The sequence below is a fragment of the Paroedura picta genome, chromosome 9, assembly GCF_049243985.1.
Source record: "Paroedura picta isolate Pp20150507F chromosome 9, Ppicta_v3.0, whole genome shotgun sequence".
Classification (NCBI taxonomy): Eukaryota; Metazoa; Chordata; class Lepidosauria; order Squamata; family Gekkonidae; genus Paroedura; species Paroedura picta.
Genome location: NC_135377.1, coordinates 46473229 through 46545317, shown reverse-complemented (window position 1 = coordinate 46545317; position 72089 = coordinate 46473229). Strand labels below are relative to the sequence as shown.

Sequence of the window (72089 nt, the reverse complement as noted above, 5' to 3'; positions counted from 1 at the left end):
TACTATTACTATTACTATTACTATTACTATTACTATTACTATTACTATTACTATTACTATTACTATTACTATTACTATTAAATTTTTAAAATGAAGCTGGACAGCCTCTGAATGTTGGTGACATATTCAGGCCCCTCGCCATGATATCACCTACATCCAGAGGCTGCTCAGCAGTCAGCTAACGATTTCACCATTTTTAACTCATGATGCAGCAAATCCAGGAAAGTGGATTTAACACCATAAAATGCATGAGCCACCAGTGAGCAACCAGCAAGCAATCAGGGCAAAGAATGTATGGAGGGGGGAAGGCATGATAAACTCAGCAGCTTTGTCCCATACTCGCTCCGGCCCTCCCCTCTCCATTTACTGCCCAGCGAGGGAGGCAGACCCCTCCCCATCAGTTCGACCTCCATTATGTCTCAATGTAGTGGTGTTTTACTAAGTGCCTTCTTCCCTTCCTCCTCTTGGTTGTCAGACCCCCATCCCTTCTGCTCCTCATGCCCCCCCCCCCACTCTCCTGGTCTGCCCATCTGCCACTTAGCTATTCCCTTCCACAATCGCCTAGAACTCTTTCTATCCCTGAGCACTTCTTAAGCAGGGCACTGCCTCCATGCCGTCTGTGCTGCTTCTGTGCCACCCCATGCCATCTGCATGCCGCCCATTTCATCTCCATGCCACCCATTCCACCTCCAGGGCTCCTGCATTGGGAAACAGCAGTGATACAGTGGCAAAACGTGGTGATGGAACGGGTAGCAAATAATATTTATTTGGCCTCCTTCACAGCTATGCTTCATAGTCGGATGGGGAGTGTGGTGTAAGGGGTTATCTACAAGTATTATTAAAACATTACCATTGAATGGATAGTGGAATTGTATAGAGTAGCGATCCCCAACCTGTGGGCCACGGACCACATGTGGTCCTTCGACTAATTGGAGGTGGGCCCCGAAGAACGCCTTCTCTCCCCCCCCCCGGCCCTTTACTTCATCCCCCCAGCCCTTTACAACATACTTCATTGTTGTGGCGTGTCTGTATCTTATTTTGAAGGGATGTTTAAACATTACCATAGTGATCAGAGAGCGCTAGGGCAGTGGTTGAGAGTAGAGGAGTAAACTACCCTCCCCCCACCGGGCCTCAGTAAAAGGTGTTGAGTGGTCCCCGGTGAGTGGTCCCCGGCGTTGAGTGGGGACCACTGGTATAGAGGGCATCTGTTTCACTCCCAAAATACTTGAACACCTCCTTTTGCCATCCCAACTCATCACAATTGGTAGAGCAATCTTGCAAGAATCACCTTTTTAAAATTAGGTTAAACTCTAGTTAACACCCTGGATAATTTTGCAGAAATGATTGTCTAGCTTCTATTCCATTTTCAATATGAAAGTATGACATAAATGTATCGTGTGATGACATTTTGATTTTTACTATTTTAACCTGAATATTTTAGTAAATATTCTGTAACATATTATGATCAGGGATATTTCGATGCATTTAATGTAATTAAAATAATTTTAAAAATTAAATATAAAAGGAGCTGAATAAAACAAAACTGCTTCATCAGAATTGACTTTACAATTTAGTATTAAAATATATAAGAATAAATATATAAATGAATGCATTTTAAATTTATCTAGCCTCAGCAACCATGTACAGTGTTAGAACAATATGGCAGGGCCCTGGTTCTTGACCATTCTGGGGGCCAAGGTTCTGGTGGTGGATGATCTAAATCCTCGGTTAAGTACTGATTATTCATCCTTGGTGACTAAATATAGAATGAAGATTAGATCTATTTCAGGGGAAAGGTGACCAGTATGCCCATTTCCCCCCAAATCTGGGGGATCTCCTTAAGGAATTTTGGGATGAGCGCAGTTCTGTCAAGGCACCCTCACTCTCAAGTGGCAGGGGAGACCACATGGACTGCAGCAACTTGTCTTACCCTGGTTAACTTCCCCCCCCCCCCATGGGAATTAGGGTTTTTATCACCTGATGCCTAGACCCATTAGTCCAATGCTGTTCCAAGGCTTTTTCAGCTGCTGTAATCAGTAAACACAGGGCCATTTTTATTCCAGAACATCATACCAAAACCTCACTTTATATGTAACTGAGGAAGTTCAATCAAGGTAAAAGTGCCTGGCCATTATGTTCATATCAGAGTCCTTGGCATGCCATATTATGATCTCTATAATCACTGAGATGAAAAATTTCTACAAAGACAATGCTGTTCTTTAACATTAAACTGAGAAATGTGCTGTTGAAATAAAGAACATCTTTCATAGTAAACAGGAAACTCTAATGCAAATACAGTAATGCCATTCTGGGCTCAAAGGCCCTGAGAAATACAGAAAGAAAGAAAAACTTTTGGGGAAATAGCCTTGAAACATCTTGGATTGTAAATAAATATACCTTATCTCTACACTGTTCTATATTTTATTAGGACTAAATGCAGGTTAAATTGCAACATACCACTATGGCAGAATTTGTAACAATCATACAACTAGTGAATCCAAAACCAAAATCATACAATTAATAAATACCAAAATAAATATGTCCCTCTTTCCTTTTTGCACTTTGCTAAGCAATCACAGGATCCAAGATTGGTTCTGTCAACACAAGGAGGGTAGGTCTATATTGGATCTTGATGACCCAGGCCTGACTTGGAAATTTGTGGAGGTTTTGTGGTAGAGTCTGAGGAAGGCAATGTTTGGGAAGTGGAGAGGCCACAACTAAATATAGTGCCATGGAGTCCATCTTCCAAATCAATTCAAAGTGGAATCTGGAAGATCCAGGTTCAAATTTCCATCTTGCTGTGGAAACTAACAGGACCAGTCTCATACTTTTCAGCCTAAACTATCTCATAATATCATTATGCAGATAAAAAAGTTGAGAGGAGAATAATGTGAGCTGCTGTGGAGAAAAATTGACAGGAGTAGGTAAATTTCCTCCAGGCTCGACTGACCATGCATTCTGGGTTTTTTGTTTGTTTGTTTGTTTGTTTGTTTTTTGGGGGGTCATCTGGACATGGAACTGGGGTCACTGTGGGTGGTAGTTGTGAATTTCCTGCATTCTGCAGGGGGTTGAACTAGATGGCCCTGGAGGTCCTGTCCAACTCTATGATCTATTATTCATGGAGCCCATAGCACAAGCTCCTATGCAGGAGCACAAATCCAGGGCAGATGAGGTACACCAGGCCAAATGCCCCCTCAGGCTGGAACAGGAAGAAGCTTGCCTCAACCAGCAGGCTGCAGCGCAGAGCAACAGTGTCCATGCAGTAAATGTCCCTGATAGCTAAAAAGGAATTCGTATTCTCCCCACTTCCCATTGTTAAGAAGCTACTTGCCACTACTTCATAAAGAATGTTGATGATGAAACAGAGATTAAATGATTATCTGGGGGAAAATAATCCTTTTACTTTCCTCTATAAAATCAGTTTTCTGAAAGATATCAAGGATGATTCACAAAATTTGTACAACTGGTTTCAACAGTCCTTCCTTCACACTGATTATAAATAACTGCTATTTACTATTTTATCTCCTTCCTCCTTGTTAGCGTAATGTAGAAAAGGAATTATGAATAGCTGAGTTTCAATTGTCCTACACATTACTAGTAGCAGAGGGAATGTTTTTAGAGTAAATGTGTAAACACTTATGCACAGGCAATGAGCTGCCAGTGATGAACGGATACCGACGACTCAGCCTGTGGGCACTCAAAGGAATCTGAAGGGAGGTTGTGAATTTGGACGTTTTATTATTTATGTTGTTATTTTGATTGCATTTAGCCGATGAGGTTGGTAGATGTACTCCGATATTGACAAACCATAAAGCTTACATCCTGCATCCTTGGAAGAGAATAGGGATAATATTTTGATGCAAAAAGAGCTACAGCTTAGCAACTAGTCCTGTTAAGCTGTCTTCCAAGGATGCAGGGCGTTGGCTTCCTGTTTTGTCAATACCTGTGTACATTTATCTACATGATTTAGCCTGGGCAGCAGGCTATTTTCCCCTTAACCACCCTGAGGTACCGGGGGCAGGGAGAGGATGAGGTTTAGTGTTTGCAATCCGGGAAGGTTAAGGTTTTAAGGTGGGGATTGTTTTTCTTGCATTATTGTTGTAACCCGCCATGAGCAGCGGGAAAGAAATCAAATAAATAAATAAATAAAAATTTAAGAATACTGACTAAATGCAATCAAAATTACAACATAAAAATTAAAAAGTCCAAATTCACAACTTCATTCACTTCATTCTGTTCTTTCGAAACCCCATGGGCTCCAGGTATTATACTTCCTTGCCCCCAGAGGGCATCATACTGTTACTAAATTAAAATATAGTAAAGGGATGGAAAGAAAAGTTACCATAAGCCTTATAGTTAGAAGGCAAATAAAAGCTGTACGAGGAATCAATTCACACTAGGGAGGCTGCCGTTTGATATTAACGAGATCTTAAGACACATTTTGCCTGTTTGTAGCACCGACTTCTGTTTTAATTTGAGCCTTTTGGAGAAAAACTACTATTCTATTTGTGGTTAAAAATAAGGTGTCTTTTGGAGTTTAATTATTTTACTTTTCATTGGCTAAAAATTAAAACAAAAGTACAGAAGGGTAGGAAAAGATCCAGTGAAACCACTTTGAGCTGACTAAAAATAATTCATGTTTTCTAACAAAATGTAAATTTAAGCTAACAATACTATTAATCACAACTGGCACAACAGTGTACAAACTACTATATGCAATGTAAATGAGAAAAGATAACAAACTAAATGAATAAAACCAAATGGATCTGTCAGGAATCTGAAAGTCAAAAGTCCAGAAAAATAGCATTATGATTTGCTTGCAGATTCTCTTTCACATAATCTTTGGATAATCATGGTATTTTCTTACATAACTCTGCTATAAGGTAAAGAGCTCTAAATCGCAAGTTCTATCTGTTTTCAAAACATAAAGTTGCAGAGAAGTGGTCTAAATTATTTCTAACGATATGGTATCTAAAATGTGTACCTTTCTAATCATGACATACTGCTCAAAGATCAAAAGTATAGAGATGAGGAGAAAGATGGAAGGACGTTGGAGACAGAGCTAACAGATAAGCAATTTGTGTGGTGAAAAAAGTGGTGAGAGTTGGATCAGACAAACTCAAGGTAGCTTATAATATGGATGAAATATATAAAATCCATTAAATCAAAAATTAAAATCATAGGATAGTCCCAAATAATGCAATCTTCAATAGTATAATCTTCAACTGTACACAGATCAAAATTGAGGGGGGCAGATGTACCTCCCTGGGGAGGTTGCAGATGCCACTGTTAAGATCTCTCATCTACCCACCAAATGAGCTTTTTTGATTGATGGGACAGTCAGGAGGGCCTCTCTCTGTGATCTTAATTCCCAGGCAGAAACAGATAGGAGCAGATGGATCATCAATCATCAGCATCTCTAATTCAAAATGGCCAGTCTTCATGCCACTGTCAAAACCTATGCAACAGGACCAGCTATGACTACAGTTGAAGGTTGTTTAAATTCAAAAGAACCATCAGATTTCCAGGGGGGAGAAATAACTTGTTTTTTTTAAAGGAAATTTTAAAACAATCCCAGAACCTCATCCATGACAACTGTGGATTCGGGAAGTTGGGAGAGCAAAACTGTAAAAGTTTGAATGCCATTTTTGGTTGCCAGAGGAGCCACAATGCGCAAGATTTAATAGGGATATGGAAGTGTTAGCGAGAACAAGGAATGAGAAGAATTGGTAAAGGTAAGCAAAACAGGGAAGAGGAAAGCAGGAGGGGTGAAGCAATGGTGGGCAGTAGAAGAGGAAAAAGTGAATGGAAAAATGATACTCCCCTACTATTCCTCATGGATCACCACTTGTCAGTACTAAATTGGGGTTTTCCAAGGGCTGATTAAAACTTTGGATGTTGGACTAGAATCTGGGAGATCCAGGTTCAAACCCCCACTTTGCCATGGAACTTCTCTAGGAGACCTTAGGTCAGTCACTCTCTTAGTCACTTCACAGATATGTTGTGAGAATAAAAAAAAAGGGGGGGGGGGAGACAGATATAAGCAGTTTTGGGTTCCTGTCAGGGAAAAAAGTGGGATACAATTTACTATATGATGGCACTTTTCAATATATTGTATACAAAAACAAGGGGAAGTTTTTATAGTGAACAACCCTAAGGGTTCAACCAGTAGCTCTTAATTTGGTTAGAAACATTCTGTGAAAAAATCAAGGTTTTGCATGAAGAAGGCTCCAGGTTAAATTCTGGTAGTAGGTAGTAGGTGATGTGAAATATTTCCATGTGAGACCATGGAGAGTCACTGCCATTCAATGCCAACTATACTGACCTTGAAAGACCCATTGGTTAAATATGTATCACAATTTCATTCATACTGGGAAGCTAGAACAGTAAGCTAAATAACTGTAAATAACTGGAATTGAACATGAGGCCTAACTTGATTTTTTATATTTACCTAAGTGTGGATTTAGTATTTTTTATGTTGACAATAGCTTCATTATAGTGTACATCTTAAATTTCCAAATAATTTTGTTGTTAGTTATTCAAGATGCCAATTCTCACCCTGCATGATTTAATTAGTCAGCAATAGACGTAATATCTTTAAAGTGGATGGAATTTAATTGAAATGAAACTCTAGAATTTTTCTAATTAAATATTCACAAGTGTGTGATTTATTTTTATTTAGAGGCCAAGACAAGAAAATTTGGCAATATGGAATAGGCATTTTCAGTGAGTGAAATAAAATGGTTCATATCGCTATAATATTCATCAACATTTCACAGACAAAAATAGGGATATTTTCATGCTACTCCCATTTGATGAGGAATGATTATTTTCCATCTTTCTTTTCCCCTGACACACCCACCTTCTGAAGCTTACATGTTTAGACTGTAATTACCTCTTTTCCATCAATTTAAAAGATGAAATGGTGTTAGTTCTTTAGTTTACACTCGGAAAAAAAATCCTACCATGATTATCAACATTCAAAATTTATCCGCAGCACACAAACAATAGGCAAAGCATTGCACAAGGCCAGTCATTTCTATGGATGTGCACTAGTGACAGGATGCATCAACTGGTTGTTCCAATGGGCAGAACCAGGAACATGCTTATCAACTGCTAGCGAGGCAGAAGAGTGTTTGATACAGCAGTGTGTTCAGTCTGCCAACTGGGATTTTTTTTTTTTTTTTACTCTTGGGGCATGCACTGTGCATGGTCATAATAATTGTGATCTCAGACCCATCATGGAATCTTGTTTCTTTGCAAAGCTATCCCCTTGCAGCAGAAGTGTGATTGGGTTTAAGATGCTGTGATTACATACACTTTACACTATGAGATTAATTTTGTTGCAAAAGACAGATAAATACATCTTCAAGCCATACATATTTTATACAAGTACCTCCATGGTGTGAATCTAATGGAAATTAGCTACATCTTTACCTCAAAGTATGTTTCCATGGACACCACAGATGCCGATTAAGATGCACAATCTTATTGCATCTAAATTAAAGCCAAACTCAAGTGTCAATTGCTCTTGATTTTCTGTGAAAGATTTTTATTGTACTGTTGAGTCTTAACAATTTGACCCCTTAAATAATAATTCTGAGTTGGAACTGTTTTAATTATAAAGGAAATACATTTTTCTCCATATTCCTTTTCTATGTATTTATAAATGGTGAAACAATATGATTTTTATGACAAGCCCAATTAATCATAGCAATTATATGTATGCTAAATTTAAATGGAAGTTCAGTGAAAACACACTATGACATAAATGATAATAATTTTATGATACTGCAATATAAGAAAAAATGTGTTTTTTAATTTTTTAATTTAAACTTTTAAGTCTTCATTTTAGGCTACATCTAATATTAAGCACTGTAAGCAGAAGAGGAAATATTGGCATCATTCCAGAAGGATGTAACTTTAAGGAATATTTTCAAGACATTATTTTACATTTCCTTTTCAGTGTTGCAATACAAGTTGCCTTGGCAGTTTATACTGGAAGAAAGTCAATTACTAATTAAAACATCCAAGGAGATGGTTTGAACATCAAGCAAATTAAATCTGCCAGATATGTAGAGATTGTTATCCTGGTGGGTTTTTTGCTTGCTACCAATGTTATGAAATGGTAGTTTAAAGAATGAAAGTGACAGCTCAAACACTATCATTTATTAGATTAATTTGCTATTTTTTTCCTTGATCGTTTGAATGGCAGTTTATTTTTTTTAAGAACTTGTTTCTAAGACTGTGCGGCAGAACTGTATTCTTCATTCTCTTCAGAGGTCAAAAAGGTCCAGGTCACAGGAAGGAACTGTGATTCAGAAGCACAGCTTTGTCTCAGAGGAAATCTAATTGGTGCCAACTTGTCTAAAGGGTTTTTTCCCCCCTTCAGACCAGAATTTTTTCTAATGTGTAGTACAAATGCAATGAAACAAAGCTATGCAAAGCCAACCTAGTAGTAATAACCTACCACTGCATACACATTCTCAATCCTCTTTTGCTCCACATAATTAATAAAAATAATCTAAATGCCTAGCTTATGCTCACTCAGCCAGACTGTTGATATTTAATTTGACTGTTGATTATATTTATTATACTTAGTGCGATCAAGGTATTTTACAGTATGCATCAGAGCAAGTTCCTGCCCCATAGGACTTTCTGTACAATTTAAAGGGTGGAGAAGGGACAGAGTGGGAGTGGGGCTCAACAGGAGAGAATCTGCATTCAATCTAGGTACCTATGCTGAGGTATATTCAGTGGAAGAAGTACTGAAAGTTATACAAAATACTTCATAGAAAAGGAGGTTTTGAGAAGACATTTGAAGAATGTAAAAGAAGTAGCATCTTTAACCGCTCCTGCGGTTAAATAAAGCCCTAAGGGCTATTGGGGAGGAGTTAGGGCGGGCTCTGTCCGTGATAAAAACTCAGAGGGGCGAATCGGCTCCTGATTCGCCCCTCCAAGTGCCACTCAAGGGCCAAGCGGCCAATGGGGAGGCGCGTGAAGCCAGGACAGACCAAAATTCCATTCACCCAGCCCAGTCTGGCTGCCAGTCTGCTCCTGACCACCGCAGGGAGAGGACAGTAGGGCTGCCAAGGGGGATGAAAACAGAGGCTGTGCCAGCCCTTTTTGCCCCAAGGCTGTCCTAACTGTCATGTCCAACTGCAAATTGCCTGACAGAGCTGGCAGGAGGCTGCAGAGTGCTCCCCCTCCCCCCTTTTCAGGCCGGCTGTGAAAAAGCCTCTGACAGAGGCTGACTGAGGGGGGGGGGGAGGCCTTTCCAAGGGGATCCTCAGGGCTTGGGGGTAGGCATTCCTTTGGTGGGGGGATTTCTCCTTCTGCCAAACGGCTGACAGGAAGGCCAAAGAAAAGCCCCTTCTCACTTAAAATACTGCTCTGGCCGGGGGTTGGACACAGCCAAGCCATGTGTCTTTCTTCTTCGCAACTCTCTGCAGATTTGAGGTCACTGCACAGCATTATTCTGCAGAAGAAATTGGCTCTTTTGTCTCCTGCTTCATCTGCACACCAACCCTGTGCAGTAGGCCTCAAGTCTTTCAATTCAACAACAACCTGTGTGGGAGGCCTTAAATGTTTCTTCTCTACCCCAACCCTGTCCAAAGTAACCCTTTCTGCCTGGGGAGCTGATCTTTATACTCTGCAGGTGAGCTGTAATTCCAGGAGTTCTCCAGGCCCCACCTGGAGGTTGGCTACCCCTGGGTTGGAAATATTCCTGGAGGTTTGGAGGTGGGACTTCAAAATCATACAATCCCTCAGAGTCCAGCCTTCAAAGGAGCCATTTTTGCCTGCATTTGGGAGGGATTGGTGCAGGTGTGTCCCTCCTGGCCTATGGATTATGGCCAGCCCTTACCAGCAACTGTTTGTATTCTGATGCTGGTCTGCAGACAGGCAGACCAGCATCAGTCCTGTGAGTCTGGAAAGTGCAGGAAGATCTAAATAAATATTTACAGCCTGAAACTGTAAATAGAGAACAAATAACCTTGGCCTGGCAAATAAAAAAAAAACAGTATAAAAAATCTTACTAAGGTCAAGACTGTTGTGCACAGAGAGTCTTCCTCTTAGGGTTGCCAGCTTCCCTGTAAGGCTCGCTACCCCACCTCCCTCATGGGGAGTCTGCTATGGGGAGAGAAAGGGAAGACGATTGGAAAATGCTTTGAGACACCTGAGGCCTGCTGGGTCATTGCGGCCCATTCCCAGTTCTGTCAGATCTCTCACAGCCCCACATACCTCACAGGTTGACTATTGTGGAGAGACGAATGGAAAAGGTGTTTGTAAACCGCTTTGAGACTCCTTTAGGTAGTAATCAATAGGGTACAAAAATCCATTCTTCTAAGTAGCAACCATGAAAGAAGCATGTGGGCACATAAAATTTTGTCAACAGTAAAATATGGAAAAGAAGGAACAGGGTGGACACCTGTGTACTGTGACTATCCCATGTGTATTAGGGCAGAGGGGCATTTCTGTGAATGTGGCCTAATTCACACAAGAAGGGAAATGACGCAGAACTGGGGGGAATTGGTTGCCATGTAATCTTTCCCTAAGAAGAGTCTCCAGTCTGATTTTCCCTTCACATATCTGAGGACATGGCTCTGGAAATCTCATCTGTAACCACTATGCCAAAATTCCCAAAGGTCAGTCCTCTCTCACACTCAACGAACATTCCACACCACAGGTTCTTGACACCCATATCTCCACAGTCATACCCTCATTTGCCACCATTCCACCACAACCTCCCACACAACAACCCCATGCCCTTACAGACTGGACAACTCCTCCCCTTCCTCTTCCAACTGCCAAGCTCTAGCGCCCGTTGTATTCTTGTATACAATGGGCTTTGCCCCTAGTTGTACACATATTCTGGGATGCCTTTTCATGCGTAAGTGGCAAGAAGAGTCAAAAGAAAGGTCATCTGATGGCAACATTGGATAGCTAAGATTGATGTTCGAAGAATTAAGGTCAATGCTAACATGTGTCTACAGCATAAAGGAACGCAGTAGTGTGGAAAGTGTCATCGAGTCACAATTGACTTATAGGTTCCCCCACATTGAGTTTTCAAGGCAAGAGATGCTCACAAGTAGTTTGCCATTGCCTGCCTCCATGTCACAACTCTGGTATAGCTTGGTGACCTCGCATTCAAATCCTAGCCAACCCTACTTTGGTTCCAATATCTGATGAGATAGCATGGGCTATCCAGGTAAGGAATTAAAGAAAGGCTGTACCATGGAGTGACTGGAAGGTAAAGACAAGGAATTGGTGCTGATGGGAAGCCATTGTTCAAATTCCAGGAGTAGTGTCAAATGGTTATAGCAATGAGAGGGGGATGAAAGAATTTGGAAGCTGAGTTCTTAAAAGAGATTTATAATTTGAGTTGCAACAATATAGTTCAGGTGTGGAGAGGTTCAGTAGCCAAAACGGGCCATATTTTTGCAGTATTGTAAAGAAAGAAACAACTTGACTTTGTGATATAGTAGTGGATATGGAAAGAACAGGAGATAAGAAAATCAAAGGAGTGTTCCGTATGAGTTCCCTGCCCTGAGTTTTATTTTATTTTTTTAGTAGAGGCCAAGCCCATTGCATTCAGGAATACAACAGGCGCTAGACTGAGAGGGTGGAGTGGAAGAACTCTGTGGACGGCCTCTCCCTCCCCCCCAGACCTGGAAAGGCTGCAGGCAGCTGTTAGGGAACTCACCAGCAGGGGCAGCTCTCACGCAGCAGGGATTTGCAGACTCTGAGCTTCAAAGGGAACTGGAAGTAGGAGGAGGTGGTCAGGGGTGGGGGACGGAAGGTGATTGGCTGGCCGCTGGACAGACAGGCAAGCTAGCTGGAGGAGGAGGCATTCAGGGGTGGGACAGTTGCCCTCAGTGGATGTTAAGCATTGAATGGCACTTAAGTCATGAGACATGCTCCTCCTCCAAGCCCTTACCAGAAATATATTATGTGGAACAGATTTTGTGGCTTTTAGGCCATCTTTCTCCAAAAGGTCTCAGGGTAGCTTGCAACAAAACTTAGCAACAGTCCAGTTATAAACACATCTAAACCCTTAAAAACTCCTAATAAAATTAATTTACATTTGCTCCATAGTAGCTCCATCCCAAACTCACTCCCTAATGAACCAAGGCATACTGTTGGTGGAATTCTCCTGTCCAGCTTAGATGGGGCAAGCAACCTGGGTGAGATCTCCAAGTATGGGATTGATGAGAGCCCATACAGATGGCAGAGATGATACCCTTGGCCTCAATCAAATGCCTGGTGGAACTGACATTTTGTAGGCCCTTCAGAACTTTGGGAGTTCCATAGGGGCCAGGGATCATCAGCAGATTGAAATTTGCCGAGCAAAGAGCTCTTCAGGGGTCATATATCGAGAGGCAGTCCTCAGGTACGTACTCAGGTTCAATGCTTTGGCAAAGCATTTTTTTCTTATTTCATCACAGAATTGTTGTACATTTGCATCCCTCTGGGGTTATTCCGTGGCTTTTTTCCCAGTCTTTCTCCAATTTGCGATGCTCTGAAGTCTTGGGAAAGATCACAGTAAACCTGGTGGCTACGTAGGTGGGAAGATTCAAATTTTCTGGCCCATATGGCAGCCAGTTTACCTGAAACCCTGAAGTAATGGTAGAGGATAGAGACACATTTCCTTAAAAAATGAAAGATGGGAATTCAGAGAATACTCTAGTTGCAATGGGATATCAATATTACGATATGCTTGTGATAATTTTTCTTAAAAAATTCAAAAGCTGTGGTGCCTCAGGGGTGGCCATTTCCATGGGACTGGGACAGAGAAATTGCTGAGAAACATTTCATGTGGAAACCCTGTTGCTACTGTGCTTTACATGCAGCCATATCAGCAACAGGGGAAGCTGCAGGGCATTCCCACACATCAGTAAAAATAAGGTTATGCCAGCTGAATAGCATAGTGCTAAATATTAACGTGCCTCCCAGCCCCTCCTCACCTTTTTGCATCTCGCTCTTGTCTGCCACCTTTCCGCGCTTCTCACCCTCCACAACTGCTGCTGGAAATGCCGAAAGAGAGCAATGCACTTTATACGTGACTATCCTCTGCCTGTCAATCCATCCAGGCAACCAGTCCCCTTTCTCCATGCTTTAAAGGTCCTGTGATATCCACTAATTAAAAAAAAATCATTCTTCTCCATTTAAACATCTATGCATCCAATCATAGATGCATAGTGTTTTTTGAATGCCACCCCATATGGAATCATGAATCTCTTAAAAAAATAATCTTGTTCCTGATTTGGGGGAGAATTTAAAGAGGCATGCTTTGTGTTACAACTTTGGGAAAAAATATTTCTGGCATTGCCTGCACTCTTGTCCACCTATTTGTTGCTCCAGGATGTTAGCCATTTTTTAAAAGATATTTCCATCCCCGGGAACAAGGAAGAGGGAAGCAGGTGCAAGGGCGGGATGAGACAGGCTACTTTAGCATGTTTGAGCCTCCATACCTTTCCTCCCCTGGTTGCCTGCTGGTTGCTCTCCCTTAGCTAGTGCTAAATAGGTTGGGGAATCCACTTATGCGATTCCCCAACTAGCGCTTTAAAATGGAGGAAGTAGCCAGCCAGTTACTGCCCAGATGCTGGATGTTGGTGAGGTCATATGGAGGGGCTGGAATATAACGACTACATAAGGTAAGCAATTCCCTACATTTAACAGGTGTGGAAATCCCCGCAGAAGCCTTCCCCTGTGTGGAATAAATGCACACAAGGGGAATTGGAGACCATAGGGCATATCTACTTCAGATGCTCACTTTATGTGGGAATACAAAATAAAATTATTTCCCCCCTTTTGCCCTGGATTCCCAGTGACTCTGAGGAAGGGAAAATTAAGAGCCTCCTCCCTGGAGAAAATACTGAGGTCGCCAAACAAATAATCAAATACTGGGCCATAGCATGCAAATCACAACAAAACTGTGCTACTGGAAATTTGCCGCAGGTAATCTTTACGTTTATGATGTTTTAAATGTTTGATTTTAAGTGCTTTTATTTTTTGACATTTGTATACTGCCATGAATTGTTGGATTATGGTTTTGTAAATCATGTGAGGTTTGTAGGTGGCTTGGAAATGTATTTTAATAAATCAACTGTACACACACAAATTAAACTAGAGTTTAGCACATCTAATTATATGAGATGAGTCTTTTATTTTATATGTCGATGTCTACACTTCACCAAATTTATTGGAACTATCCCATTGTATGGCTAGTTAGGCTTTCTTGCTTAGGAAAGGGAATATAAATGAAAATCAAGCACCAAGCACTCAGTGCTATTTTTGTGGCCACATTCTGAATACTGCGTATTGTTCTGATCATTTCATCTTAATGGGATATCACAGAGCTGAAAGAAATGTAGGAAGAAAGCAACTGAACTGATTAATGGGTCGGGGCATCTTCCTTATGAGGAAAGGCTAAGGAGTTAGGAGGTTTTTAGAGGACTAAGGGGAGATATGTTAAAGATTTATACTATTATGAGCACTGTGGTAAGAGAAAATGGCCAGAAATCACTCTTCCTGTCTTTCTCTTGTTCATATTACCAGCCTCTGAGTCATCCACAGAGATTGATTGGCAGTGGATTCAAGAAAGACCAAAAAAAAGTCTTCCTTCAGACAATGCATAATTTTAACTTATGGAATTTATTATCACAACACGTAGTGAATACCACCAGTTTCAGTAGCTTTTTTAAAGTGCCTAGACTTCAACGCTTTTCAGAATTCAATTTCATTTCAGTTTTAAATATTTACTTAAACTTTTCATATAAGAATTATAATTTATTTCATTTAACAACAATAAATAAATAAATAGGAATTGCCTTTGTGATGAAAAGGGTGGGGTCAGTCTCGGGCCTCAGGCAGAGGTATAAAGATGCCTTCCAGCTATTCCTTTCTGGAAAGTCGGCACAGATGGAGATTTCCTGTCTCAGGCTTCTGTTCTGCACTATCCTTTCCCTTCCCTCTCCTGTTGTTACTCTTGTTTGTTTAGTTTTTCTGAGTTTATTTGGAGAAATACAAATAGGGGGAGTGGGGGGACTCAAAGGAAAAACAACCAAATAATACTGTGTATAGGGAGGGGGAGAAACAATGTAATTAAAAACCCAAGTGGAAATGAAAGCCCTGGGTAGGGCAGAAAAGCCTGCTGTCTGAGCAGAGGAGTCCACAGAGTGCCTACCTTGTATATGAAAATAGGAAATTTATATGAATTATCTCCAACTGCCCCAGATTCCTGTCCATCTTGCCTTGTGGGCTGACCCTTATCAACAACACCAGCTTCAGTCGAGGCTTCTATTCAAGCCAAGGGAACCAGCTAAAGAGGGTGTGAAAACTGCCCGCTTCTTCCATGGCAAGGCTAATTCCCTGCAACTTCCCAGTCATTCAGCCTTCGCCTTTCTTCCTTTCCTTTGACATAAATGTCACTCCTGAATCCAGGGTCTTTGTCCAAGTGAGGATGTTACTTGAATTTCCACATGAGTCTGAATTAGTGAAGGAGATTAGAACACCTTACACAAGAGCTAAATACATTTTCATTCCAACAATGTGGAAGTAAGTTCCTTGAATGGCTGGATATATGACATTTATAAAGGACTTCCCCTGATAATATGAAGATAAATGTACACACACATATTGGGTTTGGTCCTATAAATGCTTAGCTGCTTTGACTGGGATAAGAAAAATGAAGGCGGGGAGACCTATACAAACTTTTGCAAACTTTCCATCATTTTATTTGGTTTAGTGCAATTCACTCAACTAAATAGAGGTGGCTTTGCAAACATGAAAACAACTACAGATCACTTTTCCAATACTAATTATTTTCCCAGCCAACCATTTTCATGTGATTTCATTAGACCTGCTCAACTATGTTTGCTGAATGGGAAAATTTTCTGTTGTTATCATTTTATAGAATGACTTGCTAGTTGACCGCTACAAATCTGGACATACTTCTGACACAAAATAGCTGTTTGTGAGCTATCTGATTTCTGCATAACATCCATCTTTGTGTTGCTTATTAACCTTCTAGACCTTTTTCATTTAAAAATATTGATTGTACCATTGCCAGTGAAGCTAAATAGGACTGGCATTTTGTAGAAACCATGTTGAACATGAACAGGTTGTAAATTGCTGTACTCCTATGTCTAGGATCAAAGCACATCCTTTCCATCACTATGTGAGATTAGTGTGTTAATTCTGGCCAGTTTCTCATGAAATAAGGCAAGGTCATGCTGTTTGGGGCCAGAAAGGCCTTTGTCTTTAACCTTGACTTAAAAGGTACAAACAGAATAATTAACACTTCAGCTACCCATGAGATTTGGTGAAAATTGAATGGACAAATTGGATAATAAATGTACTGAGCTGCTAAAGCTCTGCAAGTTGTTTAAAAAATCCATAGTTCCTGAGCTGACACACAGAGAAGTAAGTTGCTCAGTACTATGGATGTTGTTCCTATTGAACAGAACTGATGGTTTTCTTAATCTCTACACAGTTTGATGCAAAGTTTGAAGATGAAATACTAACATTTTATCTTTAACTTGTTCATACAGACTATGTAAAACGTCAAGGACTGTGTTGGATCCAACCAGCTTTTCCACTGGTGAAAGGATCCCTTTTGACCAGCAAAAAAAGCTATGCCAGGGATCATGGGAACTGTGTAGGAGAAGAAGAAGAAGAAGAAGAAGAAGAAGAAGAAGAAGAAGAAGAAGAAGAAGAAGAAGAAGAAGAAGAAGAAGAAGAAGAAGAAGAAGAAGAAGAAGAAGAAGAAAAAGAAGAGGAAAAAGAAGAAGAGTTGGTTCTTATATGCTGGTTTTCTCTACCTGAAGGAAGCTCAAAGTGGCTTACAGTCGCCTTCCCTTTCCTCTCCTCACAACAGACACCCTGTGAAGTGGGTGAGGCTTAGAGAGCCCTGATATCACTGCTTGGTCAGAACAATTTTATCAGTGCCATGGCGAGCCCAAGGTCACCCAGCTGGCTACATGTGCAGAATCGAACCCGGCTCACCAGATTAGAAGTCCGCACTCCTAACCACTACACCAAACTGGTAAGCAGGGAGATTCAATGAGACTTAGTGAAAAAGTTGGTTGGATCTAACCTGTTAAGAATGAGTGTTCCTTAATAAACTTTATTTCTGGTTCCATCTTTTTTTTCTAGACATCAGTGTTCTCTTCTCCTAGTCACTAATTCTTGAAAACTGTTATGCGGGTCACTGCCCAGATTTCTTTAGAGCTGGACATAGAACCTAAGAATGAGAGGTAGCAGGAAAAATATGTTTCCTTATGCTTAATCTATTTTACTGTAGATTTATACTCAAGCTGGAAACTGGACCATATTCACTCCGTCACACTGTCTAGAGTACATATTTTTGACCAAACAGTAACATAGCATCTAACTCAAAAACATTCCCTAGGAAAGGCATGTGATTGATAACAGCTGCTAGCTATATCTAGAGAATTTTGGCCCCCAAGTAAGTAAGATATAAAGTAGCCACCTCATAGAAAGGCAAACTGAACATAGTAGAGTAAAACATGTGTCTTTTTTTCTACTCCTAAATTCGAAGGACAAAAGCAGGGTTGGATGATTCATCTTCATGGCAGCAAGCTTATACCCAGTGTTTCAGGGAATAACAAAGATAATACTGATGGAAAAGAAGCAAGAAGGGGTTGGAATGAGAAAATCAGGCACATGTATATGTTAGCATGAGTGCATGTCTCACTAGTAAATATAAAAATTAACTAGGTAGTTCTTTGTTTTTCAAAAGAGTTTCTTCACCCTGCTGACAACTTGATAGCCTGAGTTTGCTATGCAAAGGTAGGTAGGATTCAGAAATTATTATATATACACCATGAACAGCTTGAGATAGTCAAAATTATTCTGGCCCAGGTGCTGTGTTCAACAAAAGGAAGCTGCACTAGAGCATCCAACTGGAAAACTGCCATAGTTATGTACTGGGACGTGTTTACCTAAAGTACTCCAGGTTGCTAGAAATCCCTGCTCATGTCAACAAATCCCCTATGCATTCTTTACATTAGTCACAGTGCTTCCCTGAGGATATGTTGAGGTTTTATTTGTACAGAGCTTTGTAAGTATAATCTACTATGAATTATGTTTAATTGGGTGATCTTTTTGTCACAGGCTGCCACCACATTCCTTACCATGCACTGCTGAGCAGCTGTTGAAATGCATCCTGGGAATAAATATGAAAAGTTTCAGCAAGTGATAAAGTAATTATCTCATAAAAGGAGTTACTATCTGATGGCAGTAAACTCACGAATAAACATGCAAGTGTATCCCTCACACACGTGACCTCTGTCCTACATGTTTCAGGTCAAAGACAGGCAATTTACTGCACTCCAGAAGAAGGAGATCATGGAAATGTGTGTCGTTACAAGCCTTTAAATCAACACAATCTATTCTTACTTTCTGGACCTGTGGGAGGGTATTGAAGCAGGGCAGATGCAGAAGCCCACACACAGCTGTCACCATGAAATAGTAACAGTGACAAGAGTAAATATTGCTTAAATGTTTTTCTGGATAACCATTGGAAAGTGGAATTCGCACTTAAGTGAGTTCAAGCCCCAATCGTGGCCTGACAGCTCAAGTTATGATTAGATATATCTCTGAAAATTAATGCAATAAGCATTAGAACAATATCCGGAATGGTATTTTTAAACCCCTTCGTGACAAATATTGAATTCAACCTGCAAACATAAGTACCTGTGAGAATAAGCCTGTGGTAAGATTGAAATTAAGTTATACTGAACACAGCAAAGGCATCTTTTAAATATAGATAGAGAATAGTGGCATTCTTTCTGATGTCAGTACTGGCCATATTACTGTGCATTCAATGCTGCAGTTTGGACTGCAGGCTTCAAACCATACGAAAGGTGGCAAAAGCTCTGCCACACTGAAGATTATGTTTTTTAAAATTCACAAGCCTGGATCAGGAACAGTGCCAGGGTTGGGGGAGGGCAAGATGGTGACGGGTGGGGGGTGGTTCCTATTCCTCACTCCCATACAATAAGGCTAAAGTGATTTTTCTTACTGGGAGCATCCACCCTACATGCTCATCTGCCCCTTTCTTCTCAGCAGCAGGACTGAACTCACCTCTGCTGCTGCAAGGGAGATCTTCGAGTAAGCTGGCAAGTGAGTAAGCAGCACAGATGGCCAAATGACATTGCCCCTGCTCAGTTGTCTCGAATATGTGCAATGATGATGTCTGCCCAGACTGCTGTTCACTCATCCAGTTGCTCACTCAACCCCCTCAGGGCAAGGGCTCCCATTACTGTGCCCACCCACAGGAAGAGGAGGAGGTTGAACAAGTGGAAGCAGCTGCTCTTGCTGCCACAGTCACTTACATGGAAGAACAAACAGTGGCCTTCCTTTCTGCTCTGGCAGGAGGCCACGTGCAACTGAAGAAGATTAAATTTAGAGATGGAAGAGGACCCAATAAGTTTGGGGAACTATTTTGCCACCATTTCCAGAATACAAAAGAAAGAGAAGATGGTGATGCTCCACTGTGGTGGGTCAGAGGCCCATCGGGGCCTCAACAGTTGTTCAATAATATCAGTATCTGATGATGGCCTTCCAGGCATTGGTGTGTATGCAACCATTTGTGGACCTTACAGAGCAGGACTTTCCTCTTTCCTTATCCCATGCAATTCAGTTTTGTTCCTGGAGGAAAGCAGATCTTAAGGTATACCATAGGTTCAAAGTGAGGTGGGTAAAATGGGAGGGGGGATATTGGCAAAAATCACCATCCCCTCTTTTGAAGACTTGCATGACTGGTTATATTCAAATGTGCTGTAGGAATTGTGTACAGGCCGAGACACTTGTACTGCACTCAGCTGTGTATGTAAAGTATTGCCTTGTCACAGCCAATTTACAGCACTCCCAGCAATGGGCTTTCAAGGCAAGTGAGGAGCAGAGGTTGTTTGCCATTGCTTTCCCCTGTGGAGCCTTCCTTGGTGATCTCCATCCAAGTAATGACCCTGTTCAGCTTCTGAGATCAGAATGCACCAGGCCACTTTCCCTCCCCCTGTGCTCAACTAAGAACTATTTATTTTCAAGAAATAACTGAAAGATCCAGCGAAAAGGTTAAATTGAAGGCTTATCTGTTTGGGGATATTGACATTATCCAGTTCTGAAATATAATCCAGTGCTAGTTACTGGTGATGCCATTGCTACATAAAGGCAAAGGTATCCCCTGTGCAAGCACTGAGTCATATTTGACCCTTGGGGTGACACCCTCCAGCGTTTTCATGGCAGACTCAATACAGGGTGGCCTTGCCAGTGCCTGCCCGTTTACCCCCCAGCAAGCTGGGTACTCATTTTACTGACCTCAGAAGGATGGAAGGCTGAGTCAACCATGAACCAGCTGTTGGAATTGAACTCCCAGCCTCGTGGGCAGAGCTTTAAACAGCATGTCTGCTGCTTTGCCACTGCGCCACAAGAGGCTCTTGCTACATAAAGCACACCGAATAAGAAGACTTACATGAATTAACTCCAGTGGATAGAGGAGGACTAAATAAAATTTGGAGCTACCAGACTATCACTAATAACTTCCATCTGTCCTAAATGAATACTGGCTAGAGCACAAGAAACCGAACATTTATGTTTTTAAACAAATTCAATTTCTAATTTTCAAAGCCATCTTTGAAAACAAAATGGCAGCAATACTTACATTTTGAAACAAAGGGTGTGTTTTATGTACTATCACAAGTTGTTTTGAATTTATGGTGACTCTATGAATTAATGATCTCCAAAACATCCTATAGTTAACAGCCTTGCTCAGGTCTTGCAAAGCAAGGGCTTAGGCATCTTCATTGAGCCAATCTCATGTTGGTCTTCCTTTTTTCCTGCTACCTTCAACTTTTTATGTGTCATTGTCTTTTCCAGTGATTCTTGTCTTCTCATAATATGACCTTAATATGACAGCCTCACTTTGGTCATCTTAGCTTCAAGGGAGAATTTAGACTTGATTTGATATCTATTTATTTCACTTTTGGGTGGACAATGGTATCCGTAAAGCTCCACTCCAACACCATGTTTCAAAGGAATCAGTTTTCTTACTGTCAGCTTTCTTCATTGTCCAATTGTAATAAGAATTATCTTGATCTTGGTTCCCAGAGACACTTCCTTATACTTAAAGGATTTTATCTAGTTACTTCATGTCTGCCCTTCCAAGCCTGAATCTCTTCTGATTAGTTGTTTGCAGTCTCCTTTTTCATTGATGATTGCATCAAGGAATAGAAAACCTTAAACTATTTCAGTTTCTTCATGTAAACCTTCAGTAGTCACTATTTTACTCTTTATTTTCATTAGTAATCCTGCCTTGACATTTTCCCTTTTAACCTTTACCAGCAGCCCTTCCAAATCTCTGCTATTTTCTGCTACTAATGTTGTGTCATCTGCATAGTTCAAATTGGTATTGTTCCTTCTACCAATTTTCATTCCACCTTCATCTAAAACTAATCCCATAAGGATATATTGCACATATAGATTGAAGAGATAGAAAGTAAAACAAGCAGCTGATTTTCTTGTTCTGATGCTGGACACTTTCCTGTACTGGGCAGAACTTAAAGCACTTTCCAGAGAGCTAGCATAGTGTAGTGCTTAAGAGCAGAAGACACTGTCTGAAGAACTGGGTCTGATTCCCCAATCCTCCGCATGAAGTTTGCTGGGCTGCCTTAGGCCAGTCATAGTTCTCTTCCAATTCTCTCAATCCCACCTACCTCACAGGGTGCCATTGTAGGGAGAGGAAGGGAAGGTGATTGTAAGCAGCTTTGAGACTTGTTCAGGTAGAGAAAAGCAGGGTACATATGCCTGTAAAATATACTCCATTTGAATGAACAAGTTTTGGCAAAATAGCAATTTCGTAGGAAATAAGTTGCATAGACTGCAATGGTGTTTACTTCCAAGTAAGTATGCATTGCCATAAAAAAGGAAAGAAAGAACATTACAGTAAAATCATGGAGAAAAAAAATCTTACAGGCGATAATTATTTTATGAAAAAAATACATTGACTGAAAAATAATCAAAGGAGAAGAAGGGAAAAGGAAGATATTGAAATCATCTAGCTAAAAAGATAGTTTGAGCACTAGACCCAGAAATAAAAAGGCACATCTTGGCTATCCAACTTGTGCATAAACCCTTATGCGAACTAGCATCCTGCACTGCTTCTTTACTTCTGACTTCAACCAGGGATAGTTGATTTTCTCCAAATCAATAGAGCTCTTCAGAAATCTCACAGTACATGATCACTACTCAGAACAACAATCAAAATGACTTTCCATTAAATGGCTACATTTAAGCAGTACACAAAGATCCAAGCTTCATGGATTATTGTATTGATTATTGCATCTGGTGACAAAACTGGCTAATGAAAGCAAGATCTGATCAAGGCCACAGATAAACGGCTCGCTTGTAGCCCTTTGCTACCATGTCTGTAATTATTTTTAGAAGCACTCTTTTGCAGCAAATGTGAGAAAAGGACGCCACGAATTAAAACAGTTTCACTGAGAAACAACTGACCCCACTAAACTCAGTGGAATATGCTCAAGTAAATAAATTTGGGATTACAGACTCAGTATGGCATAGGAGGAAACGGAAAGTTACAGCAGTACTAGTGTTTGCAAACTACATCCCACAAATGTTGTGGAGTCCAGTGCTGATCAGAACAGCTGATGGAAGGGCTCCCATTCCACATGCCTCCATGCTGTTTTCTAAAGCCCAAATGTCAAGGGAGAGGGCACACGAAAATAGAGCACAGCAAACGGGGAGGAGCTTCTCCCTCCGTTTGTGTCCCTTATCAGGAGTAGGGGCCCCAGGGCATTTGCAAACCAAGATAATATAATTCCTAAAATGGTAGAGGCATCTCCATGATGGTCTTGGAGAAAGTGTCTTCCTTTAACTACCACGGTTCAGAGATCTGAGTTTACAAGCATTTATTTATTTAGGATATTGTTCTATGCTTCCTCTACTGAGTCCTGCTTGAGGTGGTTTATAATTAAAACAATGTAACAATATAAAACCAAGCCATTAAAAATAAGCCATTTGAAATAAACAGCATGAAAACTATAGATAAAACAGAAGAGGGACATTTAAAAAGCTGGTAAAGCATCTAATTAAAAGCTTGGGTTAAAAAGATGCACTTTGGCCTGATCCCTAGAACAAAATACAATAAGCATCAGGCAAGCTTCCAGGGGGAAGGCGCTCCAGAGGTGAGGTACCATGACAGAAAATGCCCTGTCTCTACCACCACCTGACTCACCTCTGAAAGCAGGGGAGAGAATCAGTTCTTAACTGAGCAGAGGTTGAGAATCAGTTCTTAACTGGCAGGTTGGCTAATACAGGGGGAAATGGCCCTTCGAGTACCTTGGCACCAAGCTGTTTAGGGTGTTAAAGGCAAAAAACAGAACTTTGAATTGTGCCTGGGGAAAAAATAGGTAATTAGTGCAGATCTTTGAGCACAGGGCTAATGCCAACCAATTAGTACCTAGAATAAGGCTCATCTCTTTATTTTTGTAAGAACTACAGAAATTCCAAGCAGAGAATGCATTACAGGCTACATACACCACAGTCAATTCCATGCTTCTTTTACTTATTTCAGATTCACATTATCTTTTATATTATTTGATCAACCACTCACACAGTTAATATAGTCCTTTTAAAATTAATGTTTTGCTTTGTACCTTCTATTCCTTGTTTATGTGCTCAAATATAATAGAGATAACTTCCCATCTAAAATGATTTTGTTAGAGCTAGAATTTTCCCCAGTCTTCCCTGAATTCCTATACTTACAGACTTTTCCCCCTTACCTATCCAGGCTTTTGTTTAATTTGTTTAATTGTAACCTGCCTCGATCCTCTGGGGGGAGGCAGGATATAAATAAAATGACAATGACAATGACAATGACAATAACAACCTTCATTCCCAGTGTGAATTAAATGACAGTTGTTTTGAATACATATTTTCATTGGTTCTTTATAGCATTCTAACTAGGCTTTGAGGAGATGTTTGTACTGGGTGTTTTAGAACTTGAATATATTGAGGTCATTTTCACACCAGAGGCTTCATGTCAGGCTGCACGCTGGAGTTTGAGCTGGGGCAAGTTACCCCACATCTTCCTGCTCCCACATGGGAGAGCATTTGGATTTGTGCTGCACGGGAGCCAGGACAGCAAAGTTCCCAGTACAGAAATGGTCTGAGTTAGCAATTAGGACTGTCTTGCTAAACTGTGCTATTCTGCTGTGCCAATTAAAAAATGACCAACACAATAATTGCAAAGACAGAAAACATAAATACCTATTACGTCATTTTCAGGTTCTGTGTAGATAGTGGATCTACTTCATTCCCGGCATAAATTAAATGACAGTTCTTTTAAATACATATTTTCATTGGTTCAAAGCGATGACCCCTGATTTTGAAAAGGTATAGTGATAATATAGTTACAAACCAAAAATAATGTATCTTTTTCCTGTGAAATACATTCTTTGTCCACCTTTCCATTCAGCCTCCTATTCTGGCATTTAACTTTTTTATTTACTCCCCGGCTGTGGTGCTATCCATTTAATGTTACACTTTGTTACTGATGTTTTGTAACTTAATGAAGCAAACAGAAATAGAACGGCATGCTCACAGTGCATAATTTTTGGAGAAACAAGAACCATTTAAAAATTACATTTCACACTAGCTTTGGGATTAGTGTTAAAGTATCATTCGTTTTGCTCAAACTGAAAACCATTTATAGCCTAAATTATAAATAACATGATGCCGGTACATTCCATTAATAAATCAGGACTAGAATGTTATTTTTCCCCCCTTAGTGCATGGGAATAGAAATAGACATGCGATTGAGACACCTGAGAGAGTGCGAGATTATATTGTTCTCCCAATTTTCACTCCAGCTCTAGTCCCATTATGCTCCAGCTTTCCTCTTTTTCAATCAAGGACCTTGCTCTTAGAAACAGGCATAATGATGTCACAGGCATATCCCCCGCTCTCAAGAGTTCTGAATGTGAGGGTCATTCCTCATATCGAAAGCTTATGTTTGTTGAAGTGTTCAGAAGATGTGAGCAAGAAGAAGAATGATGGCTGAATCATGTGGTCACCTATTCTAAAGGTACTTGAAGAATATGAAACATAGGGGAAAGGAGGGGGGAAGACCTTTATTTAGGCTTGATTAGATCTGAGTGCAAAATTTCAAGCCATGAAGAACTCATCCACAGACTACAAATCTGCAAAGAGAAGAAAGGAGGAGAGAAATCATGCTTGATTTGTAAAAAAATATCCGTCTATCCTATCCATAAGAATGGGAAAGAACAATAAATATCGACACAACAAAAATAGTTTAAAAATCAGATTCAGGTTTAAGATTGAGTTCTAGAATGTTTAGCTGCAAAATTCAAACCTTCAAAACCACAGACGCTGAACACGCTCCCCGTCCTTGTTGCTAACTACTGAACAGCATGGTCAAAGCTGTGCTGAAAGCTCTTCATTGGTTGACTATCTTTTTCAAAGAAGCCTGGGGCTGGGTTACCACCTGCTGCCAGCCCTGCATTCTGTGCCCCTGCCTTCCAACAAGGTGGGTGTCACCCAGAAACAAGGCTTTTACAGCAGTGGCCCCTCTCCTGTGGAATGCCCTTCACCTTAGGGCATGCCTGAATCCTGCCCAATTCTGTTTGGGGACCCAAGCTTTTAATTCAAGGCTTGTTTTCATTTGTTTTACCATTTATTTCTGGCCTGAGGTTCTCTGTGGTTCATTCCGCACTTGTTGGCTAATACACTTTCATAGTAGTTTAGTAGTAGCTTTCCCCATTTTCACAGGAAAATCCAGCTGCAAAAGCACATTGAAGGTGCGGAACGTTCTGCTTTTTTGTAATGACTGTGATTCTGTTTTGTGATTTTACCACATCTTACTGTCTGTCTAGATAGGCAGTGTATACCTTTTCTAAACAAACAAATTTGCATAGAAAACCTGGAAGGGAGAAAAGGATACTCTGTACAGCAGTGGCCATGAAGGCTCCTAGTATTCTAAATGCAATAACTGCTTACGAGAAAACGTCACTAAGTGACCAGAAGATATCAAAAAGTACAGAGTGTTCCTTTACAAGCCATATGAGGAAAGCATGAACAGAATAGGAGGGGCAGTAAAAATATGAAGCAAACCCTTTACTTTCAATCTGTACTGTCCTTACTTAAAACCCCTCTGCATTTTCTTTTCCTAATCAGCTTGTCTTTGATCAGTTAGTGAACACAAGCTAAATCTCAAAGCAGCAGGCAATAAAACATGGCTAAATGGCTAAAAGATCACAACATTATTATTAATAATGGCTAGTTTTAAAGCCCGTTCCTAAGAACAGGCCTTGAAAAGGCCCCCGGCCAGGCAGCTTAAGGTGGCTTTGGGCCGCAGCTCTCAGCCAGATCAAGTGGGATGGGTGGGGGCTGGCCAGCTTGTTAGTCATTAGCAGGCCCTGCTTAGCAGGCCAGAAGGCCCTTGTTAGCAGGCCCTCCACCAGACCCTTTGCCCAGGGCCCTCTCTCTTTACCTGCTGCTGGCTCCAGGCACTGAGGTGCGTCTGAGAGCAAAAAGGCTAGAGTCAAGGGACAGAGGGCGGGAGCTGCAGGGGCAGGGCTAAGGGTGCAGCCAGGCTGCACCCTGATTGGCCCTATTCCATCTTGGACATCCAGTCATGTTCCACCCCACAGGCCGTTTCACAAATATATAGAGGAACCATGGATAAGGATGACAGAAACATAGCATTCTGACATTCTGCTGCTCCAAAATCAGCCCCCCATTGCAATAGGTGTCAGGGAGGGCTTTAGTGGATTGGCAGACTGAAAGTCCTGGGTACCTGAATGTGGACGGTTTCCACCCATTCACGTTCCCCCCATGGAGAATTCCTTCCGGTCCCCAAGGTACTGGAGCTTGCCTCGATGCACCCTGGAGTCCAAGATCTTGTTGACTTCTTAGTGGTTGTGTTCATCCATGTAAACAGAAACTGGAGCATCAAGAGCAGAATGCCATTTGTCTGGTTCAGGAGTGCAATGCTGTAATGCAATACAGGGTGGACATTCTTATAAGTTTTAAGACGAGAAATTCTATAGTGACCTCATTTATGAGACGGGAGACAAGGAAGGGCCCCATGAATCATGGCCTCAATTTGCATGAGGGCTGCTGACAATGGAGGTGCTTGGTAGACAGGGGCTCTGGGAGGCTTTTTTATCCACTCTCAGTTTATAGTCTGCCTTCGTTGCTTCAAGGCTTCCTGGATGCAGGCAGCCCATGCTGTTAAGTCTGGTGGGCTATCAGGGCCAGGGGCCCAAGTGGGCACCACCAGCACATCACAGAGGGGCATGCCAGTGCTAGCATAGACCACTTTATTACATGCAAACTCAACAAGTCTGATTAGGTTTTTCCAATCATCCTGCAGATAATTAATGAAACACAGGAGATATCGTTCAAGGCTTTGGTTAAGCCTTTTGGTCTGACCATTAGTCTCAGTGTGTGCCCCACCCCCAACAACTTTAGGAACTGCCATTAGAACTTGGCAATGAATTGAGAACCTCAGTCAGAGACCACCGTGTGGAATAAACTGTGGAACCAATAGACTTGTTGAACGAAGAGGGATGTCAATTCATGGTCTGTGGGAAGGGAAGAACAGGGCACAAAGTAAGCTTTTTAGAGAACAGGTCAATGGCCACACACAGGACAGTTTTTTCTCAGCTGGATGGAAGGTCCATGATAAAGTCCTCACCATTTCGTTGAACTTTTTGGACAGGTATGCACAAGGGTACAGATGCCCACCCTCCCTCTGTTGGAGGAGGACTGCCCCCATTCCACATCACTAGAATCTGCTTGTACAACAAAGGGCTTGGTGGTGGAGAATGGGCTTGGTGTTGAAGAATTGCTTATCTCATCAAATGCCCACTGGCACTCAGCCATCTACTGTAGCTGGGCTCCTGGGGCTGCTTCATCCCTACCACTACCCCTTTTATTTTCAGTAGGTCATTGGGGGGAAGCATGACCTGAACAAAATTTGCTATCAAGTCCCAGTAGAAATTAGCAACTCTTAAGCTGCTGTTTGGTACGGGGTGATTATCATTCTAACAGTCTGTATCTGCTTACAAATCACCATGTACTGTGCTAAAAAACATGTGAAAATTTGTAATGGTTGACCAGCCAAAATCTCAACTTTTTGGCTAAAATCAGGGGTAAAAATCATAACACATTTGTGTCCACTTCTAAACCTGACAGGAAGGTAAATTTGTTTACTAAAGAGCACTTTTGTTAGCTATCTTGTACATGGTGGCATGACAGTGATGAGGTGGGGAAGAGGTGGCTTGCCTCTTTAGTATTGAAGCCTTGGTAAATGTTTAGTGCTCCTATTCATCTCTGGTTAAGATCAGTAAGGAAAACAATTGTTTTCAACCCCATGCTACTGAAAGGCAACATAAACAGTACTTATTCTGAGGACACATTTCCTGTTCTTTCATTGAGTCCACTGAGATAAATACTTATATATCTGGTGGAGTTAGGATGTCATAACACCATTAAAAGAATGATGAATAGCAGATCAAACTGGTAGTGTAATCAGTTAATGTTTCTGTTGCAAACTTTAAGTGCAAAGCAGACGTGTGCACTACGGTGTGCAATTCAGCACAGATTATCCAGGGGAAACAAATCAATGCTGATTTTGGTTGGTGGGTCTTTTAAAGCTGAACCCAATTCTCCTATTTGATTCAGGAGCAAAAAACCTAAACCCAAATTGATTCAGCAAAATTCATAATTCCTGAATATTTACTCTTTGGAGTCATTAAATTCAATGGGAAATCTGACCTAAGTTTATACTTCATGCAACAAATTTGCAGCATAGCTGATGGAGCCTCTCCTCAAAGGAGAGAGAGAGAGAGAGAGAGAGAAGGTGTCCACAAATATCCTTGTCTCCATTGTTTCCTATGGGGAAAAATGTCTTGCTTCCTAATGGTCAAAGAAGTCAAATGACAAAAAGAACCAGTGCCAAAGAGAATCCAAACATGTTTCTAGAATGGGGGCCATAAAACTAAACCAAATGCAAACATGAAAATTCACACACACACAAACACACACAAATCCAGCCATAAATTGCTTCCAAGTAATGACTTTTAAAATCATTAAGGATGCAAAAAGTGGCATCCTGTCAGCTGTAGCAGATTTATCCAGCTCTATATCTCTTGGAATGGATTCAGACATCACTGCAATTTTCACCAATTTCCCCTTCCAACTTTTGAGACCTCTTCATATTACTCTTCAGGGTCCCTTATTTCCCACAAGCAGCATTTCATGCAGATCAGTGGGCTACAGTTGGGAGGTGAGGCAAGAAAATTCTATTCTACTGTTGGGAAATTTAGTCTGGACCAAACCCTTGTCAGTTAAAAGAGGTAGAACCTTTTTATTCCACAGTTTTGGGGGTGCAGAGGGACACCCACAGCTCCTTAGATCCTTAGATCCTTAGATCCTATCCGCAGGGCCTGTAAGACGGAGCTCTTCCGCCAGGCATATGGTTGAGGCCAGGGCAGTTCTCCCACTAATCCATCAGAGGATCCCCTCCAATATTGAGATCTCTAACATCGAGATCATGGTTAGATCTATCATATTGGTGCCACCCTCTTCTGAACATTATGCTCTCCACCAGGCTGAACTAAGATCAGAATTGTGAACACCGCTGCTATATGTTATATGTAACTTTTAATTGGGGTTTTTATGGGGATTTTATTGTGTTTTAACTATTTATGTTGTAAACCGCCCTGGGACCTATTGGGAGAAGGGCGGTCTAAAAATTAAATCATCATCATCATCATCATCATCATCCAAGGAACCGTTCACAGCTTTATGGACAGTAGTCCTTCCTTCCCAAAAGCTCTTCTGAAGGCTTTTCTCTCATAGGAAGAATGTGTGCATGTGCTGGAAAAACGGCTCTAATGAATAAAATTATATCTGTCAGTATTGGTCTCAGCACTGGTATAATATGACAAGCCACTACATTAGAACACAGCTAAAACCCTTTATGTAAAACTCAGTTAATCCCTTCCTTTAAAGCTGCAATGCTTATGATCATCGTACAAGAAGGAAGTCATTACTGCATTACTGACACGTGTGTTCCAAGAATATTTGGGTTTGTAAGAAGCATTTAAAAAGAAGCAGTGTGGTATGTAATGTGACATTCTGTAATGACTTTGGAGAAATTCCATTAATTAGTTTGACTACATTCCACAGAAGATTAAGCTGGGACATCCTAATAGACAGCCAATTAAATGGCTTGTCCTATAAAACATTATATAGAAAATGAGCTGTAACACAAAAAAAAGGAGCAGGAATGACTCACCATACTTAATTTTCCAAATTCTTTGATTCTTTGAAAACTTGACTCAAAACCACACACAGTAAATTACTCAAATATGGAATCTGACACCAAAAGGAAAGCTGGAATTTGTACCAGTTTAAAGCACCTCCATTAAAAAGAATTTACAGCAATCCTTTCCCAATTTAATAGAAGTCCATGTCATTCATTGCTACATTTGCTTCCTTTTAGTGCTTATGCATGATCTAGTTAAGCTGAATACTTTACACTTTAAGAGTCCTGAGAAGAAAAAAGTAGTAAATGCCCAACAGATACACTGCATGTTATATGGAATACACTGGGCCATTCCGCGCCCGATTTAAAAAGTCAGAGTATTACCCTTTGCAAATGGCATATTTTTGGCATTTTGCACAACGTTGAAAACATCCAGCATTACATTCAAACTGGGAGCTACATCCTCCATTTTAAAGCCCTTGCAGGGGAATCTACAAATCTGGATTACCCCTGCCATGTAGCGCTAGCAGGATGAGAGCAGCCAGCAAGACACTCGCACAAGACATGTGCGTTATCAAAGTGGCTGAAGTAGCGAGATTTCCAGGTCCAGTGCCCACCCTTGAGCCTGCCTCCCTCTCTCTTAACCCAGAATGGGACTTTCTTTTTTTTTAAGCTGCCTGGAGCAATGAATAGACACACAATCACCTAGGCAGGGCACAAAATAAACTTTCCCCCATCAGTTTGCTCATAAAGCATGCTTCTTCCCCACCAAAAAAAAAAATCACCCACAAAGAAGTTTCTTTAAAGCTTCAAGGCTCCAGATTGCAAGAGGGATTGCAGTTAAAGGAGCCCTATGCATCCATGAATAAACACATATGCGTTTAAACAAATAAGTCTCATTTTAAAAAAATAGCGGGCATCACAGTCCCTTTAAAAGAGCGAGAATGGTGATTGGCCACCTGTCTTGATTGACAGGTGGAAGAGAGGAGCATGTCTAGTGTGTTCCCCTCCTTCACCATTTTAAGCAAGCTTGAAAAATGCCAGGAAGCATGGGACGGCAACAGAGGAGCCAGCAGGTGAGGAATTTCGGGAGGTGCGGGGTTTTTTAGTGTTACAACATTGCGCTGCCGTAACGCTTTTTTTCTGTGTGGAATGGCCCATTATGTTTTCCAAAATGCATGGTTATTTGAAACCCATAATTCATAGATGCACATTTAATGTTAAAACATGTGATGGGGAGAGCATATGTCCAAACAGTTAAATGCATTCTTTTTAAACAATTTATCAGCAGTTTTGATAAATTGCAGAGATGTCCGTTTGGCATTCTTTCATACTTCTTTAAATATTTCAAAATTCCACAAGAACTTTACAGTGCTATCCTAAAGAGAGTTACATCCTCCTTAGCTTCTTGACTCCAGTAGAATTAGAAGGGTGTAACTCTCATTACAGTTACTACCAGTGCTTAATTTTGTTGTTACAGAATCTCAGCAATCAGAAACAATTATGGATGGATTGGTGAATATAATTCTAGAAAACAGTCTGTGGTATATATAAACATTTTGCTTTTGATTCCACTTTAGGATATGACTAGTGGAAGACTTTTTAAAAAATGTCATTGGTGACAGCACGACATCACTTCTGTGAAAGTCCAGATGTGACAACAGTCCTCTCTAGGAATTACTCAAAACTCCATAATGTTACTATAGATTTTTCCAAGATTCCTATAGAGGTGTGATATCACTTCCAGGTTTCCTCATAAGTGGCATCACACTATTGCTGATGGCATCCCTTCCATGTCCCCTCCACTTCTCCTGCTGGTTACCAGGCCAAACTGGCAAACCTACCAATCTTGCCTATAAAAATAACTATTGTGGTCTTGTGATTTTAGTGCACACAGAGGATAGTTGATTGGCTAAGTGTACAAGACCCTTGCCAGTTTCAAAGTCAAAGGCAGGATGCCATTGCCTGGGAAAACAAGCAGAATCAAAGAACAACACAGTGAGTACATGCGCATGTTACTGCTGGTTTGGTAAATACCTGAATTCAAAGCAACATGAATTTATGGGGGTTAAGTTTTGTTTCACTAGGAATTCTGGATTCCTAATACTGTTCTGGGAGACCACAATAACAACCTGAAACAGCAATTTACGTGCATAGTGTTGGATTTCCATTATGCACACCCCTAAAAGGTAAAAGGTAAAGGTATCCCCTGTGCAAGCACCGGGTCATATCTGATCCTTGGGGTGATGCCCTCTAGCGTTTTCATGGCAGACTCAATACGGGGTGGTTTGCCAGTGCCTTCCCCAGTCATTACCGTTTACCCCCCAGCAGGCTGGGTATTCGTTTTACTGACCTCGGAAAGATGGAAGGCTGAGTCAACCTTGAGCCGGCTGCTGGGATTGAACTCCCAGCCTCCTGGTCAGGGCTTCAGACAGCATGTCTGCTGCATTACCACTCTGCACCACAAGAGGCTCATGCACACCCCTAGTACTTTCTAAAAGCTGCATGCTGTATCATACTTTTTCAAAGAGAATTCAGGACAAGGAAGCTGAAAACTAAGAGAAGAGGGCTTCTACCTAAGTACTATTAAACTGAAAAACTAAGTCATCTGTGGAAACAATCCATAAAGAACATTCCTTGAGCTGTTTCTGTCAGTAAACTGAGAAAACGCATTGAACTGTGACTCTCTTTGAACTGTAGAGACTAATGATGAAGAGAGACTGAAAAAATAATCTATTTTTCCACATCTTGGAAGTCTTGTTATATTAGAGAGCCAGCTTAGTGTAATAGTTAGGAGTGCAGACTTCTAATCTGGCTGCTTGGTCAGCCCAAGGTCACCAAACTGGTTGCATGTGGGGGAGCGGGGAATCAAACCCAATCTGGTGCACTGGGTTTGATTCCCCTCTCTCCCACATGCAACCAGCTGGGTGACCTGGCCAGACCAAGCAGTGATATCAGGGCTCTCTCAGCCTCACCTACTTTACAGGGTGTCTGTTGTGGGGAGAGGAAAGGAAAGGTGAATGTAAGATGCTTTGAGACTCCTTTGGGCAGAGAAAAGCAGCATATAGGAACCAATTCTTTTTCTTCTTCTATAAGTTGAACATAAATTTTAAAATACACTCACCATGAGTCAAGGAAGCTACAGCTCAGATCACCCTGCCAACAAGATCATACTGACAGACATGCAGTCCCATTTGATAATACCAATCCCAATATCACGTGTTTAGACACCATGAACAAACTATAAGTTAATAATCATGATCAAAAACCTGGTAAATTGCCAGACTCACGTGCTCCCTCTTCACTTCACTTTCATGACATTCTGTGATAGAAGTCTTAGGTCCAATTAGCTGATACTTCAAAACAATAATTTAAACTGACGTTAATGCCTTTCCTGCTAACTAGTATTCTTAACGTCATCTTAATTTTGATTAAGAATTCTGGTTACTGAGAAAGGAAATTTTATTGTCACTTACATTGAGAGTCATTATTAATTGCAATTGAAGACTTATATTTTTCATCTTGGCATAGTACCAGAGGGGAAGAGAGGGGGGAAGGAGCCCATGATGGGCCTCCTTCACACTTCCTCACACTGAGGTAAATTTTCCACTCCAAAAATAAGGGCATTAAATATAGTTAAATATAGTGAAATGCTTACCTTTCGTAGTCATATTCTGGCGCCTCCATATGATGTTGCCAACATTCAGCATCTGACCAGTAACTGGTTGGCTACATCCTCCATTTTAAAGTGCTAATTGGAGAATCTCATAAAGTGGATTCACCAACCTATTTAGTGCTAGTTACTAGAGAGTAACCAGCAGGGAAAAAGTATGGAGACTAAAACGCACTAGAGTTGCTTCCTTCTCCCTTGTTCCTGGGGACAGAAATTTCTTTTTTTTTTTAATGGCTAACTTCCTGGAGCAACAAATAGGTGGAGAAGTGTGCAGGCAATGCCAGAAATAAAAGAATTTTTTCCCAAAGTTGTAACACAAAGCATGCCTCCTTAAAGCCCCCCCCCCAAAAAAAATGAGGAATGATATTAGTTTTTAAATGTCTCAAAGGACTAGTGATCCCATAACGGGTGGCATTCAAAAAAGCACTATGCATCTATGATTCTATGCATAGGCATTTCAACAGAGAAGTATGCATTTTAAAAAAATAGCTGGCATCGTGAGACCTTTAAAATATGGAGAAAGGGGATTGGTTGTCTGCATTGATTGACAGGCGGAAGTGCAACATGTATAAGGCACGTTGCTCTCTTCTGCCATTTTCATCAGCAATTGATTGACAGGCGGAAGTGCAATATGTATAAGGCACGTTGCTCTCTTCTGCCATTTTCATCAGCAATTGTGGAGGGTGAGAAGCACAAAAAGGCACAGACAAAGGTGAGACGGCAGAAAACGCGAGGAGGGGCTCAGAAGTGCAAAAAAAGTGCACTTTGCCATTCAGCTGGCATAATGCTTTTTTAACTGATGTGAGGAAATGCCCTAAAATTCTCTTTCCTCACTGCCCATGTGGCATAGTATCTTTGTTGTAATTAATACAGCTGACTATCCCATCAATGTTACATAGCTAAGGCACAGATAGATCTTCCCTCAGTGCAAGTTCTGTCAGAATCTAAACTCTTCCCTCAGCAATACAGCTCATAAGACTTTTCTCCCATCCTTTACTGGCCAATCAGAGCCATTGGAGCAGCCTGTCATTCAGCTTCCTGCAACAGTGAAGAATTTAACCCTTCACTTACTGATTATCGGTCACTTCAGCATTTGCATCCTTACTCCTAAAGGGCTGTCTGCCGCAAAGCCACCATTCTGGCACTTAACTGAGTTCTTGCCCACCACAAACACTCATTGTTCATGACAGCTCTATTGAGACATTTTATTCAAAGAACCTCCAGGAAAGATGTTCTTACAAAAAATTCTGAAACCAAGTACACAAGTAGTTTTATTTTGATGCATATATGTTAACAGAATCCTCTAGAGTTCTATTTACTATTGAATGGATACAAGTCCAGTGACAGAAACAAATTACATCTTTATAATATATTCCAAATTTTTGCAGATATCTTTTTCTCTGATTGAATACTTCCTCTTTTTATCACTCAAATTATACAATTGTGATTCTCTTCAGATGACTCATCTGAAGGAAATCTCATTGATAGCCATGGAACTTGAGTCAGCAGAACCCTTTGAGAATCAGCCAGTCTGTTTGCAGAACAGGGGAACATGAGTAATTTGCCAATATGCTAATATAACATTTACAAATACACAATTCCTGAGCCACATTATAATGTGTTTAGTATACTGACTGTAAGTTTTAGCATGGACAGGATTGCACACACAAAAATACTTTCTTTGTAAAATGTATATAGTCTGAACAAAGTTAGAAATATTGAAGATAATTTTTTCTCAATGCAAAAAAAGGAGAGTTTGTTTGACAAGAACTATCCTTAACACGCCCGCGGCTCACGACTAAATAATTCGTTTAGCCCTTGGTGGGAGGGCTTTGTCCGTGATGAAACAGACCAAGGGCATGGAGATATGAAGTTCCAGTGGGCCCTCAGTCATGGATATTTCACAGCTGGTGACCTGGGCACACTCACTGCTCTTCTGATCTCTGTCACATCCCCAAACAGGTGAGGGTGGAGGCCAAGGCGGAGCTGGCACTGATCTTGTGCAATACCAGGTCAATTAACAAGTCCTCTACCCTACGAGACTACTTCATAAGGCAGGAGGTAGACCTGGCGTGTGTAATCAAGAGAGGATGAGACAGTCACACTGAAAGATTCGGCTCCACCAGGGTTCTCAGTTGTACATCAATCTCAGCCTAATGGTAGGGAGTGGTGCCAATCATACAGGAGGCTTTCTTCCACAGGGCTTTCTCAGAAGCAGTGATCTCTGGAGCAGAGCATGTCAGCATTGGTTGAGGTTTGATGGGCATCTTGGCCATCTGGTTGGTCTACCTGACACAACTGCCCTGTCAAGCCTGCTGGAGACAATGGCAGCCTAGGCACTGCAGTATCCCAGTTTTATAGTTCTGGAGGACTTCAGTATCCATGCCAATATGGACCTGGTGTCAGCCATGGTGACACTGGGGCTCCCCCAGTTTGTTACCTGCCCCAACCAACAGCCTGGCCACACCCTCAATTTGATCTTTGGTGCCGAGGTAGGTGTGGATCTGATGACAACTGATGTCATCCCATGCTCAGACCGCTATGCCCTGAAGGCCCAGCTTTGGATACCACCCCCTGTTCAGGATCTCAACTAGGGCCAGAGCTTTCTCTGTCCTGGCCCCACTTGGTGGAACAAACTCCCTGAAGAGATCAGGGCCCTACCTGAACTCCCACAATTCCACAGGGCCTGCAAAAGAGAGCTTTTCCACCAGGCATTTGGTTGAGGCTGACCAAGTTAACATCATCTGCTGGACCCCCAGACATCCTCTCCACAATCTGAACCCAATTGAACTGACAATGGAATCTTGGTTAGGAAATTATTGTTGTCATGTGAAATGTTATAATGTTATAATACTCATTGTCTTCAGTTATGATTCCCATTGTTATGGTTATTTTGTTATGAATTACACTGTATTATCCCTACTTTTTATGTAAACTGCCTGAGCCAAAAGAAAGAAAGAAAGAAAGAAAGAAAGAAAGAAAGAAAGAAAGAAAGAAAGAAAGAAAGAAAGAAAGAAAGAAAGAAAGAAAGAAAGAAAGAAAGAAAGAAAGAAAGAAAGAAAGAAAGAAAGAGGTCTGCCAGTGACTTTGAAATCCAACTTTTTGTATACTTTATCTTTAGGTACTGTCTTGATCAGGATAAAATGCTTGATAGCTTTTCTGTTTGTGAGAGGCATCAAATGAATAATTCATTGTCATTAATTTTTATTTTTTATTTAATATCATTTTACATTTATATTACTCATATATTTCATTTACTCACTTAGGGTGAGTACATTAAATATTCTTAATATACCAGCTTGCCACATTATAAATTATGTTTTTCATTTTAAATTTTACAGGACCTATTCTACATCAATGACTGATTTATCTCTTATGTAATTACTACAATGAAATTCTCCCTGACTAATTAAGAGCAGGAATACCTAGAATGTTTCTTTTTATTTGCTTCACTTGGCTTGAAAATGATATACATCTGTATACAAAGCCTGTTGCTTATAGGGGGTTTTTTTCTCTGCAGAATACTGGGCCATATTTAGTCTGTAATTTATAGATTCATTCTGCATCACAGTTAAAAGTGCTGATCCATCCTTTGGGAAATACTGTTTAAATGGGTTACCATTTTTGGAATAAATTAAATTATGTTTTACTTATATATTTTCCATAGAAATAAAAAACCATTATTGGTGTCTCTCTACTGGATCATTAGTCAAGCACAATTGGATTATTAATCAGCCACATGATGAGGCTGGAGGCGAAAGGGATATTAGCACCCGCATTTAGGGTTGTGCGTTCCAGCATTCCTGAGCAGAAAATACACATGAAAATTGCTGTTTGGGGTCATTACCATGATGTTCTGAAATGGGCATATGAATCCAGGATTCTTAGACATTATAAAAATACTATGACCCAAGTGTTTTTTGTTTGTTTGTTTGTTTTTTTATGTTTGGGGGTTTACCCACCACCACCAGGCATCTTGTTTTTCTTTGTTCTGTGAATTTCCTGGACAGTGGCCTGGCTGGCCAAGCTGTCACTCTATCTGGCTCCTGCTTCCCTTTATGCTTTGTGAAAGTGAAGCCCTTTCTTCTCCTTGAATAGAGTGGCAGGGGGAACCCTGTTCATGAGATAATAGGATTGGGCCTATTGGTCCAATTTGCTTGAAACTCGGGTGGTCTTCAGTAGAATGTCAGCACTAGCACTCCTGCAATTTGGGTGTCATTTAGTTGAAAAACATCCACTACAGTCACCCTCAACAACATTACCATTGGGGAATAATGCCATTTTAGCTCTCTCCTTCCTCCTAATTTTGTAAAAGAAAACAAACAGCAGACCATAACAAGGAAGGATGGCACATATAATGGTTAAAAATATGTATTGTCAGTCATTTTCCATAAATGTAGAAAGATGAAATCACTTCAGACAGTTTTGTTTTTGTGTTTACTGCTAGTGGGCAATGCTGTTTCCCCCCAACAGGAACCAGCCAAGAAGAGGGGGCCTGGGCCAAGAAGCACCTATTTTGGGGGCTGAAAATCACACCCATTTGTTTAATCCACTTGAAATTTAGCGGCGCTTTGGATTAAAAAGAACATTATGTTCTCTGCCAACAAAAATCCCCCCGTCACAGAACTGAAATTACAAGAAAGCTACCCACATTTCCTTATTTTACTAAATCCCATCCTCTGTTCTCATCTACTTCCCTCATTTTTTTCTTATAGCACCTTTTCTTCTAGAATTCCCTCTGCTTCCTATATGTAATTTCAAAACCAGCATCTACCTTCAAAAGAGATCTAAGCATCTCGTTTCTTTTGGTTTTAATCACTACATATGATTTTTAGAGGGGTGTTTATAGGCTATTTATAGACAAGCTGGGGGGGTTCTACATATTCAGGGAAGTTTCCAGGGCATCCAGAAAAATATAACTTTATTATCTGTGAGAACTAAGTATGTTTTAGAAAGGATGGTGTGTTAAGAGCAGTTGAGAGTTAATTTTTTAAAAAATAGAGGAAGAAGAGATAAATGACCTGTTTAGGGCCCAAAGAGCCAGCATGATGTAGTGGTGGTAGACTCTCATCTGAAGATCCAGATTTGATTCCCCATTCCTCCACACATAGCCAGCAGGATGAATTTGGGCTAGTCACAGTTCTCGTAGAGCTCTCTCAGCCCCACCTACCTCACTGGTAGGTGTATTGTGGGGGAAGGAAAGGAAAGGTGTTTGGAAGCCCCTTGAGGACCCCTTTGGGTAGTGAAAAGCAGGGTATCAAAAGCCGGCTATTCTTCTTGTAGAATCCCAGAGGAGAAATGTGGAGGTGACAATTTCCAAATTCTTCCTTCCTCCAATGATTTTTCATACCACCTATGATTGTATTCTCTGCCAGTGACTAGATGAGCAAAACAGGGCCACCTACAAATCAGTGAGAGATTTTTGCACTATTTATTTATTTATTTATTCACTCATTCATTCATTTATTGATCGTATGGCATGTGTAGTGCAGCCAGGAGATTCTAGAATTCTCTGGCAGCCAGGCAAGGGACATTCGGCAGTGGTTTGCCAATGCCTGCCCCTGTGTCATGACCATGGTGTTCCTGCAAGCATGCCCATCCAAATACTAGCCAGGGTTGATCTTGCTTATGTTCTGAAATCTGACAAGATTGGGCTGGCTGGAGCTATCCAGATCAGGGTGTTTTTGCACTCCTGGAATAGTTACCAAGTATCTAAATAAATAATTAAATAACTTTCGACACAACAGATAAAGTGAAACGTGAGCCCCTGCAACAGCCTGCAGAGTTCCCATTTCCCCAAGTCCTTTCATAGGTACCTGGGCAGTCTTCAGGTAACTATAAGTGACTGAAAGGACTAAATATTGACTGATGAGCAGGACCAACTCCTTGTGGGGTCTGCCAACACGCACACTTCTTTAGGTTTTTATGCCTCGCCAGCACTGGATGTGACTACCCCTATTTAATAGGGCCTTTTTAGATGAGTGCCTGGCAAGGAAAACAGAAGTTGAGCTGTACAATAAAATAATGTAAAAATGGTAATTATTTATTATAGTGCACAATTAAAAACAGAATAAAAACTACATAAAAACTATACAGAGCTAACAGCACATAAGACCAAACGCATTTCGACCCTACTGGGTCTTCTTCAGTAGTCAAAATTGTAACAATACACTCTATATAAAATGTCTAAACTCATTATAAAGTGTAGCTGAGTGGTTGAATGGGATCCTGGAAAATAATGAAAAATATCAGAATGAGCATGATTAAAAAGGAGAGTCTAATATGTAAATCATTCATGAGTGGTGACTTACTGTAAATTATGGCTCCAACCAATATATGTACATTTTTGACTTTTTGGAGACCACCTCCTATGGCATATGCCTTGGCTCACCACTGTGTAAAATAATAAAATAATATAAAAGTAATATAAAAATAGGAGACTACTTTTGAAGAATTAAAGAGTAAAATTGCCCATATTACCAACAGGATATCCCCATACATACCTTCACTATTATATAATTCTGTGCTGAGAGTGTATCTCATGTGCGTCAGAAAAAAGCTATATCATTGTATTGGGGATATAGCTTTTTTATACAATGATATAGCTTTTTTTCTGAACTAGATGACTCTCTTCTGCCTGTCAATCAAGCCAGGCAGCCAATCCCCTTCCTCCATTGACTAAAATGGGAATTTTGGCTTTTCCACATTTTCATGGGGCCTGGAGGAGTAGGGGTTGAGGTATAGCCTCCAAGATTTGAGGGTAGCTCTGGGAGGCTCTTCCCTGATTCCCTTCCAAACATCAAATTCTTCCATGGGGTCAGCTTTCAGGGGCTCCCGAACTGGGTGCCCCCATCCCTCCATTCTATCCTATGGAGGGATGGGGGCACCCACTGCAGGAGACCCTAGAAGCCAACCTGTTAAACCAGTCCTTTTGAAAGCCTTTTTAAATGGAGGATGTAGCTACCAGTTTGCTGCTGGGGCACTGGATGTTGATGACATCATCCAAACCCCCAAACACATGGCTTCTGCAGAAGGTAAGCATTTCACAATATTTATGGCACGCAGAAAGGCCCTAAAATACACTATTTGGGGGGCAGGACACAGCAAACCTGTTTTGCAGATGTTCAAATCATTTTATGGAAAGTAATAGACCTGGTGATCAGATCATGTACAATTGTCATGGAAAAACAAGGTAACTTTGACTTTCAGACATGACTGATGTGAAATTCGCAGGACCCCTAGTCATGATCACCTCCCTTTTTGCAAGGCCTCCATGGATCTGATTAGATCAAGAAGCTCATTAGGAAAGACATGAAGAGAGCTGCACTCACATTTAATATGTGACCCAGGACTCATCTTTAGAAATGTGGGGGATGAGCTCCTGAATGTGGCACAGTGACAAGAATGGCTTCAGCAACACTCCTTTCTACCCCATGTCCACATGTGGCTGCCAGTAGGACAAACAGCTTGCCCTCTACACAGCCATTTCCTTCTAGCAAAACTACACAGGATGGAAGGGAAAGAATACTGAAGCCTGTCTTGTTTCCTCACCACATTCAGGAGACTATTTTGCCCTCCCACCCAATTTTTAAGGTGAGTCCCAAATCACACATTGATTGAAAATTGCATTGGGGCGTTCCCCTATCCAACTAATGTTATACAGCCCCTTGATTTCTCTGGTGGCCTCAACCAAATGCCTGGTGGAAGAGTTCCATCTTGCAGGCTATGTTAAAATGACCAAAATCGCTGGTCACAAGACGGGACACGGCGGCAGGCGGGCCCTCCCTTCCCCCCCCACTCCCCAACCCTTAGAAGGGTGGCAGGTGGCAGCAGGCAGTGGCAGGCAGCAGACATGTGATGAAGTTCAAACAGAATCCCTCCAATCCAGGCAGAATTCTGGAGATCTTTGGTGGGGGGATCACTTGGGCATGAAATTGGGGTCACTGTGGATAGGCAGGAAGTTGTGAGTTTCAACATTGTGCAGGGGGTTGAACTAGATGACTCTGGAGGTCCCTTCCAGCTCTATGATTCTATGAATGTAATTCTGTGTCAGATTGTTTCTGCATAGATGATTGATCTAAAATTGAGCTTTAGTTTTTCTTACTGTACATGCACAATATGTACTCATTTTTCAAAGCTTCTCTACTGGGTCTTTCAAAAATTACTCCAATTTGTCTTTATTAAACTACAAAGACACTAACATCATCAAACAAAGAACCTCTTAAAACGTTTCCCCAAATCATTGAATCAACACTTTGTAAAGAATTTGGGCTAGTCTGACAAAGCCAGCACAACGGATAAAATATGAATAATAATAAAATTAAATTAAAAAATATGAATGGTTAAAATTTTCTCTTCTTACTTGTCAGGCACTTTGCCTTGTCAATTGCAAAAAGGGTTGGTAGCAAATTCCAGCCAGACAGAGGGAAGAATTTTCCCAGCATATGGCTTAGGGTGTTATTTGCCCTGATTCAATGTTGTTGGGAACTAGGTTTTCTTCCTGCTTGTCTGCATCATAGTTGTCTATTTGTGTACCTCCTGGGGTTTCCATGCCTTGTGTCTGACAGTTCTCAAGCTGGTTTTGTTCCATTTTTGGCAAAGAACACAGACAGTCCTGGGTAACTGCTGTGTAGATAGAAAAGTCTGGATAAATTCCATTCACTCTCTGGTGGAGACTTTCTGTGTCCAGTCAGGCATGTTTCTCCTGGACATGCCTCTCCATGACTAGGAGAAAGGTGGGGAATCACCCCGGAAGAGATTCCCTTTCATTTTTTCTCCAGGAACAGAACGCTGCTGCCAGAGAAAGGAGGGCAGGAATCACCATGAATGGGGCTTCATTTAGTCCTTTGGTTTGGCCTCCTTCAAAGTGACAGGAAGCAAAACCTAAGAGTGAAATGTTTGCCATTTAACCCAACCATTTAACCCAGTCATTTAACCCGGCCATTCAACCGGCCATTTGGTATTCCTCTTGACTGCTTTGAAGAGGAGGGAAAGAAAACCGAAAGGTTAAATATGGGGGTGAAGTGCCCTGAACAGATTAAACAAACCAGCCAAAGTCTGGTAGATGTTTAGGGAACATGTCTTCTTCGAACATTGCTTCCTGAGCACCACACTGGACCTAGTTCAGCCTGATGTTTGGGTGATAAGCCAGTTAGTGCCCTTCCCTACACCAAAAGGTTTAATAACCAATGGACTAGTCAACTCTATCATAGGTTGGTGAGAAGTCAAGCAATTTCGACAGGGAAGGTTGTCCTCTGCCCAGCTTTAAGCAATGAGCATCCCCCCGTGCAACTAAACTGCTGATTTTTTTTAAGTACTATGGGAACCTGCATGTGAAAGCCTTGTCACCATTGCCCAGTATTAGCAGCCACAACAGCAACAGGGAAACAAGGAAAACACCTTCGCCAAAGAAAACCCACCTCTCCAGCTTCAAGCAGTTGGCCCACCCTGCTCTAGATAATAATAATCAAGCTCTTCTTCTATTGCTGCTGCCCCTTCTGAATGGGGGAAACAAGAGTACAAAAAGGTGGATGCACATTTCCTAGAAAAAAAATATGTCTCTTGGCTATGACAGAGTATATAGGAAACATAATGTTAAAAACTATTGCACTGAAAATTCAGTCAAGTTAACAAAGATTAAGAAATCGATGGTATTAGTTGTGTCAACAAGAACTACTCCTGAATATTGATTACTCTCACTGGTTGCAAATTATCACTGATTGCTTTGAGAAAGGAGGTGCTGATAGCTTGTTCTCTTCATTATGTTGGACTGAGTAGAGTCGATATTGTATTTCATGCATAGAAGGTCACTTTCTTCTCTAAGTTCCTTGTATATTTCAAAGATTTTAAAAATGTAAATCCAAAGAACAATACTGCCTTTAACTGGGTTGTTCACCTTCACAAGGCCCAGTCCTTAATACAATTTTGAAAATAACTCCTACTGAAATCTCCAGGACTTTTGATAATCAGATGGAATGCTTTAAGTCAATCATACTTTTAATCTAAGATAATAAAATAAAATAGTGTTCCCGGATATGACCATTTATTAAACTATGCTTAGAAACTTTGTTCTAATCCCAGGTATATCTATCTACTTGGGTGTGGCTAATTAATAGTGTGTGGCTATTTCAAGGAAGAATTTCTGAAGATATCTAAAGTCAGTAAGACGTTAGCCTTTGTATTGGCAGATCAAATAAACTCCAGGTATAGAAAATCTTAAATGTACTGGGAAAACATTGTTAAATATCAAATGCCAGTCCAGGCAAATAGCTGTGTGAACAGATAACCCACATTCAATCCTTATAATCCCCAGCTAGGAGACTTTAGGGAACAATCTAAGAAAGGGGCCCGTGGCTGTGATCCTAGAAAGCCACTACCTGCTCAAGGAGGCAAATGGACTGATGATGTGGTTCAGCATGGCAGTTTCATGGGCATACATCTTTCATCAATGGATCAGCTATACACCAATCCAAATGTAGCTGGGTACAGGGAGGAGGCTTCTAGAATAGCAGTGGCAAAGGGACTTTGACCATGAGGAAGAAGAACGTAGAACTCCCCTCACCTGTAGCTTTTCTCTTTGCAATCTGTCTACTGCTATAATTGTATTTTCTCAAAAGGAAGTCAACCCTGAGTGGAACACTACTCTGTAAAGTAACTACATGGCTTATCTTTCTAGTCTAGCCCTGTCCATTTACTTATTTTGTTACAATTTACCATTTACTTATTTTGTCTAGCCCTGTCCATTTACTTATTTTGTCCCTGCCCGGCGGCTTGACGCGGCGAGAGGCGCTTCGCACCTCAAGCCACCTCAAGCCACCGGCCAAGGGAGCCCTCGGCAGCCGCGCTCCGTGCGACTGCCGGGGGCTCCCTTGCCTAGCGCCCGCTGTATTTATTTTACAGCGGGCTTGATTACTAGTATATTGTATAATTATGAGGACTATTTGCATTTAGGTGTGCAAAGGAAAGGTGTGAAAATGAGATATTTGTGGATCCAGAAACTTGTTTTGGCGTTTATACCTGTGCAACAAATTTAATAAACATAGACTTTCTTTCAAAGACTTTATTGCATGACAATTGTTGATTTTTGACTTTGTTGGACCACCAGGAATTCTTTTGGATCATTGAGTTAAAGCAATACAATAAAATCATCGAAACAACAGCATAAGAATGATCAATAAAGGTAAAGGTAAAGGTATCCCCTGTGCAAGCACCAAACCATGTCTGACCCTTGGGGTGACGCCCTCTAGCGTTTTCATGGCAGATTCAATATGGGGTGGTTTGCCAGTGCCTTCCCCAGTAAGAATGATCAATAAGAAGGCATAAAACTATTTTCAACAGACTAAAATGATATTCATAAAACTGTCCTTGGGCTAGAAGCAAATAGTGCAAAAAAGGCAGCCTCCCTCATTAAAAGCCTTTTTTTAAAAAAAGAAATATTTTGGCCAGGCACTAGAAAGAGAAAAGTAGGCTCTGACTCAGGCTAGCCCAATCTCATAAAATCTTGGAAGCTAAGCAGGGTTAGCCACAGTTAATATTTAGATGAGAGACCAACAAAAGTCCAATGATGAACCATCTCTGAACATCTCTTGCCTTGAAAACCCTATGGGCTCATTCCACCACACCAGGAGGCATAAAAGTGGTCATTCCAAAAGTGTGGGCATTACCAGGGGGAAAAATCACTGGTTGCCTGAGCAGATGGAGACACAGAGGGCAGAGCTTTGGAATAGGCTCTTAATGAGGTGCCTGAATCCTGCTGGAACGGAGGAATGAGAGAGTACAACCCACGTCTCTAGTATTCCAGCCTTGCCCATTTGTCTCCTTGCCCAATTCCAAAAGCTGAGCATGTTGAGTTCATTTGTATTAACTGGATTTACATAATGCTGCCTAGTAAGTGTTGTTGGATGCAGCCAATTCTGAGCACATGCCAGCATAATGAATTCTGCTGATTGATTAATGCTGCCCAATTGTGCAGGTGAAAACAGAATGCATACTCTCTCTACATCAGTTTTTTAAATACTGCATGACCTGTCCATGATGATTTCAGAACACACATAGTTGAAGCAAGTCAGTACAAGGTGAGCATAGTTCAGCAGCAGCTATCCAGCTAGCTGCAGTGTTAAATGTCATCACCAAGCAAATGCAAAATGTTGTTTGTTTTGAATTGTGCGGAAGCTGTCAAGACAATCATATGAGATGTCCAACACTACAAAGAGATCGGTATGAATGGTAATTGCATTATTTGCAGAGTTCTTAATATCTCTGCTATAGAAAATTCTTATGGCTTTCCATGCTTTATTGGGCAGTTCCTTACAATAAAAGATTACCTTTTCCCTACCTGTCATTACTCAAGCACAGCAACTTTGTAAAGTCTATTGTTTGCTGGTCAACATTGTTAGCATGAGAGGTCTACTAAATTGTTCCAAAGTAGTGTCTGATTGTACAGCTGTATATATGGCAAGCTCACCCACCAAGTGCTATTTCTGTCCTGCCAAATGTCCCCTGCCTACAACATCCCTGTTAGCTGCTGCTACTCATTACAGATAGGTTCCGAGTAAACACCCAACAGGGCACAGTGCTCAGAGAACCATGCCTTAACTACCAACAAAATTGCAACATTGATTGCTGTGGCTCACATTCGAAATTTGAAGAGAACATCATAAATTAGTTTCCAGTCTGAGCTGCCGCTTTCTTCTGAGTTTCCTGTGTAAACAAGTCCATGAAAGCCTACCTGATTTCAGGTGCAAAATTTTGTTCATATTTCAGTGGGAGGGACAATATCCACAACAAAGTTCCAACATCTATTTTTGTTCAAGACTAAATTGAGGGATTTATGCAGCATTTGTGAGGGAGCTAGGATTTTCACCTTCTGACTTTATCCTCTTCTGCTGCAGCTGGAAATTCTGTTCTTGGGGGACAGAGAACTTTGGGTCAAAAGGGATAGTTTGAGGGCTATACTAATAAGAAAGTCATAATTCATACATAGAAATCCTGACTTTTCTGAATCAAACCACTGTGCTTTATAAATATTTGTAGCAGTGATTTTCTGCTTATACTTTATTATTAATCATGTTACCAGCACAAGTCAGTCGTGCTTATTAGTAGCTGTATTAGTCTGTGACCCCCAAATAGAATTTAAGTCCACTGGCACTTTAAAGACTGACAAAATGTATTCCAACTTAAGTTTTTAAGAGTAAGAACTCACTTCATTACTTGCATTGGGGTTTAAATGTAGCTTTATTAGACAACTAAGGCTGTGCACCAGAAAATATGGACCATTTCCGCATGAGGAATATGCACCTGGACAGCCTCTCATTGCCCGCGGGTTTTAGTGCTGCTTCCACATGACATCAATGGCAACCAGGAGGTCTCCAGTGGGTGGCACGAGTTTTGATCCAGTTTGCTCCATGATGAGGGAAATTGCAAAATCCTGATTTCCCTCTTCTTGTGCTTCAAATCAGGGCGCAAACAGGGGAAGCCTGTCTGAAGGAAGAAACGCACAACAGTCTTGGTAGCATTTTGCTTGCCCTTGCATCCAACTTTCCCTCTCCATTTCTTGATTTTAAAAAATTAATGTTGTGGCCACATTGCTACGGGACTGCAAAGTGACATGCCCTCAGTTTAAATAATATCTGCTCTCTTCAGTGCACATGGTAATATTGGGATCAGGCAGCTAAAACACATTCCTGTTTGTGTTTTCTGGTGATTGGGTATAAATGGAGAAAGGGATGTGTGTGATGAAGCAACCCTTGGCACCCATGCGCTTTGTTTTAAATCTTTATCGTGAACACACAGTCATCAGGGTCCAGTTACCATGGCCAGCATGTCACAAATCTACCTGAACATAAAGAGACACCATTATACAAAGAATCCTGAAAAGAGATCTAAGGAAATATTTTATTGTTGTGGTGTGATCCCAAAGCAGTGTGGAAGTGTAAGTTAAAAAAAAATTACTGTTGTGGCATTTCCCAGTTGCAACAGTGTTTTTGGTTTCTTAAATTAATTTCAGGACTTGTGGGGGGAAGGCAGTCCCCAAAACAACTACTGTAAAGGTATTGGTGGCTTGAATTGATTGACAACAGAAGCGGCAGGGGGAGAAGAGAAGATTGTCCATGCTTTAGGCTTCTCCGCTACCTCGTCAGGAAGAGAAAAGCTGTGATGAGGCAGTGGGATAACATGGGAGTGGTCTGCGGTCAGGAAGCATGCAAACATGCAGTTTCCTATCATGCATTTGCTAGCAGGAGGCACCTTTTACACCTCCATGTGGAAATGAACATAGTATTTTTCATATATGGATTTGAGGAAAGACATAAATACTAATATTCAGTGGTATTCAGGTGGCCCAGTACCATTTCAGAATTCCAGTTTGGGTTGTTCCAGGACTCCAAAATTATTCAGGTTTCATTATTCTTTTAGAGGGACCTTTCCCATACCAGGTATTTGCTCCAGCTCACTGCTTGTCTGGTGGTAGGGCAAATTTCTGGTTCTGCATGACATTGGTGCCAACCGGGGGACATGCCAGGCCTGGCCCAACTCAGGTCGTCATTTGTCCGGTAGCAAGGGAAAGCAGATATATCCATGTTCCCTTTTTTTCCCCATGTGGAATGGGGCCTATGTAGGGCCAGGGCCATCTGAAAGGGAAGAGTCAGGCCATCCCAGCCTGGCTCCTCCCCACCCTCGACTGGGTATGGCATCCCAGAAGGGACAAAAAAATGCCTCAGGTGACTCTGCCACACAGTGTGCCACAGCTTCCTGGGGCATTTGTTTGTTTATGGATGCGGTATTGTGTTGGTATGTAATACCACACTCTGAAACCCCAAAAAAGGCCCATGCTACCCTGCAGCATGGTGGAACCTCACACAAAGCTAGATGAGATGCAATGGGCCAAATACTCCCTGATGTGAGAGCGGGAAGAGCTGGTGCAACCTGCCCCAGTTCAAACATCAGGAGGCAGCCTAGTGTAGAGTCTCCTGTGCGGTAAAGGTCAGGGTGTTTTTCATTATGTCTACGAGTCCCAGACTTGTATAAAACCACATTCCAGAAAACCACAGTAACAACCTGAAACAACAATTCTCATGTATATTTTTGGCTTGGGACTTCTCAAACACATACGCCTATACATTATTGCATGTTTTTAAAAAATAAAGGAGAGGGAAAAGCAATATTATGGAACTAAAAAAGTGAGTTGTGTTTTAGTAATGTACACTTAAACTTAAACACTGAACAAAATGAACTGATATTGTTTTTTTCCCCTGCTGGTGAAAAAGAAACAGAGCTCTCCTTTGACCATCACAAAGCCGTGTGGGATAGAAACTGTAATAAAGAAGGGGCTTAGACAAGACTGAGTAAAAAAGCTGGCTTGCTCTAAAACAGTAATTTCATTTTTCTCATTTATTTTTATATAAATGTCTACAGAATGAAGGTTGCAATAGTATTACAATACAGCAGTATATAATATCTTTTATTAGGACCGTCTAAAAGATCATGCCCTAGCAGCAAGCTGTTGAGTTCCCTGGTACTCTTAATTAGTCTGGAAAAGCAAAAAAGAAAAGGGAAGGGGTGATGTTGCAAGGCATGATGGAGAAGCCCTGCAGTTTCCAGTCTACAGCAGTTCTGGCAGTCTAACAATGCCCATAAAGTGAATCAGTTTGTGCTGCATGCAAAAAAAAAAAAAAAATCTCAAATAAAATCGTGCCAGAGGAGGTGGTTGCTTAAACTCTTACAAAGAAAAGGTTTATGCTCAGAGGTACCACTTCTTAAAATACTTCCTAAACATTATCTCGACAGAGAATGAGGTGGCTGGATGGAGTCACTGAAGCAGTAGGTGCAAACTTAAATGGCCTCCGGGGAATGGTAGAGGACAGGAAGGCCTGGAGGATCATTGTCCATGGGGTCGTGATGGGTCAGACACGACTTCGCACATAACAACAACAATAACAAAACATTATCTGCAGGAAACATATTTTTCAAAACAATCATCTGATTATAGAAGTGAAAAAGAGACGGTGCACATTTTTGAACCCTAAGACGGTTTCCACGTCAGTTTTGAGGCACTATAATTTTGACATTAACAACAAATCATGTTCTCTTTTTTCATATTATATTTGGTGCTATGAGTGGAGCCCAGAAGGGATCTTTGACCAGCAGATCCATGGTGGCTCTCAGCAGCCCAGGATATGTTATGATGGCTTGAAGAAATATATGCTGTAATGAATTGACTTGACTGAAGTATGCACAAAATTTGGTACCTCTACAAAAAATCCTGACAGAGGTTCAGACAGAGGAAAAGCTCGTTGCATATCTTCTCTATTTCACGATCTGTAAAATATAGTTTTACAGGGTATCCATGTTAATACTTCCTAAATATTATCTGCAGGAAATATATTTTTCAAAACAATATAGACTTGGCTCGGGACCTGGCTCGGACCTATTATCGTCCATGGCGATGCTGGGGCTCTCGCAACTTGTTGCTGGGCCCACCCATCAAGCCAGCCGCACCCTCGACCTGATCTTCAGGGCTGGGATAGAGGTGGTTCTGGATGTGGCCTTGGCCGTACCATGGTCAGACCACGATGCCCTTGGGGCCCAGATCAGGACTCCACCCCCTCCCCAGTTGGGCGGAGGGCGTATTTTTGCCCGCCCAAGGAGACATGGATCCAGTTAGTTTCCAGAATGCTCTGCGGGAGCCGAACCCTCTCGGCATCTCGTTGGTGGCCATGGTGGAGGACTGGCACTCCCGCCTGTCGGCCACCATAGACATAATTGCTCCTAGACATCCTCTCTGCCCTCGACTCAAACAGGCACCCTGGTATACCAGGGAGCTCCGGGAGAAGAAGAGGGAATTGAGATGACTACAGCGAGTGTGGCGGAATGCTTGTGATGAGGCTACAAGAACATCTCATTGCATGCTTATGAGGGCGTGTGAGATGGCAGTGAAAGCGGCTAAATGTCACTTCTTTGCCGCGGAAATTGCATCCGCTAGCTCAACTATTTAGGGTTGTTAGAGCTCTCACCGCCCTGGAAGAAGGGCACCAAAATAGTAGGAAATTGACCATCAGCTGTGAGGCATTTGCGAGCTATTTTGCGGATAAAGTCTTGTCGCTTTGCCACTCAGTTAATACATACAGTTAATGAACTGGAGGCCCGTTGGCCGCCTTTGGAGGCAATGTTTGATGGCTTCAGGTGGCTCTCTCTATCTGAAGTGGATGGGTTACTAGGGAGGACAAGGGCGACCACTTGCCCCCTCGATCCCTGTCCATCTTGGCTTCTTAAGGGGAGTGATGAACGGATAGGTGATCAGCTCAGGGACATCGTCAACTGCTTTCTCCAGTCGGGGGAGTTCCCTGAGGCATTGAGGGAGGCGGTGGTGTGCCCTCTCCTCAAGAAACCATCTCTGGACCCGCATGACCCCGCAAACTACCGCCCAGTAGCGCACTTAGCATTCCTGGGTAAGGTGATGGAAAGGGCTGTGGCGGACCAGCTCCTAACGTTCCTAGAAGATCCTTTGGTGCTCGATCCATACCAGTCTGGCTTCCATCCTGGTCACGGGGTTGAGACGGTGTTGGTCTCCTTGTTGGATGGCCTCCGTCACCAGCTTGACCAAGGCGGCTCTGCTGTGCTAGTTCTTTTAGATCTGTCGGCTGCGTTTGACGTGGTCAATCATGAGCTGCAAGTGAGCTGTCTCGCCGATACGGGGATAAGGGGTACAGCCTTGGTCTGGATACACTCCTTCCTCTAAAACCAGACACAGAGGGTAGCTATGGGAGAGGAATTATCGGGCCCTTACCGGCTCCCTTGTGGGGTCCCACAGGGCTTGGTGCTCTCTCCCACATTATTCAACATCTTTATGCGCCCTCTGGCTCAACTGGTGTGGAGTTATGGGCTGGGTTGCCATCAGTATGCTGATGACACTCAGCTCTTTCTCCTCATGGAAGGCCGCCTGGACTCTCCCTCGGAACCATTCACCAGATGTTTGGAAGAAGTGGCAGGATGGCTCGAGCAGAGTCACCTGAAACTTAACCCCTCCAAGATGGAGGTCCTGTGGTTGGGCCATAGGGGAGCAGACCAGGAAGCGTGCTTACCCTCTCTGGCCGGGACGCAACTTAAAATCACATCTCAGGCCAGAAACCTGGGGGTGACCATGGATGCCTCACTAACACTCGAGGCACAGGTCAAACAGGTAGCTGGCCAGGTATTTTTCCATCTTCGCCAGGCTTGGCTACTAGCACCCTATCTGTCCTCGGAACACTTTGCCACAGTGATCCATGCGACGATCATCTCCAGATTAGGTTTCTGTAACTCGCTCTACACTGGCCTGCCTCTGGGCTTGATCTGGAAACTGTAACTGGTCCAAAATGCAGCCGCTAGGGTCCTCACAGCTACACCTTGGAGGGCACATATCCAGCCAGTGCTGATGCACCTGCATTGGCTACCGGTTTTCGGTTGAGGCCAGGCAGCAAGAAGATCTAGTCCCCCTCAAAAAGGTTGCATTTGTCATCTGCCCCCTCCCTTTCCCTTCTTAGTGTTGTGGAATTGGGTTAGCTATATGGAATCTTGCCGCCATTCTTGTCTTAACTTTTGTAATTAATTGTACTGTTTTATTGTTTTTTTATTGTTTTAGGGGATTGGTTTTATGTGACCCACCTCGAGCCTCTGGGGGGAGATGGGGTATAAATTAAAGAATAAGAATAAGAATCTGCAGTAGAACAAGTACAGTTGAATTCAGTAACACCTTTGAGATTTTGGGGGTACACGGGGTGTGTGATAAAGGGAGCTTTGACTCTCAAAAGCATCTTGGTCTCTAAGGTACTATTGGGCATGAATCAGGCTACAAAACATATAGGCTTTTCTCCTGTCTCCCTGAGATTTGTGATGGGACTGGGAGTATCCCTTAAGCAAGGGTTACAGTCTCTGTGAATTTCATCCCAGCTGGGGAGGTGAAAAGCAGTAGAAATACACTTTTGATTGAGAGCACTGAAAATGGTAACCAATTTAGATAATGACTACAAACACAGGACATCACAATATTCAGAATCTGCACTAAATTTGTAATAAACAAAATGAGCCAATCCTAAATAAAACATGTGTATAGTGCATATCCCTGGTCACAATGCATGCAGAACCAGTCAGTGTATTAGAGTAATGAAGTGGGGGGGGGGGGGAATGCTCTATGTCCTGGTCTGAGTTAGCTTTTCAATACACTGGATCACTTACATAGAAGCATAATAGACTCCTTTCATGTCCAGTTAAACAAGGGGACTTCAGAGCCAATACTTCATCATTGAACAGCATATGGTACCAATATAATCCAGGACAAAGTTCAATCATATTCCAGTCTGTCACACAAACCTCTAACCTTCTGAGACTTGCCTGTGACAAGCTGTAATTACAAATGAGGTCAGATTATTCAAATTTACCAAGTCAGTGGCACCATGCCAACTTGCACCATCTGTACAGGGTCTAGTCTGACAATTTCCCATAGTTGGATCATGTGGAATGATTGGAAAAATGTAGACATTTTGTCGATGTGTATTTGATGACTGGCAGGGGTTAAAGCCAGGGAAACCTATCAACTTTAGCTGAGTCCAGTGAGCTAAAAGGATGAAAGGCTAGCAAGACACATTATCCTCTCTATTTATATTTAATGTAGCAAAAAAGAAAGGAAAGAAGAAACATCATCACAGCATGCTATAAACTGAAAAGTTTGAAAATGTGTGAAAAGCAAAAGAACAGTCCTTTTACAAAGCTACATGTTCCTTGAGTTTTTTCTTTTCTTTTGAAGTGTTGTCATTTCATGATCCAGTGCTACTCATTAAGTAAACAGAATGGGAAGAAAGCCACGGCATTCTAAGAGTCCTCACAGCGTGTTCTTCACTTTCGTGAACTTGGCTTCACAGCTTCTGTTCCAATCACACAAGGCAGGGCTGACAAATGTCTTCTCAGGCCAATGAAGTGTTTTAGCTCTTAGTTTCACCTCCCTATCTAATTCATCAGGAAGCTGTCCAACTTTTTAAAAAGTTAAAAAGCACGTATATAGTTGTGCTGATGTGCATGTGCAAGAACTTACTCATCATTTTCTTTATCAAAACAATTTTGAAATTGTGTTTAAATGATTGCCAAATTGTTCTCTGAATTCAAGTTGCGCCTCCTGAGTCATCAGTCTAGGGGCAAGGGCCCTATAGTTGGCCCCCGATCCCAGACCGAGCCCTCTCCCACACCCCTTACTTTTATATTTATATCGCTCCCACAGAGCGGTGTAAAGATGGGTGGGATTTGAACTCCAGCTCATGAAGGGATTTAAAAATTAACATCAGCATGTTGAATACAGAAACTGATTGACAGCCACTGTAGTGATCTGAAATGTAAAGGAATGTGTTCAAAGCCTTAACCCCTGCCAACAATCTAGCCTCTGCATTCTGGGCCAATTTCAGCTTCCATGTTCTGCTGCACAGCCCCTTCTATGATGACCTCAGATATGTATTTATCATTCCTATATTTAAAAAAAACAAACCTAGAAGTTTGGAGGGATGATATTCCTCCTTATCCTTTTACCCGGAAGCCACAGATAGCATTACTAGATTCTGTGCAATCACCAGAGCCTTCCTGGTATACAGCTGATTCAGTGAAAGATAATCTGATATTTTTATATTTAATGTAATGGTCTTTGGTCAATAGTAGTTTTCTACTGCTGGTCTATGACCATAGTAAGCAACTATTATTATTTCTGTTTCCATGCTGTCTTCAAGGGCGACCACATGTAGAAGAGCACATTATAGTAATCACGTTGAGGATACAGAAGAATGGATGAGAGTGGCTAGGTTACCTTGTCTAATTTCTATGCCATATACAGTTGAAAAGGGTATTTTTATATAGCCTAGTGTAAAGAAACCAGCTCCTTTCGATAATATTTAATTGTGGGTCTTGAGTTTAAAACCGGCTAAAACCCATCCATTCTAAGAAATGACCCACACACCAGTTCTTGGGGGTTGTGTCTATGGGGAACTGCCATAACAAGTAAGGAACACAGGGATCCAGGATACATTAAGTAAAATTAATTTCTAATTAAGTGCAATAATTCAATCTCCATGTAAGGAAAAGAGCAAATCTAAGTTGTTTTAAATGCATATGAAATCACAAACATGGGATGAAGATTTTAGCTTTCATCACTTTGCAGTTCAATCTGGAATTCCCAGGGCATTTCTGCACATCAGTAAAAGTAGTGTTACGCCAGTTGAATGGCGTAGCGCTAAATATTATTGCGCCTCCCAGCCCCTCCTCACCTTTTTGTTGTCTTGTTCTTGTCTGCTACCTTTTCATGCTTCTCACCCTCCAGAACTGCTGCCAGAAATGGTGGAAGAGAGCAATGTGGTTTATACTTGACTCTCTTTGCCTGTCAATCAGTCCAGGCAACTAATCCCCTTTCTTCATGTTTTAAAAGTTTCCGCGATGCCCACTAATTTTTTAATTCATATTTCTCTGTTTAAGCACCTATGCATCTAATCAGTGCTTTTTCAACACCACCCCTTATGAAATCACGAGTCTTGATACTTAAAAAAATTAATCTCATTCCTGATTTTTTGGGGGGCAGATTTTAGAGCAGCATGCTTTGTGTTACAACTCTGAGAAAAAATATTTCTGGTAAATAAATAGATGCTTGATGGAGTACTAGATGTTCACACTGATCAAGTAAAAATCTAAATGTCATATCAATACACATATTAAAATCAAAAAGATAATTTATTACAAATAAAATGTACAGTAATTTTCAGATGGCACATACAAAAAAGTTTTAATCTATCTCCACACCAAGAAAATAGAAAAATTCTGATTTCACCTGGCACTATTTTGATTATTCTGTAGGCAAAGGAGAGCCTTAAACTCTATTAATATTTGACTGTCTTTTAAAATCAAAGTCTGAAACCCATAACAGATCTTCAGATTACAAAATTGTGGAAAGATGGCTACAATTTAAACCAATAAGCAAAATAATTAAAAATTTAACTGAACATCATCCATACATTTAAAGACATCAATTTTAGCTGTTACAGGCTGATTATAGATGGATGTTTCATTGACTCTCAGCTAGTTATTAACCTGTTCATCCCATTGTGAAGAAAGCTTTAATAAGCTAGATGGAGCATCTATACACTATTTCTGAATACAGTGACATGCCCACATATACACTCATATTTCCTTGGTTTTGCTTCTCTTTGCTTTAACCCTTTGTCACCTAAGATTTGGTACTTAAATGAGCCAGAAATTTTCAGTTCATCGATTAAAAATAAATTAGGAATTATCAGAAGGTGACATTGTATACAGATATTCAATGGCTAGGTTGTGTTTGATATAAATCCCAATCTCCCTTCTTATTGGTATATTCATACTGTCAGCAGGGACTTGCCAAACCATCTCCTTGGCTGTCAATAAATCTTTTTCTCAAACAGAGTGAAGCAATCCCTTGAGTATGAGGCTCTGGAAAGAGCACAAATAAATGTATATTTCCTGGTGGGGAAAGGTTAAAGAGTCATTGCAAATGATTCCTCATTGTGAGCTGTACCCCTATTTTGTAGTGTCTTAAAGTTGAATGGATTACTTGTGGCACATATTTTCATGAGCCAAAGCCAGAGCCAGATTTGACGGATGAACTGAGATTGCTGAAACAAAGTCCGGGATTTGTGAGTGCTGTGGATTCTTACTTCAGCCAAGAGTGGTAAGTAAGGTGTGTAGGATGGAGATATTCAAAAGGTTTCTGGAACATATCCTCTCCTTAACAACACGGACATTTTTGTACTCATTTTTCTAAAATGGTCATTAATTTAGGCAGAAATCCTGAGGGCAGTTCATAGCCAAATACAAATTATAACATAAAGCCATCCTAAAATAAAAGACATAAAGTGTGTAAATGAAATAAATCAGCAGCATCATAACCAGAATTAGCATCAGATCTAACTAAAATCCCAAGCAGAAACGTTGTTATTACTATCTCATACAGCTTTCAACCAGTTCCCCTGGATGGCCAACAAGGCATAGAGGATCTTCCGCCTGATGTTGCCTCCTAGCTCTGGGATTCAGCAGCTTAGTGTCTCTGAATGTGGAGGTTCCCCTCAGCCACCATGGCTAATAGTATGAATCAATCTTATCCCCTTTTAAAGCTGTTTATTCCTGTGACCATCACTATATCTTCAGACAACAAATGCCACAACTTCACCACCAAAGGAGGGACAATCCCTAGGGCAGCATGACTAATACTGATACTTCACATGCTACTTTCCACCATCTTTGCCCAGTTATCCCCTTGCACTTGCAAAATCCCACTCATAGGTTGCAGTAGCACAAGTAATTTTCTCCATCAGCATAGCAATGTGTTCTATCAGCAAAATGATATTCATTATGTGTAATCATGAGTACTGGGAAATTCAAGGGCTTGCAGCTATGCTATGATCTTTGAGGTAGTCCTAATAAAGCAAGGTGTTAATAAGATTGCCAGTCCTGTCTCTCCACCATCTCCTGCCTATGTGTACAGTGACTCTGAGAGCTATTTGTAGCATAATGCTGCCTTTGGAGACCCTGCCATTTCGTGATATTCCCTGCTGCTTTAACACAGATGGTACAGCTTTTAAATATTTTATTGTTTCTGTTTTTGCTTTGATTTACTGCATGATACTTGTCTAGTTTTACAAAGAGTTCATGAGCAAATGGCAGCAGAAAATCTGTATACTCTGTTTTCCATTTTCATTTGTTCAGTAGTGGAATTATAAAAGGTTCTGCTTTAAAGACACTTTTATGGGTTTGGACACAGCAAAGTTAGTCCCCAGGATTCAGTGGAATGGCAGGAACAGATGTCTGTAATATTGGAAGGGAAATGGCAATGAAGCAACATGGCAGGGAATAATGCGTGCAGGTGTAGAACAACAAAATCTATTTGAATATTAATGGAACATTTTCTTCATTGTAATCTGTATCTCAAATTGCCCTTTTGAGTTATATGCCATCACCAATAATTCTGCTGAAGGGGCTTGTAATCTAAACTAAATATAAACAATATATAAACTTTTTCCATATAAGAAATATACTTTTGAAGAGAAAGAAAATTGATAATGGTTACATATTTCACAAGATATTTGGGTTATATTTGGGTTATATTTCTACCTAGTAATAATGGTTAAATAAAAAGAAGGTGATTTCTGATTTGAATTTAACAGCTTTTGAAATTTCTCTAGTGGCTTCACATGTAGTTCAGGTATGTCCCTTCAAAACACACATACTTGGTTCAGGAGTTTACCATGGTCTTCACACTATGGTTTTAACCTTCAAGGCTATACGTGGCTTGGGCCCTACCTATCTGCAGGATCGTCTATTTTCTTATGCCCCCCGCAGGGCTCTTTGCTCTGTGGGAAAGAATTTGGTGGCGGTCCCAGGCCCCCGCGACATCTGCCTGGCCCTGGCCCGAGCCTGGTGGAATGAAGTCCCTGAAGAGCTACAAGCACTGTTGGATTTGTCAGCTTTCTACAGAGCCTGTAAGATGGAGCTCTTCCACCAGGCATATGGTTGAGGCCATGGTGGGTGCCTGGAGTTACCATCTGGGGATTCTTTGGAAGTAGTGAGATCAGGACCCTCGAGAATAAGAGCTTTTGACCGCTAGTTGGACAGGGGGTGAGGGGAGAATGAGGACTTCTATATTTCCATCTTGCTGTATTTATGGTTAAATGCTAATGTCAATGTTTTAAAGTGGTTTTAGAGGTTTTATTGTTTTGTTGTGAACCGTCGCAAGTTCAAATGGAGAGTGGCAGTATATAAATGTGAAAATAAATTAATTAATAAATAAAAATAAATAATACGGATGTGTAGCATCTGATATTATGTTGCCTCTTATTTATTTATTTATACTTATTTATATTTTGCCTCTTTGTCATTAAAAGGCATAATAAAGCTTCTGTTATCCATATTCTTAACTGTCTTAATTGCATGATCATCAAAATGTGCATATTCTTTATGCATGACCAGATAAGCTTATATTTTTAAAATTCCATTATTTTCTGTGACCGTTTACGTACTGGGAACTTCACTGCTCCAGCTCCCGTGCAGGAGAACAAATTGGGAGTGGATGAGGCACACCAGGCGAAATGTTCCCCCGTGTGTGTGCAGGAAGAGTTGGGGCAACCTGCCACAACTAAAACTCCAGCCTGCAGCCCGGCATGAAACCTCTAGTGCATAAACAGTCTGTGGTAGGTGTAATGATGCTATGAATTTGGCCCACATTCAAGGCTAAATAAGGATACCGAAAATAACTAATAGCTTCTACCTCCAAGATTCTCTTTAGTTGGGCATATATATTTTCCATACTCCATTAACCAATTCTGCATTACTCACGATTTTCTTCGTATTTGCAATCTGCCCTTGCTTCCAGGGAACCTTCTGACTACTGTTTAGCATTTTCTCTGCTGTTTGGTTAGCTGCCATCAAATGCCAAATAACAGAATGCAGGATAGATTTATGAACCATGAAGCAGACACTGCTGGGGTTTTGTACATGTGTGTTTTGATTCTAGTTAAACAATACCCAGAGGGATAACACACTAACAAGCTTTATAATGATTGACTTCACCAGCTACTTTGAGCCGTTGGCTTCAGCTGAGTGGTTAGAAACCTCAATTATCAACAGATTTATGTTTGGGAAAGAATGCTAACTTTGAGTAAGTGATTGGGGGAACTTTAGCACAATGCCTAATGTTACATGATTAGCAATTGCAGGCAATCAAACTGAGACCAATGTACACCTTGTGCTTAGAGTAGAATATGCCTACTAATAATGCTTCAGTATGCTAGTTCAGTTGCTTATATTGAGACTAAATATTCCAATATTTTTTATGATTATTATTCAACAACCACTATATCAAGCTTATAGCCTTCCTTGTGATTTAGGCAAGACTACTTTTTACCAATAAATAGAAGCACAATAATTACAAGCATTGCATAAGCATATCACCTTTCTCTAGTTTCCTCAAAACACCACAGACTTTAATGACACCTAACAGTGGTGTTTTCCATGTGGGAACAGGCATGTGTAGTTTCCCCTTTGCTGGTGGGACCAATATAGCCCAGCAGCAATGAGGCTTTCACGTGGCTGGTTCCTGTATCATTTCCTTGCCATGGGCCATTTCCATACTGGTTATTTGCCCCATTTTGATTCTTTTGGAAAGTAGGGCATGGTTTTCCTACCTCTCCAAGCTTCATGTTACATTTGTGTACCTTCTGGAGATTCCCTGGCTTTTCTCTGAAACATGTTTAGCCATAAAGTTTGGGGAAAGATCATAATAAATTTACGACAGCCATTCCCCACTACTACTGGGGGATTTGTTTTAAACAATTGGGAAATGAATACAATACAGCTATATAGCATCACAACAGTCTCTATATTGTTTTCTGCAAATTCCATTACAATTCCTGGAGAGCTGCCAGCTCCACTGCTGGAGAGAGACTGGGACCATGATGGGGGCAGAAAGAGAGAGAGAGTGACAATGCATGGAGGAAAGACAGACTAAGAAAAGGTGTGGCAGAAAGAGTATGAGAAAGGCAGGGGGAGAGGATAGGAAACAAAGGTGGAGAAAATGGGACAGCCATCCCACAAGTTTCTTGGAGGTCCCCACTTGTAATGATATATTCATTTCCTGATACTTTTAAAAATGAAAAAAAGCTTTCATTCACCATGTTATTTCTGAAATACAGCTCAGAAAATTATAGAGACACAACCAGCCTGGGGGCTGAAATATACTATTTTATCATGGCAGAAAGAGAAAACCGTAGAAAAACTCTTGACAAAGTCTGTTTTATGATTTTATATATATATCTGCTTACCTTTGTTGGGATCACTGACATGACATGTACAGGTTGCCCTTTTCTGGCTTTATTTTTAATAACTTTTAAAAAAACAAAACCTTAGACTTGGCCCTAAGATTGAGCAGAAAGAGAAGTTGGAAGGAGGCTACTACAGAATACTATCAGGAGATAAGCAGGTTGAGTCACTCAGTGCTTTTAGGTGTTGGCTTGGGGATTACAATGTTTATCTGTCTAGAAGAGTGCAGCCTTGGATAAATGCTGCTTTCAACTTCTCAGGCAAACTATGTAACTATACTCTCTCTCTCTTTCTCTCTGGTGGAAAAATAGTCACAGAAATGACTAAAGCTGAATACTATTTCTGGAGGAGGAACACGAATGTCCAGGAATGTGCAAGGTCATGCCATCACAGGTCATTTGAGTAGCATGTTACATGACATTTAAACAACTAGCATTATAATGAAGTAGAACAGTTCAAATGTTAATTGGGTAAACTACATAACAAACCTTTATTTTTGCTTCTTTTTATCTGGTGGGAGGACACGACTTTTCTTTTATATTAGCAGTTTTCCAAACGGCAGCATCTGCCACAACTGGAACATCAAATCAGGGGTAGAGGGAGTGCCTTAAAAATACTGCTTTCCATTCTGTCACCCTTTCAAAGAAAAGTCCCCTAGAGTGCTCAAGCAAGGCTGTTCCCATTTGTTCCAGAAGGATATTACTTGCCACCCAATAAGAACCCTTTCCCTTCTCTCTACCCCAGACATTCAAGCACATTACTTTCTCTTTTTTTCAACTTGATGGCCAACAGAGTAAGGGCTGGTAATTTCTTTATTGTTTGTTTGCATTCAGCCACTTAGTACCACTACCTTCATGGCTTTATTATTATGGTTTGATAAAATAAGAGTGCTCAAGAACATGGTGGACCCATTGCTTTAAAAAGTTGCACCACTGTATGCTGCAGTGGGAAATGTGAAATTGTTCTGAATTTTGACCGTAGGGATGCCAGCATCCAGGTGGGACCAGGAGATCCTCTCAGAATTAACCTCATATTTTTAATACTAATGGTTTCATCCAGATTCCAAAAACCTATATGTCACAAGATATTTTGCACAGAATGCTGGATCATGTTTTGTGATTACTCCATTCTATACCATCCAGTTTCATTATGAAATCAAGAACCTGGATAAATTTCTAGGTTTAGGTTACATCCTAAAGCTGCCATAATCAATTAGGCTTCTATGTCAATGAGTTCAGAATAGATGTGTTCACTATTCCATTCATTGGTTTACTGTTAACTCCATATTTTAAGCATTAAAAAAGTCTAACAGGAACATTAGAATACAAGAGGAAAGATCTAATATATTATGAAGACCTACAATTACAGCATAATCCCCCTTACCAGCTTGCTTTGGTTTTTTTTAAAATAGCAGCCTGCTTTTCACTTGAATGGTTGGGTCCTCCAACAGCCACTTAAGATGACTGAGAAATCTCATATGATTATGAATCATAGTTACTTCTCACATAGAGAGGGGATAATTCTATGGGTGACCCTCACATCTTCCTTGGTATGGATTTGTGTGTTCTAGTAAGAGATGTATGAATGTATGTTTGTATACATGTTTGTGTGTATGTGTATGTATATGTGTTTGCCCTCCAGTTTGCAGGGCAAGTGGACTGTCACAGTGGGAGAACAAAGAGAAGACTTGTGCTTATATAGAATCAGAAAGACCTTCAAAGCCATTATGATGGTGCAAAGATCTGCAGAAAATGGATATGCTCTGCTCAGAAATGCTAATTATCTGAGATTCTGCTGTAGACTGGAAGATCTCTGAATTGCTCTGTTTAGAAAGCATCACCAACAGATACATATCTGTTGTCAGATCCGCCTTTTGCTGCCTGAAGTACCTCTTGCCATTCAGGAAAATGAAAGTAGACAATGAGATTCCGTCAGTCCAGATTTGAATTGTTTACTGTATTCATAAATTGTCATAGTTCAAGTTTGATCTTAATGAGTAGAGGTCTGACTGCACATTCCTATAATAATTAAAGAGTATTAACAGCCACATAAGAGAGCAATCCTAAGCAGGACTTCTCACAACCTTACTCTGATTTATTCAATGGGGCTCACTTCAGGAAAGTGTTCATAGGTTAGCACTATCACAGTCTTTCAATGTTACATTGAAAAGTAGGCTTAAATTGTATAGACTTCAGTGGGGGCTTAACATAATGTTTGTTGCATTGTGAAGAGGCTAAAACACTCATCTGTGATGAAAGAAGGTGTAATAGAGTGTTTATTTTACCTTAGCATACTAATACTATCTCACATAGCATACATTTTGATTGCTCCAAATGCAATGTTAACTTCATCACCTTGGAAAATTTGGGGAAATGCTAGAAGTTTTACCCGCCTCCAGAACGTGTACCCTCAGATGGGGACCTAGTTAAAATATGTTTTTTTTAAGTCCCAAACTGCAATAATCTGTGGCCACCACTCCAATTTAACTTGAATAATTAATGAGTTTCTTTTTCCTTTCATCCTTCTAACCACTTAGTAGCTCCTCAATTCCTTATACAAAACCAGAGCACTTTTTTCTGTAGCATGTAGCACTAGAGAGCATTTAAGCATAAGTATGCACTGAGGGTTTATATCCAAAAGCTTTTAGTCCAGATTATTTAAATCTAGATCATTTCACATTCAAAATATCAAGCTTTCTTGGTCCTTAGATTATACTAACTGGCAAGGCAGATACATACTGTACACTCTCATTCCAGTCCTAAAAGGGTATAACTCTGTTTAGGATGCCACTTCGATATGACTTTTCAAGCCACTTAAAAATAGGAGATGTTTAATGCATGCCCAGTGAGCTAAAGGGATAGTAATCTTTAGAGAAGCCAAGAATTTACCAGAAATGTGTTCAACAGTGGAACTTGCTGTGTTCAAAGGTGTTACTCAGATGTGAGCTGATCACCAGTCTACTCAGTCCATGCCAAAGAGCTCCAAAGGGGAACAGGTTTGTATCAGGCTTCTGCAAAACTGTGTATATGCAGAGATATTCTTGATTCAAACCAATCAGCAGCCATAACCATCATTAGGGTCTACTTAGCCGAATATAGAAATGTAAAATTTTATTAAAACACAGTGTTTGTTTAGAACTCATCTGTATGATTTGTGCCTGAATTACTGGTCTGTTTTTAAAATTGCCTTCTAAATTGAGAGAGATAGGGAGTAGACCTCTGTGGAGCTCTATGAGAATGTGCATGCCAAACAAGGCAATTTTACTATACTACTGTCAGGAACCCAGATTCATGCCTGTTTCTCTTCCTGCACCCTGACAAGGCCAGACGTAAAACTGTAAATCTGTCCTTTGGCTCCATGCCTCCCCTTGGTTTTCCAGCAGGGCATCACTATCTGCCAGCCTTATCGAACAGCTCTTATGACCTTGCAAAGACAGTGGAGACTCAACAGAAATGTAATTGTTGGGATCAAAGCCGAGCCATCTAGCCCGGCTTGGAATTCTTGTTCCTTTGGTGCCCTGTGCTCTCCCGCCTAAATGCCTATGCCCCCCTCCCTTATTGAATGTATTCTATAACAACCCTGAGATGTCCATTATGCCTTTGTAACTTCCAAGATCTTTGCTCTGAGGATCTTGGCTTTTCCAGTGACTCTGTAGTTTCTGTTTAATAAAGTTCTTCCTTGGATTTTCAACTACTCGTTGAATCTCTGATGTGTTTTTACCACAGATTCTACTAGCTGGGCCCAGCTTGATTCCTGGCAACTACATAGTTAAGAATTTAGGAAGCAGTGACCAGTCAAACCACTCATTGAAAAAAATGACTCCCTCTTCACAAATGGTGACCAGGACATAAGCCAAAGTGAGAATTCAAGCTCAGTATTATGTTTGCTCTAGAAAGAACCAGGTCAAAGAGAAAATGAGCATGGAAGGGAAAGAGCACTGATTCCCAGTTTAACAGTCCTAGTTCTTCAAACAAAATGTGCAAGAGGAAAAACAGTAGTGATCTTGTAAAAAGCCAGTTTTCTTTGCTAATAAGAGACTTCTATTCCTCTAATTTGATTCTACTACTAATCAAAGGAAATTTGAACCTAAGTGTTTAACAGCAAGCTAAAACAGAAATGACAGAATTTCAGCCTAGTGCCTATCCCAGTTAAGACTGACAAATAATTTTGGAAGTTTCCCAGTTTTAATTCAAGACACTTTATGGGGACTGAGCAGCAGAGAAAGTGAGGAGAGACAAATTTGACAGCTAATGACAGACAAAGGAAAGCAAGTACAAAAAAAGGCCATACCAGCATTCCTGATTTCTCAACACAGGGTTTTGCCTTTTAAAAAATTAGATGATATTATCCACTCTAATCCTGATATAATCCATATCCATCACAAAACATAATCACCTTAAAGGACATATCTGGCCTATACTCAGGCAGCTACACTGGCTTCCAGTTGAATTTCAGATCAGGTTCAAGGTATTGGTATTAACCTTCAAGTACTCTTCAAGAGACCACTCTAATGGCAGAAAGCGAAGAGGAACTAAAGAGCTTCTTGATGTGGGTGAAGGAGGAGAGTGCAAAAGTTGGTTTGAAACTCAACATCAAGAAAATGAAGACCATGGCATCTGGCCCTCTCAATTCCTGGCAAATAGATGGGGAAGAAATGGAGATAGTGACAGATTTTATTTTCCTGGGCTCCAAGATCACAGATGGTGACTGCAGCAAAGAAATTAAAAGACGCTTGTTCCTAGGGAGGAAAGCTATGGCAACCTCATGAGAAGGAAGGACTCCCTGGAGAAGAGCCTAATGCTGGGAGCGATTGAGGGCAAAAGAAGAAGGGGACAACAGAGAATGAGGTGGCTGGATGGAGTCACTGAAACAGTCAGTGCAAATTTAAATGGACTCTGGGGAATGGTAGAGGACAGGAAGGCCTGGGGGATCATTGTTATGGGGTCACGATGGGTCGGACATGACTTCACACCTAACAACAACAACTCTTCAGGAGGTAGAATCAGTTAGGTGGTCTCTCAGGGACATCATGGCCTGGGTCTGACGCACCTGAAGGACCACTGAATTGATTATACCCCCCCAAAAAAGCACTTTGTTCCACCAATACAAACAGGCTACTGATCCGTGGCCTGAGAGATATATGTTTGGCCTCAACCAGAGCCAGGGCCTTCTCGGTCCCAGTCCCAACCTGATGGAATGAGTTCCCGGAAGAGTTCCAAAGATGCATTAAACATCTTCCTACAGGAACTACCACAATTCCAAAGGGCCTGAAAGACAGAGATCTTCCACCAGCCATTTGGTCGGGGCCAATAACTCTACTGAGCTTCATCAAATAGGGCCCTCCTCTGCACCTTTCTCCCATCCTGGACTGATTGTGAGTAGTCTGACAGTGAGCAGATTCATCTTTTAAGGATTTAAGCCTATTCAATTCAAATTGTTTTTATTGTTTATTTTTGTTTTATTGAAAGGTTGTAAACCACCTGAAGATGGCTATGCTGGGGGGCAGTCACAGAAATCAAATTATAAAATGAATAAATAAAATTTTATATTGAAATGAAAAATGTCATAGAATGGCCAAATTAGCCCACTTGTACTCTTGTAACTATTCCATGACTATTTCAGGTCCCCTCTCATAATCAACTACAATAAATAAAAACAGTTAAAATGCACACCGACAATGTCATAAAAACAATGTAAACATTGATCAAGAAGCAGGGCTCACTCATACAATGCCAAATTAAACAATTGTCTTCATCTACTGGCAGAAGATTGCAACAGAAAGGGAGAGAGTTCTAGAGTTTTAGTACCACAACTGAGAAGACCTTCTCCTGGATTCCTACCCACCTAATCACAAAAGGCAGGGGCACCCAGAGAAGTGCCTCCAGAGATGGTGGTAGTGGTTGGGTGGGTTAAAAAAAAAAGTAGGCCTTCAGATACAATGGTCCCAAATCATACAGATATTTAAAGGCCAATACCAAAACCTAGAATTGTGCTCAGAAGCTAATTTGGAGCCTATGTAGATGTGCTAAAACTAGAGTAAATTGATCCCTGCAACTCACTCCAATCAACATCCTGGCAATGGCATTATGTGCCAAATGAAGTTTCTGAATGCTCTTCAAAGAAAACCCCACACAAAGCATACTGCAGTAATTGAATCTACATGTTACCAAGGCACACACCATTGTATTCAAGTCTTTCCTGGCCAAGAAAGTCCACAGATGGCTAACCAGTCAAAGCTAGAAAAAAAGTGCTCTTGACCACAGCTGCCACCTGCTTATCCAACAGTAAGCCTGGGTTCAAGACCACTCCTAGAATACTTGTGAGTTTGGTCAAAGCAAACACAGCAGCAGCAGATGTGAATGTGTAAACACTCTGCTTTTCTCATTCTCTAAAAAGAGGGAGTCAGGTTCTGTTTTCAAAGGAAAAGTAATGCACAGAATGGTTAAGAGAGTAGGACCATATTCTTGCCCATAGCAGTCTCCTTCCATCATGACTGAGACCTACATTATGATACCAGTAATGATCTTTAGCTGGACAATCATTGGGGGAGATGGCTATGGGAGCAGGGTTCCTGTGCTTTACATTATTGACCCATGCTACTGTTTTGCTATTCAAGTGAGCTGTTTACATTGCCCCTTTCCTTCATAATTTTGATAGCTTCATGATTAAATGCATGCACCTGCTACCATCATGCCTCTTCTGGCCCTTACTTTGTGTCTCATAGTGCCCAACAGTCTCACACAGGTGTATTTAAGGGGATCAATATTTTTGTAATGTGAGAAAGACCATACAAATGTACATTTTCAGTATGTTTCTACTTGTGAAGTGATGATTTCAGTTCTTTGGCATATTTCCTGGTAAAAGCAAAGGTAATGAAAACAACCGTAAAAACATGAGGCAAATCTTCGCTATAAAAGGTATCCTCATTTTATAGCATTTGCAAGAATTTATGTAGGAATGTAGGTACTGGAGACATTTATAATACATCATGGCCACAACCTAGCAGAGAATTACTAAAGGTTCTGTGCTGGATCATGGCCAGTATCCATTGATTTCATAACTCCTCCCATGACTCTCTAGTCATATACTAATTACCTAAATTAGTACATGTTCCAGTAAATTCAATGTTTTTAAGTTTTAAAGAGCTTATAAATACAGGGAAGTATATGATACTCGTTGCATTAAGAAGACTGCATTATAGGAAGGCTGGAAAATGAGTTCATAGGAAAATGCTCTAATGTATTATGTATGGCTGATTTGAATTATAGAGGCAAATATGTGATATTAGTCAATAACATCAGCCTAACACGATATCATTCAGTGTTAATGAACACTTGAAAAAGCTTCCTTATTACAAACGAATGTATCACAAGTCACAAACGCACTCAGCAAAACGACATTCTAGTTATCAAGCATTGCATCTCCATCAAAAGTATAAAGCACAAGAAGATTTGTTAAGTATGAAATGCTGCAGAGGATAGTGGCTCCTCCCTCTCAAAAATCCATGTGACTTCTTGATAACTCCATATGCAAGTCGCAGCTATCTTATCCCAGTGCAAATAGCTCCTTCTTAGCTCATTAAAAGTCAAGCCACTTAATGCAGCCTTGCCTTGAATTCAGCTCTAACCCAATATAGTCATCAGAGATGTAGAAGAGGAAAGAGTGTGGTACATTTGTTATCTACATGTAGGTATGTAGGGTAATGGAACTATTGAGAAACTCCCTGCTTCTGCATGGCCTCAGTTGCAGCTTTCATATTTTTAAATGCTCATTCAGGAGAAGACCACCTTTTAAAACAGTGCAAGCAGACCACCGATGGGACTATGGGTGAAAGCCAGTTCTTTGAATTGGGCTCAAAAGCTGAACTGGTAGCCAATGCAATGGTTTCCAAGCAGGCCTATTGTGATATTTCTTCCCTCTGAGATTATCTTGCTGTATTATTATGAACCAGCTCGATATCTGGAATATCTTTACTGGCAATCTCAGTGAGGGGTGGGCAACAACTCGCTCATGAACTAAAATTTTTGATGAATTTTGACTTGTCCATGACTGGTTCATGACAGGTCAACTGGCACAAATTGTCCATGAACTTTCAAGCTGTTTGTGGCAGTTCATTAATTTCCAGACAGTCACCACTCAATATGGTTTACCAAACTTCAAAGGGACAGGGGAGGCTGAATGTGAAGGGCAGAGGAAAGTCTACCAGAGATTCCCCTGCAAGTTTGGTGTTTCTGGCTTGCACAAGATCCATTCTGTTCACTCCTGAACTTCCTGAACTTGGGTCTCTCAAAATGGCTGCCTGTCATTTCCCCAGAAAGCGGTTTTTGGGGAGGCTGTAATTCAGATACCATCAATTTAATCCTCACCAAACATGAAGAGCATGTAGAGAACAGACAGCTGGAGATGTCTGATGAGTCTGGTATTTCAAGCATGCTGGGAGGCCATTGTACTTCATTAAGGACCTCATGAACCAAACCAGTGCATTTGGCAAAAAGTTCATGACACGAGCCAGGCCCATCCCTCTGATTTAAACCAGAGTACATTGCAGAAAGCTAGTGCAAAACGCAGCTGCTAGGGTCCTCACTGGCACATCTTGGAGGGCCCACATCCAGCCAGTGCTGAGGCAGCTGCACTGGTTGCCAATTGCTGCCCGGATCCGGTTCAAGGTTCTGGTTCTAACCTTCAAGGCTTTACGCGAGTTGGGACCCACATACCTGAGGGACCGCCTATCACCCTATGCCCCTCGCAGGGCCTTGCGCTCTGCGGGTGAAAACCTGTTGGTCGTTCCCGGCCCTAGGGAAGCACGCCTGGCCTCGACCAGGGCCAGGGCCTTTTTGGTCCTGGCCCCGACCTGGTGGAATGAGCTCCCGGGAGAGCTGCGGGCCCTGCGGGATCTTTCAACATTCCGCAGGGCCTGCAAGACGGAGCTCTTCCGCCAGGTTTATGGTTGAGGCCGGGGCTGATAATAGATCTATGCCTCCCCCGGGGACTCGGGTTCTGGACCCGAAGCAAAACATCATCAGGACCTCCTCTCCACCCGCTAGTAGTGGGAGGGGGGGGAGTTGAGCTGCCATTCTTGCCATGCCGGCAATATTGGCAATGTTATTATTGTTTTATGGGGTTTTAATGGGGAATTGCGATATTGTTACCCGCCACGAGCCGCAAGGGAGTAGCGGGCTATAAATCTAATAATAATAATAATAATAAAAGTCAGTGTGTGTGGTGGTCAGAGTGCAGGACTATAATCTGAAAGGTTCAGGTTCAAATCCCCATGCTGCCATGAGGGTAGTTGTGTGCCCTTGGGCCAGTCACTCCCTCTCAGCCTCACCTACCTCACAAGCTTGTTGCAAGGACAAAATGGAGGAGTGGAGAATGATGTAAGCTGGTTTGAGCCCTCACAAGGGAGAAAGCCAAGATATAAATAAATTAAATAAACTAGATGTCACTAAAGTATGGATTTCAGTCACCAGTAGTAGCAGATGCTGTTGTGAATCAACCATTTTTAATAAATTAGTTCCAGTAGCATAAAGCCACCCAAATAACATGCAAACCTATAAAACGTGACCCCATCCAAGATAAATCCTACCCACTGAACTGATCTGCAAAAAACATTGTGGTGTGGTAGCCAAAACATCCTTTTTGTATTCCACATATTTCAGTGGACTTTAACAGAAAATCTTCCCTCGGGATTGTTCCCTCTGTCAGTGCTGCTCCTTTCTTCCACTTCATTCAAGGCTAATCAAGATTTTTTTTGTTTTACTCTATATATTAATTCTGTGATTTTTAGAAAACTTTTTACTCAGCATAAGTGAATCATGGAATGAAAGAAAATCAAGATTGTTTTCAGGCATATTATCAGTCTCATGTTCTAGCTGCAAAAAAGCATAATCTGACTTTTTAAAATTGCGTGAATACATCCTTCATTACTCAGAACACATACAGCAAATATATATATCAGCTGGGATTTTATTTGCTTGAAATTAGGTCAGTGAATAGCAGAGTTTTTATGTCTTAGGTTCGTTGGCTTCGTGATATATTTCTGTTTAGCAGACCTTTTCTCCTAACTGCAAACACAGCAATCTCCTCTGAGCCATGCTCACTTAAGTATAGTACTGCAAGATTAATCCTCCCATATTTTTATGCAGACATGTGGTAAAGCTCACCTTGCAATGTATTGTAGAACAATTTGACTACATAATCTCAAATTTAAATTCAAGGGAAGCTCTTTAAGAAATGCAGTTTTTCAAGAAGACAGATCAGTGACTACAAACCAACTAAAGAGGCCACAGTAAATTTAACTACTTTTGCTTGGACTGGTGCTCCTGGGACTGACCACGAAGCAGTGTGAAGCAATGTAATCTGGATGAGATGTTTCATTTTTGCCTCCAATGAATTTCTCAGAGTGTCATGTAGTAATAAAATTCAGTTCAGAGCAAGGAATTGCTGATCTGATTTTTTTTAATTCACATATGTTTTTGAACTTATGTAGATCTCAAGGCAGGCCTTTAGACTGAAAAAAATGAATATCATTCAGTGTAAGAATGTATTTCTTCAGACTGCAGACAAAGGTTTGTGTGGCTCCAAATGTGTGTGCAAGTGTGTGTGTGTGCATGTGTATAGTAGGTGGGAAAGTAGTTCATCAGGAAGAAGGCTCCCATACATTTGCTCCTTTTTCTGCATATGGTTGCCAACCTCCAGGTTATGGCTGGAGATTCCGCCACTATTTGAAATGAACTCCAGGCATGAGAAATCAGTTTGAGAACCTGAGAAGGTTGAGAAAACTGCTACTTTATTTGATAAAAAACATATTTCATTGGAATTTTATTCATGGAGCTCAAATATATAAAAATATAAAAAACAATAAAAACAGCAGGGAGTGACACAAGTCACACATATATAAATTAGTTATGTCCTACCATCCAAAGTCCCGACATGTTTCGACCTATGCAGGTCTTCCTTGCATACCCACTGGATCTTAAATGTTCTCATACAGAAAAAGGTACTTCAAAGGGCCATCTTCAGTAACCTTCCCTGGTGTTGAACAACACCTGCTGTGTGCTCTTGCGTACCTGTCACATACTTTTTATCATATAGACCCATTATGCATGGTGGCTGCTATGCCAGGCAGCTGCCATGCCATTCTCCATGTACACATGGAGGGCTCCCCGGCATATGTGGATGCCCCGGTGTAGCGCGCACACATGTGCTGTATGCTGGGACTGGGAAGCCCGG

At 41.1% G+C, this 72089-nt stretch overlaps 1 long non-coding RNA gene across 1 annotated transcript; it reads right to left on the bottom strand.

Annotated features, from left to right (window-relative positions):
- Positions 1 to 22925: 22925 nt before the first annotated feature.
- Positions 22926 to 40406, bottom strand: LOC143844882 (uncharacterized). The gene is made up of 3 exons (XR_013234173.1): positions 40322 to 40406; positions 26858 to 27053; positions 22926 to 25241 (listed from the first exon to the last, which is right to left on the bottom strand). It is a non-coding gene; the product is annotated as an uncharacterized LOC143844882 (long non-coding RNA).
- Positions 40407 to 72089: the final 31683 nt, after the last annotated feature.